We start from the raw sequence: 72,089 nt of genomic DNA on the forward strand, positions 1-72,089 counted from the left end.
ATAGTACAAGGAAAAATGTGCAGGATAGGTGGTGGTAGTAGAAGGAGGCCCCGTGGCTTAAGCAAAGTTAAAAGTGAAAGGCAAAGATGTGGGACATAAAAAAATAATGATAAAGGTCTTAAATGGTAACCCTCTGTATTTTAGATTATTGAAAGCATTTGTGGTTTTATCTGCAGGCTCACTCCTGCCCTACCTCATTTCAAGATCATCATATAGTTGTTCTGAGTCTATTCTGACAGGTTTATTGTTGTGTTTATTCTGTTGGATCGAAATCACAGTAAAATTGACAGCTGTGCTATTACCCTGTCAGTCCACCAGTCACTGTGCAGACCACAGTGAATGCAGACGGACAGGCACAGTTCCTCCCATGGGGAGGGTTGTGGTCCACCCTCCTCCATTAACCACATTCTAGACTGACACTGCTGTGATTATGGGGTCAGTTCAGGAGTGTATATTAACTCTTCTTGCTTTTATTTTTGCACAATCTCCCCCATTCTTTTCTCTACAAAGTACAGAATAGTCTTTTAAAAACATATTGTATTCGATTTTCCAGTAAACACGTTATTTCATGTTATAACAACTCTAAAATGCACCTTACAGTCAGTATCAAATATACACAACTTTTTGGCTTAAATTTCTATTTATTTAGAATAAAAGCCAAACTTTGGGATCAGAAAGCAGCCAGTGGTTCTCCTCTTAGCGTCATCACGCACTACCCTCCCTTTGGCCGTTCTGGCCTCAGTCACACTGGGTGTCTCCCTTTCCTCCCTAATGACTCCGCGCTGACAACTCCATGTTTAGAAAGGTCTTTCCCTAAATCTTCAAATGATTTGATTCTTCGAATCATCCCCATCTTAGCTGAAATGCTACCCCTTCAGACAGGCCTTCCTTAACCTCAAGCATTAGGAAAAAAAAACCACACGTGATTGCTACCAAACAAGAGGTGATTTGTTTTGTAGCAATCACAGTACGTGTGTATTTTTTCTAATAATTGAGGTACGAGTCACATAACATAACATTAACCATGTTATGGTACGAAATTCAGCAGTATTTAGTAAATTCACAATGTTCTATAATCACCACCTCTATCAAGTGCCAAAATATTTCCACTGCTCCAAAAGAAAATTCCATTACCAATTAAGCAGTCACTCCCCATTCTCTGCTGCACCAGCCCCTAGCAACCAGAACTCTATTCTCTGCCTTTATAAGTTGATCTACTCTTGATATTTCATACAAATTAATCATAGAATACAGCTTTCTTATTAAGGGTCTGGGGCCAGCGCCCAGGCTTCTAAGGGCTGAAAATGGAATTCCCTGAAGAGAGCTGCATTGTCACTCTCAATTATTTGGAGAAAAATGCAGATCTGGAATAAAATGGAGTGCTGTTGCCCTTTACATATACCAGTAGGTGAGTGGGGGCCTGATTAATCTTTCCAGACTTTAGGAATATTTGGATCGACTTCTAGATGACAGAAGCATACTTAAGAGGATTCCTACCTTGCGGATATGAGCTGGCTCATCTGCTTTGGAGCAGGGGCCAGATTGGGAGACTGACTTTGGCAAAAGTAAAACAGCAGCAATCAGGGCCAAGATGTCCATGAAGGAGCTTGAGCTTGTGGACTTGAGAACAGCTATATTTAGTTTACTCTATTTTGGGTTAACATCCATTTCGGTTATATCCAAGTAAGTACTCAGATTGTGAGTCTGTATCCTGTTCTTAAACAAAACTGGAAAAATAAGTCAAGTACCTGTGCCCATGCTGATGAGTGCAGCAGAGAACAGGCGCAACCTGAGTGGAGTTACAGAGCAAGCTCTGTAAGCAGAGAATTGTCCCAGCTGGATCCAAGATCCGTGACTTCATGTCGAACTATTGACCAAGGCAATGAGGAGCAGTCAGGATAGCTGTTTGGAATATACAAGCACTGTGAGGGCTCAGTAACACTTGGAAATATTGATAAAAGAACTGCACTGCTGCCTTTAAGCAATTGAAACTCAAACAGAAAAGGAAATACAATCTTATTTTGCAGTCTCTGGTAATTGAAATCTGCAAATTCAGGTAATTCAAGAAGAGACAGGCTAGTGGAACTAACCAGATCCTCACATTCAGGAACCAGTGGATCTTCTAATATGCCTAAGTGGAATAAATGGGTGTGGATTTGAATACCAATATTAAGAATGGTTTCAAATTCTGGCTGTCTTTCCTTAGCAAGATGTTGGTGGACAGAATTTCCTCAACCACTAAAAGGAATAATAATGCCTACCTGAAGCAGTTGAGAAAATAAAATAATATAATGTATGTGGAGTATTGGGCACATTACATCTTCAATTTCTCTACTCTTGTTCTCTGTACCTCATTTGTCTGTAAAATCCAACCCCTTCATTTTCCCAGCTGGAGAGGTTACAGAAATGAAGCCAGCATAGATGAAAACGAGGAAAGGCAGCAAAAAGGGCATAATGTCTTACAAATAATCATCTTGTTAACCAAATATTTTATTTCCAGTGACTTCTTACCATTTATTAAGTTTTTTGAAAGCAATTATTTTATACTAAAATCTGCAAGAGTCAGTGTTCTTTGTGCCCATATGCATACAAAACTGCACTAGACCATTAGAATATAATAATCTGTTAAAATAAATTGGCTGTCTTTTCCTATTTAAATTGTATGAAACAAATTAAAACTTTCTAGTGTGTTTTTTTAATGTTTTCCTATGTGCTTGAAAAAATAAGGCACCCAGTTTTCTTATTACATTAGTGTTTAAATAGCAAATATGTATAGAGCTTTTTGTAATTAAACCAAAGTCTCCTATGTGAGAATAACTAGTCATACAAGTAATTGATGGACAAGAAAGCAATCTGACTATGCAACTATCAAAACCTAACTGATAGCCTTAAGCCATTTGCATTATTATATATGTCTGCAAGGTTGCCTGCATTCAGATACCAACTTAGACATCTTGAACAAATATCCACCCTTCCCCATTCTTTGGTATTTTAGCATTGAATTAGAAAAGAAAAATCTCTTTTTATGATAAAGCTGTGATATGGTTTGGCTGTGTGCCCACCCAAATCTCATCTTGAATTGTAGTTCCCATAATCCCCAGATGTCTTGGGAGGGACTTGGTGGAAGGTAATTGAATCGTGGAGGCAGTTACACCCACACTGCTTTTCTCCTGATAGGGAGTAAGTTCTCAAGAGATTTGATGGTTTTATTAGGGGCTTTTCCCCCTTTGTTTGGCACTTCTCTTTCCTGCTGCCATGTAAAGAAGGGCATGTTTGCTTCCCCTCCCGCCATGATTGTAAGTTTCCCAAGGCCTTCCCAGCCATGTGGAATTATGAATCAATTAAACCTCTTTTCTTTAGAAGTTATCCAGTCTCAGGTATGTCCTTATAGCAGCATGAGAATGTACTAATACAGTAAATTGGTACCAAGGGAGTGGGGCACTGCTGTAAGGTTACTCAAACATGTGGAAGTGACTTTGGAACTGGGTAACAAGCAGAAGTTGGAACAGTTTGGAGGGCTCAGAAGAAAACAGGAAAATGTGGAAAAGTTTGCAACTTCCTAGGGACTTATTGAATGACTTTGACCAAAGTGCTGATATTGATATGGATAATAAAGTCTAGGCTAAGGTGGTCTCAGATGGAGATGAGGAACTTCTTGGGAACTGGAGCAAAGGTCACTCTTGCTATGCAGAGAATAGTGGCATTTTGCTCCTGCCCTAGAGATCTGTGGAACTTTGAACTTGACAGAGATGATTTAGGATATCTGGCAGAATAAATTCTCAGTGGCAAAGTGTTCAAGAGGAAGCAGAGCATAAAAGTTTGAAAAGTTTGTAGCCTGGCAATGTGATAAAAAAGAAAAACCCATTTTCTGGGGAGAAATTGAAGCCTACTGCAGAAATTTGCATAAGTAACAAAGAGCCTAATGTTAATCACCAAGACAATGGGGAAAATGTCTTCAGGGCATGTCAGAGACCTTCTGAGCAGTCCCTCCCACCACAGCCCAGAGGGCCAGGAGGGAAAAATGGTTTCCTGGGCAGACCCAAGGGCCCCTTTCTGTGTGCACCCTGGGGACTTGGTGCCCTGCATCCCAGCCACTCCAGCCATGGCTAAAAGGGGCCAGGGTATAGCTCAGTCTGTGGCTTCAGAGGGTTCAAGCCCCAAGCCTTGGCAGCTTCCATGTGGTGTTCAGCCTGTGGTTGCAGAGAAGTCACGAATTGAGGTTTCAGAATCTCTGCCTACATTTCAGAGGATATGGAAATGCCTGGGTGTTCAGGCAGAAGTTTGCAGCAGGGACAAAGCCTTCATGGAGAGCCTCTACTAGGGCAGTGTGGCAGGGAAATGTGGGGTCAGAGCCCACACACAGAGTTCCCACTGGGGCACTGCCTAGTGGACCTGTGAATGGAGGGCCACTATCCTTCAGACCCCAGAATGGGAGATCCACTGACAACTTGCACTGTGCACCTAAAGAAGCCACAGGCACTTAATGCCAGCCTATGAAAGCAGCTAGGAGGGGGGCTGTACCCTGCAAAGCCACAGAGACAGAGCTGCCCAATGCCTTGGGAGCCCACCTCTTACATCAGCATTACCTGGATGTGAGACATGGGGTCAAAGGAGAACATTTTGGACCTTTAAAATTCAATGACTGCCCTATTAGATTTAGACTTGCATGGGCCTTGTAACCCCTTTGTTTTGGCCAATTTCTCCCATTTGGAATGGGTGAATTTACCCGATGCCTGTACCCCCATGGTGTTTAGGAAGTAACTAACTTTCTTTTGATTTTACAGGCTCATAGGTGAAAGAGACTTGCCTTGTCTCAGATGAGGCCTTGCACTGGACTTTTGGATTAATGCTGGAATGAGTTAAGACTTTGGGGGATTGTTGGAAAGCCATTATTGTGTTTTGAAAGGTGAGTACATGAGATTTGGGAGGGGAAAGGGGTGGAATGATATGGTTTGGCTGCATCCCCACCGAAATCTCACCTTGAATTATAGTTCCCATAATCCCTACTTGTCCAGCAAGGGATCTGGTAGGAAGTAATTGAATTATGGGGGTGGTTACCCCCATGCTCCTGTTTTCATGATCGTGTGTGACTTCTCACAAGATCTCCTGGTTTTATAAGGGGCCTTTTCCCCTTTCCTTGGCACTTCTCTCTCCTACTGCCATGTGAAGAAAGACGTGTTTGCTTCCATTTCTGCCACAACGGTAAACCCCTTCATGAGGCCTTCCCAGCCATGCAGAACTATGAGTCAATTAAATTTTTTTTCATTATAAGTTACCCAGTCTCACATATGTCCTTACAGTAATGTAAGAAGGTACTGATACAAGCTGTTAAATAAGAAATAAGGAAATAATAATGAAACGAGAAGTCTTAGTAAATCACTTCTATGACAAAACATGGCATAAAAACTTTTCCCCTTCTTTGAATTGAGAAAAGATTAACTTGGAGAAAATTTGCATCTTTAGGATATTGAGTCTTCTTTATTATTTGCATTAATGGATGTGAGTTATTTTTGCATTTATTTAGATCAGTGTTTCTCAATAGAATCAAGACACTGGAATTTGAGTGGGGTGATAAATTTTTGTTAGGGATCCTCCTGAAAACTGTAGGAGTTTTGTCATCTCTATTCCTGGCATTAAATTAGTGGCAGTTAATATGACAACTTAATTGCCTTCTCAATCCCAGTACTTAATGCCCTTCAAATAACTTTGGAACATTTTTTCATAGATGTTTTTAATATATTTTGGTAGGTTGATTTCTGTGTGCATTATAATTCTTGTTGCTATCACAAGTAGAAGTTTGCTGTCTTTTCTTTTGTTCTTTTTTTTTTCCCTTTCTTTTAAATTTTCAATTTTTATGTTTTCTATTTGGGTTTTACTGGCCTATTGAATATTTGATATATAAATTTTATATCTAGAAATCTTACTGAATGTTATTAATTGTAATTGTTTCTAGATTATTTTGTTTTCTCCAGAGACAATTATGTCTTCCTTAAGTAAAAGAGTTTTTAATCTATTTCTTTTCCATTTTTTGATAAGTTTACTTTTCTTATTTCATTGGCTTGGGCTTCTCAATGGTATTGACTAGAAATGGTAATAGGGAGCCTTGGTATTTTGGACTGCAAATAAAATTCTTCTAAGTTTTCAACATTTATTACTTAAACCATAGATGAGAATTTTATTTTCTCAAATTATTTTACTACATCTGTTAAAATGAATACATAATTTAAAATGTGATATAGTGAATTATGTCAGTGCATTTTTATAATGTTAAACTATTATTGCATTGCTGTAATATACCTTATTTGGTCATAGTGTGTATATGTTATGTGTCTGTATACCTAATGCATCACTGGATTTGTTTTTCTGATCATTTATCAATTTCTGTGGCCACCATTTCTTATGTACAACTCCCCTTCATGTTAAATTCTGGAAATGTTTTAGCCATGATCTCTTCAATTCTTGTTTCTCTTCTATTCTCTGACAGTATTTGATGCCCATTTCAGCCTCTGAAACTATCTTTCCATATCATTTAAGTGGTATTTTAAATTTCTCACTGATTGCCTCTCTGCTAGGTTTTGAATGACTTCATCAGTGACATCTATCAATTCACCACTTTTCTCTCCAACTGTGTTTTGGAAGTCTACTGCTTTCCTCTCTATCGTGTATTTTATTTCACTGGCTTTTTCCCCTTGAATTATGTTTTCCTATCCTTGCTTTTGTACTTAATTTTTGCCTGATTTTGTGTCCTTTTTATAAATGGAAGTTATAACCTATATTTTTGAACACCTCAAACATATTTTATCTGACTAAAATATATCTGTAATCCAATTACTATGTCAGCCTGCTTTAATATTGGATTTTGTGTGTTTTGTAATATTATTCTGTAAACTAGTTTTGAATGGTAATTTGGGTTTTTGCATGGGGTTTTGTTTAGCTTTTTTTCTCTCTCTCTTTCTTCATCATCTCTCTATGTTCATCACCCCCTATAATTTGGTTTTGTAATTGTTTCTATCCATTGTTTAAGGCAGCCGACCCAATATGAATCTGTGTATTGGTGTGTGGATGGATTTCTGGAGATAATGCTCCAAATATCTTAGCCCTGGTGCCAGAGCCCATTGATTTTCTGGCTCAACAATTGATCCCAAGGCTGTATTATTTTCCTCATACCTCCCTAGGTAATTGGCCCTCAGGAGCTATAGACTTGGGTAATTTGTATGAAAGTTTTTCTTTTTTCTCTCAGCATTTTTGAATGAATAGTGAGTAACTCTTGACCACCACAATCTTAATTAGCAGTCTAGGCAATAATTATCTATACAATCATCATTATAATTATTTACCAGAAAGAGAAAGAACAACAACAAAGACCCCAAACCAAAAGCTGTTACCAACTGTTCAAATAGATTGTTTTACTTATTGACTATAATATCCATCTGAGCTAAGTATTATTCCTATTTCCTAGGAATAATAGATTGGAAGGGGAAGAAGGAAAAAGTTAAATATCTTTTCCAAGTGGTCATGACCAAGAGGGGAAAAAGAGTTTGGAACTGGATTTTCTGATTCTTAGGAGGAAATTGAAATAATTAAATGGTTGTAGTGTAAGCTGTTTGTTTATACTATTGTTTCTTCAGGTTACGTGTCCTTTTTCAGCTGCAGATATGGGAGGCTGTATGATATGGTTTGGCTGTTTCTCCATTCAAATCTCAACCTGAACTGTATCTCCCAGAATTCTCATGTGTTATGGGAGGCATTGAGGGGGAGTTAATTAAATTATGGGGGCTAGTCTTTCTCATACTGCTCTCGTGATAGTGAATAAGTCTCACAAGATCTGATGGGGTTATTAGAGGTTTCTGCTTTTGCTTCCTCCTCATTTTTTCTTGCCACCACCATGTAAGAAGTGCCTTCAACCTCCACCATGATTCTCAGGCCTCCCCAACCATGTAGAACCGTAAGTCTAATTAAACCTCTTTTTCTTCGCAGTCACAAGTGTGCCTTTACCAGCAGCATGAAAACTGATGAATGTATTAGTAGTCCATTTTCGTGCTGCTGTTAAAGACATAACCGAGCCTGGGCAATTTACAAAAGAAAGAGGTTTAACTGGACTTACAGTTCCATGCAGCTGGCAAAGCCTCACAATCATGGCAGAAGGGGAGGAGGAGCAAGTCCTGTCTTACATGGATGACAGCAGACAAAAAGAAAATGAGGAAGATGCAAAAGCAGAAACCTCTGATAAAACCATCAGATCTTGTGAGACTTATTCACTATCACAAAAACTATATGGGAGAAACTATTCCCATGGTTCAGCTATCTCCCACCAAGTCCCTCCCACAACACACGGGAATTATGGGAGTACAGTGCAAGATAAGATTTGGGTGGGGACACAGTGCCAAACCATATAAGAGTTCTAAGTAATTTAGGATCATTTGGGCTGTACAGCTGGCCTTCCCTGTCTGTGGGTTCCTTGTTGTGAATTCAACCAGCCACAGATCAAAAATATTTGAAAAAAAAATGGATAGTTACATCTGTACTGAACATGTACAGATTTTTTTTATTGTCATTATTCCTTAAACAATAAAATATAGGTATATTTAAATAGCATTTACATTATATCAGGTATTAAAAGCAATCTAGAGATATGTTAAAGTGTAGCAGAAGATGTGCTTGGTTCATATGCAAATATTATTCCGTCTTATATCCATGACTTGAGCATCCATGGATCTTGGTATCTGTGGGGGTCCTGGGTCCAATCCCCATGGATACTGACGGATGACTACAATTAATTTGTTTAGGGAAAGTTCTTAGATGCTGGGCATGGTGGCTCATTACTGTAATTCCAGCACTTTGGGAGGCCAAGGCTAGCGGATCACTTGAGGCCAGGAGTTTGAGACCAGCCTGGCCAACATGGCAAAACCCCATCTCTACCAAAAATACAAAAATTATCTAGGCATGGTGGTGCACTCTTATAATCCCAGCTACTTGGGAGGCTGAGGAGGGAGGATCGCTTAAACCCAGGAGGCGAAGGTTTCAGTGAGCTCAGATTGCGCCATTGTACTCCAGCCTGGGCAACAAAGCAAGACTCCATCTCAAAAAAATAAAAATATAAAAATAAAACATTCTTAAAAATGATGTTTCCCACATCTGATGCATGGAATGGGCTCAGGGCTTTGAGCCACGGCACTGATATTTAGAATTTTGTACCGTTCTGTCTCTTCAGCAAATATACCACTCCTTAGATATCCACAGCATCAAGTTTAACCCAACTCAAACATAGCCTTCTTCTTGTCCAGCAAGAATGAAGGACACTTAGGACTAAGGTCACAGGCAGAGAGGTCACTGTCAGGTGAGGGGATAAGGGCCCATTCTCTCCTCTGTTTCTTGCCTTCTTTCTGTTTGATCACTTACTGTTGAGAAATACTGGTGAGGTGATGCAGGTGAAATCCTGGATTAACTGAATGTCAGGGCCAGGGGACAAACCCTGAGAGACACTGCACACAGTAACTCTACTATGTGTGGTGCTGTGTGAATAAACCTCCAAGGCTCTCAGAGGATCCACCCTCATCCAAAATTATTTTCTCTGATGACTCCCTCAACATGTATCAGTGCAGACTGCAAAGGCTGGACTCTGGTTAATTTCCAGAAAATCAGCACATTCGAGAAAAGAAAACCAACTCACTGTTCCCAGAATGCCTGTGTGTTTTTTTTCCTTCCTTCCTCTTCCGTTTCAAAGCCCTTATGCTTTATTCCATCACAGCAGTCTTTCTCTCTTGCCTAATAGAGCAAATTTGCATGCCATGAGTGATGCTGAGCCACGCTGATGTTGTTTATGACTTAGCTGGTTCATGTCCCCACCCTCCTTCAGGCTACTGCCTTCTAAGAGATACCATCTCCTATTGTTGACCTGCCCAGTTTTCCTGAAGAGATCCAGAGTGCACTGCGGCACAGCATGTCAAAATTAGCTTCTTTTCAGGTCTTTAATCCAACTGCAAGGTTTACAGAATGCAGAATACCCTATGCCCCAATTCCTCAGCTGTAGAGTTGAGAACCTAATGGCAACTCCTCTGCCAAGGGCTGTTTCCACTCAGTATCCAGGTCTGCCCCTGTGACATGGACTCAGGTTTGCCATTTCTGCTGCTTTTACAAAATCCCCCTGACAGTGGTGAATGAAAGTCTAGCTCAATATATCGCCCTACTTTAGGGTATTTTAAGATAATTCTTGCAGACCTCAGGAAACTGCCTCTGATGAGGGGATTTCAATCATCTATGCAAGAAATTGGTGGAAATATTTTGAGATAGAGGGATTGCAGCTATATGGTACTTATATTAATTTACATCTTGTTAATAACCTCCTTCTCTAGGTCCACATGTGATAAGGCCATGCATAAACAAGGAGACTGATGGAATGAAGTATTGATCACACTGCTTAGTCCCTCGCATGGAGCCATGAGCAGTGCACAGAAAGTCAGTGAACTATAATCAAGCACTGTCTGTGGATCTCAAAAGTTAGTTGATCCCCACTTTAACTTATTCAGTTGTCAGAATAACTATGAAGTACATATTAGCTCCACTGTACAGATGAGAAGATGTGCAGAGTTCTTTGGGAACTTGCAGAAAATCTCAGAGCTATTAATGATGATGATGAAATGTGAACCCAGATTTTTGAAGGCAGATTCTATACCTGATGTTCTTTTCACTACAGTGCATGTCTCAAAAGGAGGAACTTTAAAGTCAAAAGGTCCTTAGAAGCAATGTGCCTTACACTGAAGAAACTGACGTTTAGAGGTATGTAATGGTTTTGTTTTCACCCCGAGGTCACATATACAAAGAGCAGCAAGGTCAGGATCAGAGTCCTCATCTCCTCTCATGCCATCTCCAATGCTGCTGCCACTGCCACTGTGTTCCCCTCACTGTGGACGATGTGACCCTCCTTTAGAGCCACCATTGCCACTTTCAACTTAAACTCCCCCATAGGCTCCTTGCAGCACTCAGGTTACCAACTCCTCTCTGATTTCTGGAACCCAAGAACCACAAAAGCAACTAATCTTAAGTAATGTCTTCGCCTTCTTTTGAAAGGACCAATTTAAGAGGAGCAACTTGAAGCAAAGAGGTCAGAAGACAGACTACAAGGAACATGCTTTATTGACACATCAAACAGACTGCAGAACAAAGCAGCCTTCTCAGCAAAGAGACAAAGAGAATATTTCTACTAGGAATAGGGATGAGGCAGGGGCTAGCTACACCTGGAAGGCTTTCACCATAGAATACTGCTGCCTGAAGATGTTACAGTATACCCTACAAGTGAGGAAAGCCTAGCAGCCGGGTACTCTCCATCTAATCCACTGGAGGCAGGTACCCAGTGTGGACTTTCTGACAGTGACTGTCACCATTATCTCAGGTAGTTTCTGCACTCAGATGGAGTGCTGCCTTTTCAGGTCTTGATTTCCATTTACTCCACTCTGCTTATGCCAACAGCTCCCATGATCACACTCTAAACTTTCCTCTGAACTCACTCATTGGAACAAACATTTCGTATTCTCAAACTTTTTAATCATCTTCTTCCACCCCACTCAATACCCATGCACATACTCTTAACTATGGCATATTATGTCACCTTTAGGTTCATGAGATCAATAGTATGTCTCATATGGTACTACCTTCAATATGTGCCAAGAACCCAACAACTCAAATTGTTGAGCTTGAATTTCTGCTGTTCAAACTGACTTGAATTTAACCTGTTTTCTTAGCTTCTTTTTTTGAGAATGAAGATGTTTTTTCTACTGCTTTTCATGAACAGTTCCTCCCCATGCCTGGGTCCTGGCTCCCCTCCCTGAATCCACTCCTCCAGTGTTCTCATCCCACTAAATGGAGCCGCCAGGTATCCAAGTAGCTCAAAGCAGAATCTTACAGATGCTCTTGAAGTCACCCCCTTCCCTGCACTCCCCCAAATGCAGTCTATTATCAAATACTGCAAATCAATTCTGGAAAGCAATAGAGAGGCTTGGCCTCCCTTGTCAGACCTAGATCCTGGAAATCTATAGACTTAAGAATAAATGTCTTCCTGCTGGTGGGATATTAAGATGGTATAAAATGTGAATGAGCCCTGGGAAGGGAGCCTCTGCGTCCCAGAGTCTCATGTGCTGAATCGGAAAGTTAAGCACAGACCAAGTTATCCTCAATAGGCTAAATTTTCTACGACCTTGGAATATTCTGTATTTATTTCCCCCTTCTTTACATCTGAGCCATTTCTTAAAGGATTGTTTATTCACTGTTACCTGATCTCTGGTTGGCTTTGAGGCACATTAAGCATAAACATCATGTCTGTCGTTAATAATTGTGGCACATGTGTTGAGCATTTATCATCCAAGGCAGCATGCTACGTGTTTTCCATGTATTAACTCATTCAGTCCTCTCACTAAATCTACAAAATTGGCACAATTGGTACTGTCAGTACTCCCATTTTATACATGAAGCGACTGAGACTCACAGAAGTTACATAACATGCTCCAAGTCAGAGCTAATAATTGACATTTCACAGATGAGAACACTGAGCCCAAAGAGGTTAGGTTCAAATGCATGTGGTAAACAGGTGGTCAAATTGATATACTACCTATATCTGTTTGGATCAGATGCCTTTGGAAGGTTAACAAAATTCAGCATGTCCTGGGTATATTGTGTTCATCTGAGTTGAAATAAATTTTGTCCAGTTCCTCAACAAGAAAACCAGCGTTCTAGCAGAGGAGACAGAATGCATGTGAAGAGAAATACTCTCAAAGCAGGAGCACGTTCTTGACTGGGACAAAAAGCCAAAAATTAGGAACCAAAAAAGTCATTGAAGAAGTTAAAATAGGGAGCTCTAGAAAATGCTCATAAACAGAGTGGGGTGCTGCCTGCCTCAGTAGATAAAAGGCTGATAACTGTATCAGGCTAGCCAAACAGCAGAACATTAGGATAGAGCATTGTCACCAAGGATAATTTAGAAAGCGTAAGACAAATCAAGCCAGTTGCTTTATCCCAACATTATAAAGGCAAAGTCCATTTTATAGGCAGTCTAACTAATTCCTGAAACTTACACTTCTTTCCTGAAAGCTGTCACTGTCTTGTTGGTCATGACAAAGAACAATAGAAATCTTTTGTCTTTTAGCCAGATATCAACAGTTTTATTCCATTTCTGTGGACCATTGTAAAACACCAAGGATGGAGTTCACTGTGGGACAGTGCATGGGATGAACAAAAGAGAATTGAGTGGTTTTATTAGGATGTGAGCAAGCAAGGCAGAAGGGGTGCAAGGCTAGTACAATGGGCGTTGTGTCACTAAGCACAGATGCTCAAGGGTTGGGCCAATCATCATAACTGATTTGGAGCTCACACTATGAGGTGAGAAAGAAATACATTTTTTCCCCCTTAGAAATAAGAAGGAATGTGAAAAGAAAACCCATTTTTTGTCCTGTAAGAGATGTGGAAGGAGAGAACAGCAGCGTAAATGTGTACATGAGTAAGAGGGATTCTCACGCTTGGGTGAGAAAAAGCAAATAAAGCCCATGCTTTGATGTTATACGTAATTTTATCAAGGTCTTATGGTGTGGCTTGCAGCATTTGAAGAATGAGGAGGAAAGGAAAGACACGTGTCTTGATTGAAGCTTAAAAACTGCCAAAAATTAACTTCCAGAATTCCTGCCCTACTTGATGATGCCTCCATATTGCAGTTAGCAAAACTATACATGAATTCCACAAGGAGTCTATGGATTGGCATTAAGATATCAGAAACTTTTTAATTGTATTCAAAATTATGTGTTTGTGTGAATGCACACATTTTGATAGAGAAGTTTGCAGAAATTTCATAAATTTCTTGAAGGAGACTAAGTTCTCAAATATTGAAGAAACACTGTCAGACAGTATTCATTTTTCCTACGTTCCCCTATGTCCCTGATTTGGGTTTTCATCACAGGTATCTCTGAAACTGACATTTCTTTCTTTTCTTTTTCTTTTTTTTTTTTTTTTTTTTTTTTTGAGACGGAGTCTTGCTTTGTTGCCCAGGCTGGAGTGCAATGGTGGGATCTCAGCTCACTGCAACCTCTGCCTCCTGGGTTCAAGCGATTCTCCTGCCTCAGCCTCCTGAGTAGCTGGGACTACAGGTGCATGCCACCATGCCCAGCTAATTTTTTGTATTTTTAGTAGAGATGGGGTTTCACCATGTTAGCTAGGATGGTCTCTACCTCCTGACCTCGTGATCTGCCCACCTCGGCCTCCCAAAGTGCTGGGATTACAGGTGTGAGCCACTGCACCCGGTCTGAAACTGACATTTCTATTGCAGTGATACATCGGTTACCCTGCAGCTCAAAACGCTTTGGACAAGCAGCATTGGTGTAATTTGGGGGCTTGCAGAATAGGGGTACTACCCACGACCTATTGGATGTATTTGAATTGTCTCTGACTTCTAATGCTTGCCTGAACTCTCTGTCTCTAGTTGCACCAAGTCCTTTGCCTTTAAAGGCCTCACATGAGTGTGCTCTGTGGATTCTGGTGAATTCTTTCAACTATTTGAACTGAGTGAACCTTTGCAGGGTAAAATTCCTGACCCGTGAACTAGAGCAAGTAACTAGCTTTGGCAATAGGATGTTAGTGGATGTGATTATAGCCAAGTCAAAGGTGCTTGAACTACAGGGATTGACCATTTTAGGATCACTCTCATTGCATGAGGACATGCTAGGAGTAGCCCGATGAAAGATGAATAATAAGACAAGCAGAGTCAGGCCAGTTGCCTCAGCAAAGGGCAGCCTAGCTCTGTGGACAGCCAGCCAACCCTGAACATCTAAGTAAACCCAGTCCAAATCAACAGAGCCTTCTGAACAAACTCAGCTGATCCCGGAAAACTGAGAAATCAATGTCCATTGTCATATGCCCCTGAGGTTCTAAAGTTGCTTGTTATACAGAGTTACTATGGCAATAGACAGAAGGTATAGACAAGTTCTACACCAGCCAACTAAGGTGTAGGAGGATGTATCACAGTGTGGCTGCCAATCAAATAAGTACATCAATATTGCTAGAGTACTCTGTAAAATGCCAAATAATTTGAAACCAGCAGTGAGGCTCCTTGCAGACCTCATACATGGGAAACCCAAGGGCCACACTTGAGGAAGGTTACTGACATATTTGCACTTTAGTAGCCACTTTCATGTACAGTAGCCACTTTTCATCACAATAATGTTTATCAACTTAGTATGTATATATACAGTAATGCATTATTTAATAACAGGGATACATTCTGACCGATGTGTCCTTAGGTGATTGTCACTGATATGGTTTGGATATTTGTCCCACCCAAATCTCATGTTGAGATATAATCCTCAGTGTTGGAGATGGGGCCTGGTGGGAGGTGTGTGGGTCATGTGGACGAATCCCTCATGGTTTGGTGCTGCCCTCACCATAATAAGTGAATTGTGAGATCTGATTGTTTAAGTGTGTGTGGCACCTCCCTGTTTCTCTCGCTCTTGCTTACACCATGTGACGCACCTGCTTCCCCTTCACCTTCCACCACAATTGTAAGGTTCCTGAGCCCTCTCCAGAAGCCAGGCACATGCTGGTGCTACGCTAGTACAGCCTGCAGAACCAGGAGCCAATTAAACCTCTTCTCTTTATCAATTATCCAGTCTCAGGTATTTATTTATAGCAGTGCAAGAATGGTCAAACACAGTCATTGTGCGAACATCATATACTTCCACAAACCTAGATGGTGTAGACTACTACAAACCTGGAATGGAGGGTATAGACTATTGCTCCTGGACTACAAACCTGTACAGAATGTTAATATGCTGAATATAGTAGGCGACTGTAACACAATGGCACGTTTTGTGTATCTAAACACTTCTTTTTTTTTTTGAGATGGAATCTCTCTCTGTCGCCCAGGCTGGAGTGCAGTGACATCATCTCGGCTCACTGCAAGCTCTGCCTCCCAGGTTCACACCATTCTCCTGCCTCAGCCTCCCGAGCAGCTGGAACTACAGGCACCCGCCACCACATCTGGCTATTTTTTTTTGTATTTTTTAGTAGATATGGGGTTTCACCGTGTTAGCCAGGATGGTCTCTATCTCCTGACCTTGTGATCCGCCCACCTCGGACTCCCAGAGTGCTGGGATTACAGGCATGAGCCACCGCACCCAGCCAACACTTCAAAACATAGAAAAGGTGCAGTAGAAATATGGTGTCATAATCTTAGGTGACCACCATCTTATATGTGGTCTGTCATTAATTTAAACATTGTTTTGGGACAAATGACTGTGTATGTACACGTATACATATATATACACACACACACATACACACAATAGATAATAGTACATATACAAAAAAATCTGAATTCAATACTAAAAATAAAATGTGAATTTTCTTTCCACCTAGAATATATGTTTATTTCTTTTGAGGCAGTTCAATATTGCCAGTGTCATGTACATTGCTCTACTGAGGGGCTAGCAATGCAATTAGCTTCAATTCTAAATGTAACCACACAACTCTTCTACAAACACATTATATATACATATGTAAAATTGCCAACAAACCTGCAATGTTAGCCACCATTTGCAGTAAGTCCATCATTGAAAATTCGAACCCGTACGCAAGAGTGATTAAGTGACTTTCTCGAAAAGTCATACAAGTTGAGAGAGAAACTTGGTCTCTAAGTGCCCTATTTGCAAATCCCCATGGCTGAAACAGGCTCCTGGGGGAAGCAAAGCCATTTGTATATTTTCCTCTTTACCTTTTGTAACAGGCATAATGCCATGTCACATTCAAAAAATAAAAATGACACACTACTGAGAGTTAAAAGTACTCTCCAGTGCCTCTTTGAAGAAAAACCCAGTGGGCAGTCCATGTAAACTCTTTGGAGGAGCCTCTCTCACTGCTGGAGAAAATGCATCCTTGCTCTTGGCAGGGTAATAACGAGATATCCATCTTGCAGAAAGCCATGCTGGCTTTACATGTATGATTATGTTTAAATGGTCACATATGCATTATCCCCACTCATACAGATACATTTTAAACTATTTGATTCATGTCAAAAAAGACCAGGTTAATTTATCAGGATTGCAATGGTGTGATGTAGTATAAAGGGCACAGGATTTGGACCCAGGTATCAAAAAGTTTCTGCTGTGACTCTCTCAATTACTGGCTTTACGATTTTGGTCAAGATGCTCATTTTTTTCTGAGTCTCAGTTTCTTCATCAATAAAGTGGAAAGCATGATGTCTATTTAACAAATATTTATTGAGAAGTCATAGTGCTTGTCACGAAGGATATAATGGCTATAAATATAAACACCAACCCTTCCCTCACAGAATCAGCAAGGAAGACAATAGTGTTAGTTATGACTTCTTCCTCAATCCTATCTTTAGAATTTAAAATACAGATTCCAAGTGTATCAGTCTGTTTTCATACTGCTATAAAGAATTGCCCAAGACTGGGTAATTTATCAAGGAAAGAGGTTTAATTGACTCACAGTTTAGCATGGCTAAGGAGGCCTCAGGAAATTTACAATTATGATGGAAGGGGAAGGGGAAGTAAGGCATCTTCTTTACAAGGTAGCAGGAAGAGAAGTACTAAACAAAGGGAGAAGAGCCAAACTGCCCCCATGATTCAGTTTCCTCCACCTGGTCTCTCCCTTGACACGTGGGGATTATGGGGATTACAATTCAAGATGAGATTTGGGTGTGTACATGAAGCCTAACCACATCACCAAGGAAAGAGAAGTCAGTCCCAACAACAAGGATCTTACTTATAAATCCCCTAAAAAATGAAGACTTATCTATTTAGTCTCTGGTCTGTAGTGGCCGGAAACTGTGGCTGGATTGCAGGGACCCATGTGACTCATCTAGCTCTCCTTCTAGCTGCCCTCTGAAACCCACCAATTCACAAAGCTTAATGTTCTGCAATGGAAAAATACTCATCGAGAACGGTATGCTCAAACTGGCAGCCTGCTACATGTAGTGCACTATTTCATATTCCCCAGCAACATTCTGGTTTCCTTTGTAAGTCCACCACCACCACCACATTTTTGTTTTCTGTCTCTACCTGCCTCCTGGCTATACAAATCAATTTCAGTTTTGTGTTTAAAATGGGAATGAGAACTGAGTACTTTGTAAAAATAGCTTTTTAATATATAGGTGTCCTCAGAGGTTCCTGAGCACATTTCAAAGTAAAAACTGATCAATGATGATCACAACTGACAGAAGCTTTACATTCAGTGGAGGAACTGAGTCTCCCTTGATCTTGCACTGGCCCCCAGTCCAGCATGAAACAAATGAGGACAGTCACTGAAAGAGTCTACTGAAATTTGTAGAGGCAAACTGTTTAAGTCACTATGTGGGAATATTTGTTTTAAAAACAATCCCCTCTTATTATGAGCACCCTTAGAAAATTCCCAAATGCAACCGGGTATAACCAACATATGATATTTTTTCTTTTTCACCGGAATAGATGAGATTTGATGCCTAGACCAGTGTGCTTATGTAAGGTGGCCATAGCCCTCATGTCCCTTTTGTAAAAGTAGAGTGCGTATTATTTCTATTAATAAATGCCCTGATAAAGCTATCAGTCACCTCCCTTTAACAACTGTGCACGTTTTTTTGCCTTCAATAATTAAATTCTGTCTGTTTACCTTTTTTGAGATATATGTCCCATGGATAGATTAGAGATATATTAGAGACAAATCACAAACAAGGTGCAGAGGAGATCTAACTGGATATCAGCACAGGCCACAATTCCTCCATAAAAGGCTCCCATTTTCAGTCTTTTTACAGCAAAATAGAATTTCCTTTCATCAGACGTTTATTTTGCTCCAGCCATGAAGCTACCACAATAGATATAAAGATGAATATGATATGTTCTCTTTCATCAGAAAACATTCTATAAGTGAAGGAAACAAAGATGTAAACAATACAGTGTATCCTAATAATTGGAATTATAATGTGAAATGTCCTAGATACAACTCTTACCAGTGCTGTAGCCTTGGACAAGTTAATTAACCTCTTTGGAATTCCATTTTATCACCTGATAAATTAATATAATATATTCCTTTTATGATAAGATTAGAAATAATAGATATTGTTAAATAGCAACAATAATAATGATATTGTCTTGTGGAATTTGAGAGCCTTCTAAGGAGGTACCTGGGTTGCTAGTCCACATGTCATTTAACCAGCATGTACATAGAACCAGGCACAAGATTACACATAGGTTTAGTTTTTCTGATTTTTTTAAGAGACAAGGTATCTGATTCTTAAAATTACTTAATAAAAATTCCTAACATAAAAGTGCTTGCAAGGAATGGAATTTTGGTCAGGAACAGATACACAGAAATAGGCTTTGAATATTTCGAAAAAGTAACTGTCGTTTATTATGGAAGAAAAATGTCAAGTATAGAGAAGGCATAGATGTTGAAAATCTCTATTGTTGGGGTGTAAGACCTAAAATCAAGACTCAACATGACATGTTGCCTTGACATCTCATGAGGTGACCTTACCACAACTTTTTCTCCTCCCTTTATTCCCATGAATAAGATTCCTTGACCAAATAACCTTCTCATTCAAAGGGACTAGGCACCCTTTCTGCTTATAACCGAGTAGTTGGTTTCTGTTCCCTGCCAGCCTGTAGAATGAGTCAAACAAGCCAATCACATCCCCCCATAGAAAAAAGGGCCACCCCACTCTCTTGATACTACAAGACGTGTCTCTCACAACCCCTGCTTACTCACTGCATTCTCAATTGTAACCTCCACATGGTCCTCCTCCTTGGGCTATGGGTAGATGTAACTAATAAACTGCTGTGAGCTTCTCTGTCCAGTGCTGGGTGTCATGTGTTTGTCCATCTCCATAACTCTTGGGTGGAAATCCTTCCTTATCAACAGGGTGCATGGGAAACAGTTAACACAATTGTTCTCTGATGGCTTTATGTGTGTGCATTTCATATCATTACCTGTCTTCAAAAAAATATTTTTTAATTCAATGTGTGCTTGATTAAAAAGAATACCTTAACATTATTTGGAATAAGTCAGACAAATTGAGAAGTAGAAACCGAGACTTCAAAAATGAACACATGAATGTCCTTTATTGAAATTAAACCTGTTTGACTAAGTGAATCCAAATAAATGCATTTTCAAATATCAGATATATTAATGTTTTTTCATTAAAATGTTTGAAAATGTTTTCAAATGCCTGGATCAATTACAACTAAAAGAGAATAACATATTTTCTAAATTATAAATTATTTCACATAGTATCATGCAAAATTCAGTTTCCGGTTGCTAACTGATCACTCTAAGGAAACAAAAATCTACATTTCTAGACCTGAAGCTTGAGGGTTTTCTTTCCCAAACATAAAGTGGTCGTGGATATATCCTTCTTAGTTTAGCATTCTACTGATCACCAACATCTGATCTAAATGAATGGTTCAGCTGAACTTTTCAAGTACAGGTGACTCTGATTATGTTAAGACAACGTCTGTAATATGAAGTGGGGTTCATCTTACAGGTGCTGTTCCTAAACACCTTGTAATTCCTTTAGGTAATCTTTGCTTCGAAGATAATGCCAGATAGAGTCCAGGAGGTGCTAAACCAACCAATTTAACAAAAACAAAGCTAGGAATGAAAATAGAATCTGAAAGTAAGGGGAGTAACACAGCTCTGACTCCATCCCTGACAGTGGCCTTCCATATTGGTAGGAAGGCACCTATCTGACTACATGCAATCATCATATTATGATGACTCTAGGAGAGGAGTACCTCCATTTTGTGCTTAGAATCATTGCAATGCAAATCAAAACCACAGTGAGATAACATTTCACACCAGTCAGAATGGCAATTATTAAAAAGTCAAGAAACAACAGATGCTGGTGAGGTTGTGGAGAAATAGGAATGCTTTTACACTGTTGGTGGGAGTGTAAATTAGTTCAACCATTGTGGAAGACAATGTGACGATTCCTCAAAGACCTAGAACCAGAAATACCATTTGACCCAGCAATCCCATTACTGGGCATATACCTAAAGGAGTATAAATCATTCTATTACAAAGATACAAGCACATGTATGTTCTTGTAGCACTGTTCGCAATATCAAATACATGGAATCAACCAAAATGCCCATCAATGATAGATTAGATAAAACGTGGTACATACACACCATGGAATACTATGCAGCCATAAAAAGGAATGAGATCACGTCCTTTGCAAGGACATGGATGGAGCTGGAAGCCATCTTCTTCAGCAAACTAACGCAGGAACAGAAAACCAAACACCGCATGTTCTCACTTATAAGTGGGAGCTGAACAATGAGAACATGTGGTCACAGAGAGGGGAACAACACACACTGGGGCCTATCAGGGGTTGGGGGCAGTGAGAGAGCATTAGGAAAAATAGCTAATGCATTCTGGCCTTAATACCTAGGTAATGGGTTGAGGTGCAGCAAACCACCACGGCACACATTTACCTATGCAACAAACCTGCACACCCTGCATATGTACCCTGGAACTTAAAAATTTTTTAAAGTTAAAAATTAGTGGCGGCCATTACACATTTAACATGGTTTGAGTCAAGCAAAATTGTAGGGGTAAATAGTTTGGGCATCTTCACCAGCTTCTGGTGCAAAACCACGTAATATTTCCTTTCTTTCTTTATTTTAAAAGATCCAAGTCTCAATCCCACCGATTGTCAGAAGACACAGTTTTTCTCTTTAGTTCTCCTCCTCCAGTATGTCCAAGGCATCAATGGGTGTTTTTTTAATTCAAAGAAGGAATCTATTCTTAACATTGTCATCACTCCTCTTCCCACTGTTCTGGACAATTCATAGAACTACCTCAAGGGAAGATGGTCTCTAATTGTCATGGATCATTATCAGAAACATGTTATTCTGACCTTAGATGTTGAGACATTCTAACCTCTGCTGGGAAGCTGTGCTTGTTGACCTGACGTTTCTCTCTTCTTTTTCTGGAAGTGGGTGGACAAAATTCCTCCCACCTCACTACTATGCTCCAGCAGGGAATGACTTATGACAGAAATAATAAAATTGCCCCCACGATCCACTTGTTATGGAAGATTATCTTTCATCAGTGGTGGAGAGGCAATTTGTCTTTTTGGGACATGAGACCTTTCTTGCGAATACCTCTGAAATCTCAGGTTTGTTTACTCCTAATTCAAACACTGGTAACCCCTTATCTGGAGAATAACTGCCTCATTGGGGCACAACATTTACAACTGGACTTTGGGTGTTCTAGATGAGAATGTACATAGAGCAGGTCTTTTAATAACACTGTTTTGTTCAACGTCACTTCATTATGACGTTGATGAGAAAAAAAAATAGATTCCCCATGTAGGTGGGGCTTGAACGTTCTTCCCATGTCTACATGGGTTTCTCCAGGTACTTTTGTTTCCTCCCACACCCCAAAGCTGTGCACCTTAGGTTAATTAGTGTGCTACACTGTCCCAGTCTGAGTGAGTGTGGCTGTGTGTGTGAGTGCACCTTGCAATGGGATGGCCTCCTGTCCCAGGCTGGTTCATGCCTTTCATCCTGAGTTGCTGGGAAAGGCTCCAGCCACCTGTGATCCTGAAATGAATAATTGGGTAAATAATTATCTTATGTTTATTATTTTTAAAAATGTATATTAGCTTACAATTATTTCAGTGTTTTGGGTATTTATTTAGAAGTTTAATGATTGATGTTTTTGTGGTCATAAATATACTGTAGAAACTTAACTCTTATTTATGTTAATTAGCATATGCTACAATTGGTTTTGCTACATGTTCTTTTAATTAATATCACAGTTTCCAAGAACCTATTGATGATGTTAAGTGAGGACTTACTGTGCCTCAGAAGGAACTGGCAGAGTTCTTTCCCTTCCCAGTGAAAACATGAACGAATAAACAAATTCTCATAGGACCTTAGACATGGAAATCAGTTGGCTTCAACTTGAAAGCCCTGTCTAAAACAAGGGATACTTAATTCAACTTCATGTCTGTGAGGGAGGGACATTCATTCTTTAGTGCTCTGCTCATGCCATCATGCCCAGCTCTCAGTGACAACATCCCAAGTTTATGCAGCCTGCATTGGAGCACACAAGAAATCCGTCAGCATCTGGAAGGGTCCCCAGAGGAAGCATGGGATGAACTGCTAAAGAAGATGACTGTCCCCAGAAGGGCTCAGCACCAGCATCTCTGAATTCCCATCTTCCTAAAAGCCATCGACTCAATTCAGAAAGAATGGTCCTCTTCCAATGCTACCTGTCATTTTATCATGAAAACCCATAATCAAATCTTATTCACTTATAGAAATTTTCTAGAACCTTTTAATTCTATCAACTAAAAACATAACACTCTTTTAAATATGTTTCACATACAGACAATGCATTCCAATAAAAGGTATCTTCTTTGCACTCTATTTTTTGGCTCCAATTAGATTATACACTATTGAAGTCCAGAAAGCCCAACCTTTCATTTTCAGTCTTCTTCTCTGTGGAATCTACTATATTAACAGCATTAACCTGACTGACCTTTGTTAAATATTGATTGAATCAAATTAAATTGAAGGACAGCCTCTCTCCGTGTGAGATTTTAGAATTAAAAACACAGTGTTTACATGGTGAACTTGGGGGCATATTTCCAGGGACTCAAGCTTCGGTTGAGAATAGTGAATTTTATTCCCAATGAGATAAGCTACTGAATAGCTTTACTCATTCAGTGCAAGTGAAGGGATGTGAAACACAGGACAGCAATCATCCAATGCTGAGCTCTGCGTCAACCAGGTTCCAAAGGTATTGTCACTGTAAACCTTATTCCATTAAGGCTTGGAGATTATTGGGGACGAGGACATCTCCTTGCATACAGACTATGGCCATATCTTCCTCAGCATGTACAAGACTTAACCTATTATCTACGCCCCCAAATCCATACCCCCTCTCCTTTGCCCTACATTATCTCACTCTTGGCTGATATTTACTCTAGACTGTCCTCACTGCTCGTCCATTCTACTGTTTCCCTCCATGCTCAAATCTCAATATGGGACAACAGTTCAGGGTCTTCTCATTGTCAACAAAATGGTCGGTGTCATGACTCGTAGATCCCCCCCATAACCAAGGATCATCTACCTTCTCAGTCTGATTTCCATTCTCTTGCCTACATACAAGTCACATGCAGCTACAGGTCATTCCTGTAATACAGTAGGTCCCTCACATTGCTCTGCATTTCCCTGTGCTGATTCATTGGATAGGACACCTGTACCTGATTATCTGCCAATCACCTGCTCATCTTTACAACCACACAGAAATCACCTTCAAGAGGGCCCCTGTCCTACACTTCCCAGGCAGAAGAGGCACTCGGTTCACAGAGTCCCCTCTAGACTCCTCTGCCAGCATGCTTATGGCATGGCCTTACACCTTCAGTAGATATTGCATTCATTGCTTCTGTTTTCCATTTTAGGGCACAGCAAGCTTTCTAAAGTCATGTTCTTAGATGCCCCCAGATTTTCTCTTCAGCTTTAATTCTATCAGTGGCTGCTTGTTGTTTAGATCATATATGCTTTACCAGCCAATGTTCTCCCAATATTGATCTCTGTCATCTATTGATTAGGGAGGGCAAGTCATGGAACCTCTTCGAATTCTGGTTTCTTCACCTCTAAAATGAACTTACTATTATCATTTAAAATATTAGAGTGAAAATAGAAAAAAATAACTTTAATAAATTGTCTGACACAATGTTTTGTGATGGTAAATGCTCAACATACCATTAGGTTATTTAGCAAATATTCAGTTTATACTCTAGGCCAAGCAATGCAAAATATTAAGAAAAATCAGACCCAACCTGTGACCTCATTGAGTGTACAACTAACTGGAAGAGATAGACAATAGTTACATTATTATAGCCGCATACACACACACACATACACACACACACAATTGTAAGAGAAATACCATATTTCTTAGAAGAGGAACTTTGTGTTATAAAAATTATAAGGGTCATCCCTGACCCTCGTGTAGGGTCAGGAAAGGCTTCCTCAGGAAACTGATGGCTGAAGGATAAATAAAACACAGCTGGAATGAATAGAACATTCTCTTTTTTCTCTTCTGTTCTGATTCCCACTTCTTAGGAAGCCAAAGAGGCACACATGTGCACACACACGCATGCACGCACACACGCTCCTTATGCCCAGTCCTCTACACCAGCTTTGTCCAATAGAACTTCCTGTGGTGACAGAAATGTTCTACATCTGCACTGACCAACACAGTAACCACTAACTCTTTGTGGCTACTGAGTTCTTAAAATGCAACTGATGAGACTTCAGAACTGAAATTTTTATTTTATTTATTTTAGTTAAGTGTAAACATAAAGAGCCTCATGCATCTGTAGGCTACGTCACTGGACAGTGAAGTTCTAGACTCTTATTTCCTTTCCAAATCTCAGACACTGCTTGATTCATGATGCGTACTAACACACACTAACTCCAGGCGGTTTTGCAGAAACAGGATGTTAGAAAGTCACCTTGGCACCTTTTATTCAGAGTGAAAGTGACATACACTGACTCAAATCAACTCTAACTGATTCATTTGTCTGGGACAAGTTGCCACACCAGAGCATGAACTCACCCTCAAGACTTCTCACAAAGAATAACAAATATGCCATCACGTTTTCCATTAAACGAGCATTAAAAACTAACTAGTTCTTCCCTTTTCCTCCTATGTCACTATACACAGGAATTCACTCAGTTAACATTCGATGATGATTTTCCATGCACAAGGCTCTAGGGTAGACATGGATAAAGAAAATGAAGAAGAAGATGTCTCTGTCCTCAAAGAGCTTTAACATTGGGAGGGACAAGGAGGGGCAATTAAATCAGAGCTTGGGTGGGGCCAGTTGGGAGGACTCACTGGGGATGGCTACATGAAATGAGATACAGAGGACGAAGTAGCCCCTTCCAATCACTGACAGGGATTGCGGTATAGGCCCCCACTAGTTTTGAGGGTTTGCCTATGGGATTGGACCCCACCTCCTGTGGTGGTCACTGGTCCCATTATGCACCATGGGTTGCCTTCCTGCACTTTTCTCCCTCCACCACTCTTACAAAAGTACTTCATGGCTCACCTTCCAAATACACCACTGACCTGCAAACCTGTGTCTTAGGACATGCTTCTAAGGGAACCTAATAAAGAGTAAAGAAATGGTAATCACTAAACATGCAATTTCATGGGCTGACAAATTTTCAAGCAGTAGCAACATATGATTGTTTTTATTTCTTTTTTTACCTCATTTACCATGTTGAGACATTTAAAGAACAGCAAAGTATCATCAATAAATAAAAGGAATTCTTTGAAGGACATATAACTGTTCAGCCCTTCCAAAACACACAAAAAAGGAAAAGATGAAAATTACACACTATTAGTAGAGGAGAAAATAATTTTCAAGAGGACAGTTATCTGCTTTTGCCCTTGTTTTTCCCATCTCACTGTGGCACAATAAGAACTCTGTTACAGATAGGCAAATGTCCCTCGGACTGTGCTTAGGAAGTATTGAAATAGAAAAGTAAAGAGGGATGGAATGCAATAGAGGAAATAAAGAAAATAATAGGACAGCCTATGGAGGTCTTTTGACTTGAAAGGAAATGAGTGCTCGAAGGGCTATCAGGAGCTTTGGTGATTACAGGGTGAGACCTGTGCTGGGTGTGCAGTATATATTATCTCTTTGGTGTATCAGAAGAAGGCCTGGATTGGGGTGGTGGTGATAGAACTTGAGAGAAGAGGGTAAGTCCAAGAGATGTTTCAGAAGCAAAAGCCTGATCTTATATGGCAGAGAGAAAAGTAGAAGGATGAGTCCAGGATGATTCCCCAAGTCTCTGTTTTGGGTGAGGGATGGATAATAGTGTTGTTGTACAGAATCGATTACACAAGAGAAGAAAATTTAGAAGATAAGGAATGTCTGGGGAACAATCAGATTTAAATATTTTGTTCTGTAGGAAACTCGTGTGTGTGTGCATGGTGGGGCGGTGCATTTCTGCAGAGAGAAAGAGACAGATTGGAGTCTTCTCTAGAACATTGGTCCTCAGTTCTTATCCAGAAGCCATTTTGACCCTCTAGGGACATTTGGGAATATGTGGAGATGTTTCCATTGGAGAGGGTGCTACTGGCATCTAGTAGGACATGGGTAGAAGCCACGAATGCGTAACAAATAATTCTACAGTGTCAAATGTCAACAGTGCAGAGAGTGAGAAAGTTTGTTCTACCATTAACATGAGACAAATGAAAGAACACCAATTATGAGATAAGACAGACCTGGATTAGAATCTCAGCTCTGCCACTTACTTGTTTTGTGACCTGGAGAATGAGATTTGTTTTCCTGGAGACCCACTTTCTATATATGGGAAAATGATGATGACACCATTGCTGCAAGCTACATTAAATCATGTACAAAAAATCGATGGATGCATATAAGTGCTTAGAAAATGCTTCATCTATTTTCCTTATATTTAAAACCCATAAATGATCAACAAAGTAGGTCCTAGACATATTAACAGCTTCTATTTCCCATACTGTGACATGGCTATTTCTTTATCTATGTATAAGTTTTTCTAGCAGAGAAAGACTATGGTAAAGCTGAAGTGGAATTCCTCTGAATCCCCATGCCTTCCCTTGAATACATGTTTCCCTCTCATGGTGTCAACTGTCAATGCATTCATTGCATTATATGTTTATTTCCCAAAGTCTAGATGATAAGCTCCTGCAGGCTAGAGACTATATTGTATTCAACTTGAATTTTCATCACTTTTCCTAATGCCTGGGATGTGGTAGATATCCTGTAAACATTTATTAATGAAGAATTAGCTAAGAATAGTTTAATTAATTTTCTGTAAACGATTACCAAAAGCACTCCACCTTGTTCTCTCCTTGAATCCATCCCATTTTATCATCTTAATTTCATACCTCATTTTCATACCTTATAAATTAACTAGTATTTTGTGTTTTGATATTTCAAATTTATCAAACTCAGCTTTATTTTCTTTCTCCACTAAGCTTGTTTCCTAAGTGAATTATCAGTTTATATTCATGAAAGGGCCTCTTCCCCATCATTTAGAGTTTCTTCTTCTCTTGGTTTTTTTTTTTTTTTTTTTTTTTTTTTATGAGATGGAGTCCTGCTCTGTTGCCCAGGCTGGAGTGCAGTGGCAGTGGCATGATCTCAGCTTACTGCAGCCTCCACCTCCCAGGTTCAAGAAATTCTCCTGCCTCAGCCTCCCAAGTAGCTGGGATTATAGTCACCCACCACCACGCCTGGCTAATTTTTGTAATTTTTTTTTTTTTTTTAGTAGAGACAGAGTTCCATCGTGTTGGCCAAGCTGGTCTCGAACTCCTGACCTCAGGTGATATGTCCGCCTTGGTCTCCCAAAGTTCTGGGATTACAGGCATGAGCCACTGCGCCCAGCCTCCCATCATTTAGATTTGAAACTTTATAGTAATCTTTGACTCCTTCCTTTTGGTGGCAGCTGTATCTAAACAGCCACTGAGGTCCATGAGGAAAATGTTCATGCAGTCTCATCAAGGTAAACAATGCCCCTTCTACCCTCACTGGCTTCACTACAGCCCATGAGCTTAAACATGAGCTCCAGCACAATGGTACCAGTCTCTATAAGAGATGATGACTTCTGGGAAAAGTTTGGTCTCAGCGTCCTGCCCAAGACCCTTCATGATCTGTCCCCATCTTAACATTTTCAACCTCCAAATTCCTTTCCTCTCATGTGCAAGCCCTTCTCTCCAAACAATCTGGTCACTCTCACATTTACTCCTTCGATTCTGTTTCTCTGCATCTATACTTGGAGAATGACGGTCTGGTCAACAATTGCCAGTGATGACCATCCCTATATTGTTAGGTTACTTGACCATTAAGCAGCATTTGAAAGACTGACCATTTCTTACTATTCAAAACATTTTTCTTGATGATAGATGCTCTTGCTTTTTTCCTTTACTTCATTTGCTGAAGGTTCTGAGTTTCCACTGGCGGTGTAGCCTCCTCCTTTCAGCTTCTACAAGGCGGTGGGCACAGAGTTCAGTCCAGTCCCCCAGCCCTCTCTTATTACTAACTCTCTTGAGATTACTTCATTCACTCCCTTGGTTTTAGGGGTTATCTATTTATAAGAGTCAGTGTGGTAGAAACTGCTGATTATCTACTCAGTAGCCAATCCCTCTTTTATTTATATCAGAATCCTGATTTTATTAAAGATGGCAATATATCCAGATTTTTCTGTTTCAGAGCATCCCTTACAGATAGGCACAACCTATAGGATGTAAAAGAAATAAAAAGTAGAAGCTGTTGGACTGAGTCTCCAGGGAAGCCTTTTATAATTTCTTATACTTCTTCCTGGGCATAACTCCTACCTGAAACACAGGTAAGAGAGCTAGAGTTGCAGAAACCATCTTTGACCACGAAGCCACCTTCAGTAACTAAACCACTTAATATGATTTCCAGAGAAGAAAGAGAAAATGAGCTTTAGTCCTTGGTAATACTGAACCACTAAGTCAGCTCAAGACTTCCTACCTTTGGGTATTAATGTGAGATAATAGTAAACTTCCCTGTTGTTTAAATGATAGTTATTTTCATCTCTGTTTCTATCAGCCCATGACAATTTCTAACTGATACACACGCCCAGTTTTAGATCTACATTTCTAAACTCCATCTAGAATTATAGACTTTTACATAGAAGTCCTAATAAATGTCCAATATACCTCTCAGAAAAAAATATAGAAAAAATGAAACTCATGTTTTCTTCTGGAAGACATGCTCCATCTGCAGTCTTCCCCATATGGGTAAATTATTCCATCTACCCTACCTCTCTGGATAACTGCTCCAGGGTTATTCTTGATTCTTTGTTTTTGTTCATCTTCTTCAAATCATTTCTACCCACAAGCCATCACAATCATTCCTTGTCCAAGCTCATCCCAATATGTTTTGATTTCTCTTTGCTGTCATTTGCAGTCTAGTCCAAGTCATGATTCTCTTTTCCTGACTGCCATGACAGCCTCTTCACTGATGCCCTTGTTTCCACCTCTCCTTGTTGACAGTCCAATCTCTATGCAGTAGCTACAGCAACTTTAACAAAGACATGCTTTTATACAATCCCTTTGCTGAAAACTCTTCAGGGACCTTCTACTGTAGTCAGCACCACACAGCCCGAACTGAGATGCCTCCCGCTAGTATATATCTTAGACCTCATCCCAAACTACTTGCCCTCTGCTATGCCTCCACTGCACTGCCTTTATTGTGAAAGCTGGGGCACTAACATTCTTTCTCAGCATGTGTCATTGTATTGGCGCTAGCCATGCTCCCTTCCAGGAATGCTTCTTCCCCAATCTGTGTGTGCACCCAGCTCCTACTTTATAACCAGAACTAAGCTAGAACGTTATCTTCTCCATGAAGCCTCCCTGACCACTTATTCAAAACTGCCACCAAACACCTCCTATCTCATCACCGTATTGTAATTCTCTGCACACCATTCATTATTTTACATCATTTTTCCTTTTTATTTATTTTAGCTTATGTAATGTCTTTCTTTCCTACATTAAATGTAAGCTCCCTCAGAGCAGGGACCTTGTCTCTCCCATTTGCTTGTGTATCCCTAGCTCCTAGAACAGGGATAGCAAACTAATGGTAGCACACAAAATTTTTTTTGAGTAAAGGAATGAGAAAATGTATATTTGACTACTTCAGCCCTTCTGCCTTTAAAATCCCTCACTCTCCTTTGTATATCAGTAGTTAAATGGGCTCATATCTCAAGTTCTATCTCTCCAGCTAGATTTCAAGCCTCTTGAGGAGAATATCTCGCACATATTTGTACCCCCAAGTATCTCATGCAGTATCAAAAGTCAGCACCCAAGTCAGCAACGCAGGGGAACAGACCTCACCATTGTCCAGAACCCAACTCGCCTCATTTTCTCCTGTTTCTCTGATCTTCATGTGCTGGTCTGTGTGCTCAGATTGGCCTCTCTTATTCCACATAAAATCCTCCTGCTTGTACTTCAAAACTCATTTTAAACATTAGCAAAACCTCTCCTCACCACTTCAGCAAAGCAACCACTGACTTCTTTGATTCAAATGGCATTCTCACATTCCCATAATATTGCACATATCACAGTTTTTGCAGGGCTGCCTTTTTAATATGTCTGCTTACTTCTCTAATGAGGGGCAGTCCACGTCTCACCCACTTCTAGAACCCCATTTTTTGGAACAATTTCTGTTACATATTCTCCATACTTTTTTGTTGTTGAATGTTGTTGAATGCTTATGTTCTGCTTTATGTTCCTTTTACAGGTTTTCATTGAAATACTGATATGTTTTCTAGACTTCACATATTTTCAATGATTCTCTTAAGAGTCTCTCATTTCTCTAAGGCTATTTTTCTGATATGCATTTTCCTGAAAACTTATGTTTGGACCATTGCATAAGAAGCTCCATTTACAGGTTAAAGGTGGTGAGTAAGAAGAAGGAAACACAGGTACTCTTTATTTTTTTTTTCTTTAGCCATAAAACTCAGAATGAATTTTGGTATGATTCCATGAGGTACAGAATAGAAAAAATGAACCATGTTTTCCATGGGCACTGACTTCATCACTTCCAGCAGGTAGACGCTGAGCTGGGGCTTGCTATCTCTGGCTGAAAAGATGTCTTTGCCACCAGGGAGAGATACACTCGCCAAGCCATTCTGCCACATCTCAGAGCCTAAGAACCCCCACATTTAGGACTGGAAGAAGACATCAAAGTCACCTTTCTAACCATCTCACAAACACCTCCAGAAGGCAGAGAGGATGACACCAAAGTCAATTCAAACTAAAGGGTTTTGTTTGTTTGTTTGGTTTGTTTGTTTTGAGACAGAGTCTTGCTCTGTCACCCAGGCTGGACTGCAGTGGCGTGATCTCGGCTCACTGCAACCTCCGCCTCCCAGGTTCAAGCAATTCTCCTATCTCAGGCTCCAGAGTAGCTGGGATTACAGGCATGCGACACCACACCCAGCTAATTTTTGTATTTTTAGTAGAGACAGAGTTTCACCACTTTGGGCAGGCTGGTCTCAAACTCCTGACCTCAGGTGATCTGCCCACCTTGGCCTCCCAAAGTGCTGGGATTACAAATGTGAGCCACCACTCCCGGCCCAAACTAAAGTTATTGAGTATGATTAACCTACGGAGCTGATGAGTGGGGCAATCTGAAGCAGAACTCACTCCACCATGTCCTCTAGTGCCTGTCCTGCTGCACCATGCTACCTACTCAGGGGAAAAAAAAGTTTGCCACCTTCCACCCAGGACTTTCTGATAACCACGAGTCTCATGATTCTCTGCACTCCCCTCATTAAAAACCTAATTGAGTTTCTTTTTCTGCAGTGTATTATTACTCCTTCAGTTCTCTTTCTTCTATGCTAGACTGCAAGTTCCTAAGAATAGAAACCATATGTGTTATTTTCTCTATTTCTACCTCCTAACACATTGTCTGCTTCATGCAGATACTCAATAACTATTTGTTGAATTAAAGTAGGAAGGATATATAAGCTTTTTGTTCTCTCTCACTCTTACTCTTTCTCACTCTTCCTCTCTTTAATAGAGAATTCAAACATCCTACTTAAATATCTACCTAGAAAAATGTGTGACAGCCTATGAATACTAAGGACAGTCCAAATCTCACCAGTTAGAACCTTATATTTCACTAGGACCAAATCTCACCCGTTAGAACCTTATATTTCACTAGGACCAAATCTCACCAGTTAGAACCCTATATTTCACTAGGACCAAATCTCACCAGTTAGAACCTTATATTTCACTAGGACCAAATCTCACCACTTAGAACCTTATATTTCACTAGGACCAAATCTCACCAGTTAGAACCTTATATTTCACTAGGACCAAATCTCACCCGTTAGAACCTTATATTTCACTAGGACCAAATCTCACCAGTTAGAACCTTATATTTCACTAGGACCAAATCTCACCAGTTAGAACCTTATATTTCACTAGGACCAAATCTCACCCGTTAGAACCTTATATTTCACTAGGACCAAATCTCACCCGTTAGAACCTTATATTTCACTAGGACCAAATCTCACCAGTTAGAACCTTATATTTCACTAGGACCAAATCTCACCCGTTAGAACCTTATATTTCACTAGGACCAAATCTCACCCGTTAGAACCTTATATTTCACTAGGACCAAATCTCACCAGTTAGAACCTTATATTTCACTAGGACCAAATCTCACCCGTTAGAACCTTATATTTCACTAGGACCAAATCTCACCAGTTAGAACCTTATATTTCACTAGGACCAAATCTCACCAGTTAGAAACTTATATTTAACTAGGACCAAATCTCACCAGTTAGAACCTTATATTTAACTAGGACCTTCACTATTATTACCTATTTACAGTTTGCCTGAGGACCTAGGAACAGAGAGATACTGTTTGAAAATCAGAAGCTACCTGAGAACATATCTAACCTTTGTGGTAACTTTTCTTCAAATGCGCCCAAAGCCCCTGGTTCCTGCCACATGATTTTTCTTGTCTCCTTTTTATGGGAAGGAAGGATATTATTAGATCAAGATCACTACTCTTAAGCAGAGCAGAGTAAGTTCATAGTGCCCTTTCTCATAAAATATCTGCATATTGGAATTAAGGAAAAATGAATATCGCTCTAATTCTTTAGTGAGTTCATTTGTTTGATACACATATTTCTATATTGTTTCAGGAGAAATGTGTCTCTGTTTTTAAATAAGCAAAAAGAAATAATTGACCATGAATTTTTCATGACCTGACAATTCCTACCGAGATGATACGGGAGGTAGAATTATTACCCCTAAAGCTTTCTATGTCCTAATCCCTAGAATCTGTGGATAATATTACCTTACAAGGCAAAAAGCATTTTCTACATGTGATTAAAGTTAAGAAATTTGAGATGGAGAGAATATACTGCATTCTTCAGGTCGGCATAATCCAGTCACGTGAATCTTTAAAAGCTAAGACCCTTTTCTGAATGTGGTCAGAGGAAGATGTAACTAAGGATAATGGTCAGAGAAATGCAATGCTGCTGACTTTAAAGATGGAGAAAAGGTCATGAACCAGGGAATGTAGGTGGCTTCCAGAAGCTGGAAAAGCAAAGCAATGCATTTTCCCCGAAAGCCTCCAGAATGGTATATAGTCCTGCTGACACCGGGATTTTAGCCCAATGAGATTTATATCAGAGTGGGAGATACCTAAAGAACTATTAGGTAATATGCTTGTTTCATTTTAAACTATTAAGTTCGTGGCAATTTGTTACAGCAGCAAATAGAAAACAAGAGAGTAATGAAAAGGGCCAACGGAGCTCTTGTCGGTGCAGGGAGGATAGGGTAGCCTGATTGAGTGTGTAGCTCCTGGCTGTTAGGCCAGGGGTAAGCCCTCTGTTCAACCCCTGATCACCAAGCTTCGGCCAAGAACCACTGCAATGTGTCAAGATACTCATCTCCAGGCAAAAGGCTGAATGTGGGGGGTGTGGGGGGGATCTGATTAAGTATAATATCATGGAACTGGGAGTCCCCTTACCTCTCTGTCTCTACTACCTAGTTTAGTGCCAGTAGCCATATAGAAATGCTTCAATGAATGAGAGCTATGTGAACACTACAGCTGACCTGTAATAAATGGAATATAAAACTCTTGGACCGATCTTTTTGGGGTGATGTATTCAAAAATTGTGTTTTTTTAAAAATAAGAAAAGTATTAAAAAAATAAAGTCCTTCGCAGTAGTTTAACTTATTTTAGAAGTCAATGAATTGAAACTTTGAGAAGTTAGGAGATTTGCCTGGGGTCATCTAGCAAACTGGGGGAAAAATGTCACAACACAATCCCCTGAGCCCTTGACCACTGCTGCCTGTATTATATCAACCCGCAGTAAAACTGGAAAATCCATTAAAGAGGTAGACCCACTTTTACAGCCTGGAAAATATTTAGAACATAAGCTAGTAATTTCAACACGATAGTCTATGTAATAAACACTGTATGTGATGTTGGCTTGCAAACACTTTAGACACATTCATGGGTGGGCAATCCATGCTGTGTCATCCCATTGTCCGCTCCCCATAAGAACAGGGTCCTTTTGTAGGGAGGGGACAACTATAACCATGCATGAGTAGCAAACCCATACACAATCACACCATAATATCTTGGAAAAGTAGGGTACTGAAATTCAGTTGATAATATATGGAAGTTATAAAGAATAAAGGCTTGAAATTTGGAAGAAGCAACATTGCAATCTAGACATGGGAACATTAAGAGAGTCATAGCCAGTAACTTGGCCTCTTGGACCCTGAATTTGCTTATTATAACACAGGGATAATAGTGCATGCTTTGCAAAGTGGTCAATCATAAGGGTTTATTCATTCATTAAATCATCAAATAAAATTAGATAAATGCACAGAATGTCATACAATCAGTGGTCAATTTTTAAAAAAATGTTTCTCACCTTTCCCTAGCTCTTTATGAATTTTTCCCTAACATATGAAATGAAAGCTTGATTAAAAAAAAAAGTTTTTTGTATGAAAAATGGTTTGTACATGATCTGTGTAAATTGCAATGATCTGTTGCCCCAACTCCACAGAGATGGGCTGGATGGAGGCTTGCACAAGGTCTTAGCCAGCTCCAAACATTCTGTCTCACCTGCAACGTTTTTCAGGGCTAGCTTACTGGGGGCTTCACTTCCTTTCCTGAAAAAAAAAAAAAAAAAATCCTTTCCTCATGACTGTGGACTCACAGCTCCATCTCGTGGATATCCTTGGACTTCCATTGTAATTTTTTCTTTCCATAATAGAAAGTTCAACATATTAAATACTATCTCTCAGCACAGAGGATACAAACTTCCTCTCTGACTTTAAGAAAATGCCTCGTTGGAGAAATGTACACATCCAAAACTAACTGAAATCGAAGGAAAATCCTAGCGTATCTGCCCGACAATCTTCCAGGAAAGTATTTCTAGTCAAGGCGGAGGGCATGGCTGGAAGAAGGCCTCTGGAGGTGGTGGCAGATCATGGTAATAACAGGCATTATGCATTGAGCACTGCTCTGGGCTGGCCTTCTAGATGCTTTATGTGCATTTACTCTCATAATCCTCATAAAAACACTGTGAGCATGTAAGGAAAGCCGACCTTCGAATCTAGGTGGTGTTGCTCCCAAATTCACTCTCAGTTATGAATGCTGGTTACTACTAGCTGCATAATAGTTAGCATTTCAAATTAAAGATTAAAAGTGCCAGAGACAGGCTAAAATCCAAATTCTGTAACTACAAATTCTCTGATGCCTATGAAGGAAACAACTTTCATTCAACAGAACCTTGTCCAATGAACAGGATTTTTAAGGCAGCAGCCTTTGAGTGAGCGGGGCAGTTAGTGTCTGCACCGGTGGGTTTTCCAGGGAAGGAAGTGATATGGACTAAGTATAGCTGTGGGAGAAAGAGCGACTGAGAGAAAGGGGAACTGTAGGGAAAAGGGTGGTTGTGCCTCCAGATCTCAGAGAGACAAGCAAACGGTAGTGGGTGGCATGTTTTGCAGAAGGGTGAACCTCAAACTACACAGGGAGTGAAACAATGCTGGACACTGGAGAGAGGGATGGAAGACTGGCTCTACATTTACTGAGTTCTGTGACCTAAGACAAGTCACAGGTTTTTTGTTTGTTTGTTTTTGAGATGGAGTCTCATCCTTTCACCCAAGCTGGAGTGCAGTGGCATGATCTCGGCTCGCTGCAACCTCTGTCTCCTGGGTTCAAGTGATTCTCCTGCCTCAGCTCCCCAGTAGCTGGGACTACAGGTGTGTGCCACCATGCTAGCTAATTTTTGTATTTTTTTTTTAGTAGAGACGGGGTTTCACCATGTTGGCCAGGCTGGTTTCTAACTCCTGACCTCAGGTGATCACCCACCTCGGCCTCCCAAAGTGCTGGGATTACAGGCATGAGCCACCACACCCGCCCCTAAGACAAGTCACATTTTTGAACTGGGCATTGTACCGCCAATCTCAGATGACAACTTTTTGATGTAGGGACTATTTTGGCGTGTCCCACACACAGCATCAAGGGAGAGGGGGTTACAAAAAGAAGCAGAGTGAGACCAGAGTGGAGTGTGAGCCAAAACGGATGGGCGCCTGTGCAGAAAGGTAAGAGTTTTAATTGAATGTCATAAAAAGCCAGGGTAGGGTTTGGGGCAGAGGAGTGACATGGTAGGATGAATGTTTTCTAAAGGATTTCCCATAGGTCAATGTGCAGGAATGTCACAAATACCGTGAAGTGGGGGGAAAATCAGATACTAAAGATCTCACACTGCATTCCATTTATACAAAGTAGAAAAGTGGGCACAACTCTTCTGTGCTGTGAGAGGTCAGGCAGTGGTTGATGTTAAGAGGGGCTGTGTCTGGCGGGGAGTAGGAGGAAGCCTGAGGATGGTGGGAGAGGGTCAGATTCTTCATCTGGAGCTGGTCACTGGAGGTGCTCAAGTTGTAAAAGTTCATCAAGCCATATGCTTATTGTATGCACACTTCTCTGCATGCATGCTTTATGCTAGTAAAAATTTTTAAGGGAAATATCCCAGTAGGTCCTGTGTGGGTAAGGGACAGCAGAGGAATGAGACCAGTTAAGAGACAAACTCGGCCATCCTGGTGAGAGACAATGGGGGCTGGGACTAGGATAACTGAATGAAGGTGGCAAGAAGTTGTCAAATTCATTCTCCATATCTGTGGCATCATCTACTCCAAGCCACTATTATCTCTCCTCCCAGCCTGTACTTCAACCTCCACGCCTTCCCCCTCCATAACTCAGCCCCTTCCACAGCCACTGACCCTCTGAGTGGAGAATGCTCTATGCTCTTCCCCATATAAACAGGGCCAGCGGCTCCAGGCTTTCCTTACTCTCCTTCCCTCTGTTGCTGCAGCCACCCTGGATTTCATGAGAATAAGTTTATAAAGAAGTTACGATAAACTAAGGTTAATATACTATTGAAGGAAGAAACGAAACTATAAATTTAGCGTGGCCTAAGTGTACAGTGTTTCTAGAGTCTTCAGTCCTAGGCCTTTGCATTCACTTGCTTCACACCCAGAGCAATTGCAAGTCCTGCCAGCTCCAGACATGGTAGATGCCTATAGGCTACATCATATAGCCTAGGTGTGTATTAGGTTATACTATCTAGGTTTGCGTTAAGTATACTGACACTATAACGTTCTCACAACAAAATCACTTAAGGACACGTTTTGCTGAGCATATTCTCATTGTTAAGCGATGCATGACTGTATAGGTAACAATATTTAACCTTCCTAGCTGGGAGTGCTTTGATACCTTTTATTCTCATTTTAATCCACTCCTTTTGGTGTCATGACATCCTAGTCTGTTGCATTAAAATCAGTGTTTTCAAACTCACTAAATACATATTAGACACTGAGGTCTTTCTGCCTATAATTTGAAACATCCGGCTGAACTCAATGCCCATATGCTTTATGAACCTACCCATCAGCAGGAGAGATTGAAAACAGCCTGCCAAGTGCTCCCTCGCTACTCCACTCCCACTTTCAGAATAAATTGCTTTAGCCCTTCAGAGTTTTGACATATTTATAAGGTAGCGGAGAAACACTCAATGTTATCCAGCCTCTATTCTATTTAAGCATATTTTTTCTCCAACAATGACTTTTCACTAATTTTAACATGAATACCGTGAGGAGAAACACTGCATAACCATTGATTCTACAGGACTCTATGCATGCACTGGGACAGTTTCTTTTCTTTTTTTAAAAAAAATAATTCAACAGTCAATTTTCAAGACACATAATTATTAGGTCTTCATTCTATGATTTATCTGTCAGCGTATCTCAAAATATATTCTGTGAGGCACTAGATCTGCAATACTTATACACACATCATAAGAAATACAAGCCTCCAGGTCAAATTGCTTTGGGAAACTATGGGCTAAATAATGTTAAAGAAGTTGTTTGGCTGCACAACTTCATAGAGCTTTGAATAAACTACATATAAGTTCATATATATGGTATCTTCCCTACATTTGAATCTATTTCTAACTTGGTATCTCTATGGAATATTTAATAAACAGCTCAACCTTAACATGTGCCAACGTGCTTTTTTGTTCTTTTTTCTCTGATTCTTGATCCTCTTGTTGACTTCTTCCTAACTGGCAACATTTTCCAGGTGCAGAGGCCAAAATCTTTGTTTTACCCTCGATCCACCTTGTTTTGAAATATAAACAGAAATAATCCTCAGATTCTGCCTTTTCATGCATTCTAAATAAATCCCCAATCTCTGCTCACCCCAACTGCACTGGTCCAAATCACCAGGATTTCCAACTCGCATTATTATAATAACTTCTGAATAGTCCCCCTGCTTCTAGTCTTGATCCAATTCTAGAGGTTCTCTATTATGCGACTTAGAGTGGATCTTTTAAAAGTGTAAGTCAGACTGTGACCTTTCTTGTCTGATCAAAATCTTCCACTGGCTTCTTTTCGTATTTGGAAGAAAATTACAAATCCCCACCATGGGCTTCAAGGAATAATATCACATGGCTCTTGGCTACCTCTCCCACTTCATTTCCACCTGCCCCTCATCCCCACCCCCAGCTATTTTTCTTTTCTCTCGTTCATGTATGCCAACTACTCTTCTACCCCCATGGACTTTTGTATCTGCTTTAACCTATGCCTGTCATGTTCTTTTCCTTCATATATATATTCCTTGATATATATATATCATGATATATATATCAAGGAATATATATATATATCTTGATATATATATATACATTTTTTTTTTGAAATGGAGTCTCGCTCTGTTGCCCAGGCTGGAGTGCAGTGGCGCAATCTTGGCTCACTGCAACCTCTGCCTCCCAGGTTCAATCAATTCTCCTGCCTCAGCCTCCCGAGTAGCTGGGACTACAGGTGCCCGCCACCACGCCTGGCTAATATTTTGTATTTTTTAGTAGAGACGGGGTTTCACCTTGTTAGCCAGGATGGTGTTGATCTCCTGACCTCGTGATCCACCCTCCTCAGCCTCCCAAAGTGCTGGGATTACAGGCGTGAGCCACCACACCCAGGCCAGCCTGTAGTGATTGTTTTACTGTGTATACCTATAACAAAACATCAACTTGTACACCTTAAATGGATACAGTTTTTATTTACAATAAATAAGCAAATATTTTAAAAATTTCTTTATCACTATTTTCATTGCTGCATAATAGATGTACACACTTTCAGGATACGTGTGATATTTTGATACCTTCATATAATGTGTAAAGATCAAATCTGGGTTATTGGGATATCCATCAACTTCAATATTTATCTTTTCTTTATGATAGGAACGTTCAAGTGATTCTCTTCTAGCTATTTTAAAATGTAAATTTTTAAAAACTACAACGGGGAAGCAAGGAAGGGTGGGAGAACAAGGGAAACAGAGGAGGGAGACAGGAGAAGTTTTGGAGGGAATGTGGACGGTAATGGTAAAGAAAAAGTATGGGAGATGAGACAAGGGCGCAGGAGGAGTAAGTTACAAAGAAAGAGGACATGAAAGGACAGAAGATGGAGGAGATGGAGGGACGCAAACAGTTCTACGTCTCACTACAAACTTCATCCATGAAAAGAAAAATTGATAAATTATACTTCATCAAAATGAGGGTAAAAAAATGAAAATTGGGGTAAATATTTGAAAGCCACTTTTTCACCAAATGACCAGTATCTACAATGTAGAAAAAAGATCTCAAAACTTTAAAACAGTAAAATGAATAAATATATAACTTTTATTCAATATATTACTGGGAATTCCAGTCAACAAAATAAGAAAAGAGAAATAAATAAGGCAGATTGAAAAGGCAGAAATAAAAAAAATTGTTCCTATTTGCAGATGGGTTCGACAAGGTTGCAGGATTCAAGATCGATGCATAAAAATCAATTTCATATCTATATATAAATAATACAAACATAGAGACTGATGTTTCTATGTTAAAAGATACAATAACATTTACAATTTCTCCAAAGAAAATAAAATACTTAGGTATACACTTAACAAAAAAGTATGTATGTTGAAAATTACAAATTGTTGATTAAAGACATTTTCTAAAAGATCTAAGTAAATAGAGAGCTACATATCAAATATAGATTAGGAGAGTAAATAGAAACTCATGAAGTGGAAGTGTTAAACTAGTAAAGATTATTTATAAATTGATGTATAAATTTAATGCAATTCTTATCAAACCTCAGCAAGATTTTATTACAGACCTAAAAAGCTTAATATAAAACTTGTGCGGAAAGGAGTGAGCCCTAAAATAGCTAGAACAGTCTGACAAAGAATGTAGGAGTAATCACTTATCTGATATTAAGGTTTACTATTTACATGCAGGAATTGAGACAGTGGAGTGTTGGTAGAGGCGTGGATGGATAGCCTAATGGAACAGAATAGAGAACCCAGAAATAGACCCAGATAAATAAACTCAAAAGGTTTTTTTTACAAAGGTGCAAATGCAAATCAATAAGAAATGTTTAACAAATAGATCTGGGGCAGTTGATCATCCATTCAATCCAAGCAAGAAAGTGAACCCTGACCTAAACCTCTCACCTCACACAAGCACTAACTCAAAACCAATCATGTTCTCCAAAGTGAGACATAGAAATATAGTAAATATTATGCTATATAAAATATAATAAATATAATATCATATAAATATACAATAAATCATAGAAGAAAATTTTTAGGTTCTTAGGCTAGGCAAACAGTGCTTAGACTTGATACTATAAGCTTGATCCACAAAAGGAAAAATTGATAAATTACACCTCATCAAAATGAGGGTGAAAAAAAACCCTGAAAACTGGGGGTAATTACTTGCAAACCACTTTTCCAACAAAAGACTAGTATCTACAATGTGGAAAAGAGATCTCACAACTTAAAAAAAAAGAAAAAAGTAAAATGAATAAACAAACATTCCAATTAGCAAATGGGCAAAGGACAATAACAGGCATTTTACTGAGAGGATAAACAGAGGGCAAATAAGTGCATATGAAGAATTTCAACACCATTAGCTACCAGGGAAATACAAATTGAAATCATGATGAGCTATCACTACAGACCTATCAGAACGGCTAAAATTATTTTTTTAAGTAAAAATACCAAATGCTGGCAAGGATGCAGAGAAACTGAATCACTCACGCCTTGCTGGTGAAAATGCAAAATGGCTAGAATACAGCTTGGAAACTTCCTATAAAACAAAATAACAATTTCCAATCTACCCAATCAACTGTGCTGTTCTGGAAAATGAAAGCATATGTTCACACAGAAACCTAGACAAGATTGCTCATAGCTGCTTTATTATTAATAACCAAAACCAAGAAACAGCCCGTGTCCTTCAGCAGGCAAATGATTAAACAAACCATGGTACATACATACCTTGAAATTCTAGTTCTCTCTATATATATAAAAAAATTGATACATGCAAAAACTTGGATAAAACTTCAGGAATTTATGTTTAGTGAAAAAAAATCAATACATCCCAAACTGAATGATTTTGTTTATGTAATTTTTTACATAAATGAAAATATTAGCGGTTGCCAGGGTTTAGGGATGAGTGAACAGGTGGCTAGAGGAAAACAGGTGTGGTAATCAAGGGAAAATGAAGAATTTTTGTGATGACTAAGCAGTTCAGTATTTTTACTGTGGTGGTGAATACATGCTCCTACACAGGTGGCACAATTCTATGGTACTACACACACACACATGCACACACAAAGACCTATAAATAAATAGTACAAGTAAAATGGGTGATATCTGAATAAGATTAATGGATTGTATCAGTGTCATGGCTATGACGGTGTACTTTTGTTTTAAAAGATGTTACCACTGGAGGGAGCTGAATCATGGCTATGATATGGCACTATAGTTTTACAAGATGTTACCATTGAGGGAAGCCGAATAAAGGGTAGATAGGCTGTCTTTGCATTATGTCTTAAAACTACATAGGAGTCCACACTGATAAAAAATTTAATGAAAAAAATGGAAATTTCCTAAACCAACCTGTTCTGAAACTCCTATTAGAAAATGTATATGAAATGGAACCTAATTAAACTAAAGAGCACAGCAAATGAAACTATCCACAAAATAAACAGCCTACAGAATGGCAGAAAATATTTGCAAACTATAAATCTGACAAAAGTCTAATATCCACATTCTATAAGGAATGTAAATAATTGAACATGCAGAAAATGACCCCATTCAAAAATTAGCGAAAGACATGGACAGACACTTCTCAATAGAAGACATATAAGCAGCCAACACACAAATGAAAAAAGGTTCAACATTGCTAGCATCATATAAATGCAAATCAAAACCCCAATAAGAAACCATCTCACACCACTCAGAATGGCTATTACTAAAAAGTCAGAAAACAACAGATGCTGGTGAGGCTGCAGAAAAAATGGGAAGGCTTATCCTGTTGGTAGGAATGTAAATTAGTTCAGCTGTGGAAAGCAGTTTGGCGATTTCTCAAAGAATTGAAAAGAGAACTACCATTAGACCTAGCAATCTCATTACTGGGTATATATCCAAAATAAAATGAATCATTCTCTCAAAAAGACCCATGCACTTGTGTGTTCATCACAGCACTATTAACAATAGCAAAGCCATAGAATGAACCTAGGTGCCTATGAATGGTGGATTGGATAAAGAAAATGTAGCATATATACACTATGCAATACCACATACCCATAAAAAAAGAATAAAATCATGTTTTTTGAAGCAACATGGATGCAGCTGGAGGCCATTATCCTAAGTGAATTAATGAAGGAACAGAAAGCCAAGAAAGGCATGTTCTCACTTATAAGTGGGAGCTAAGCACTGAGTACTCATGGACATAAAGATGGCAAAAATACACCCTGGGGACTACTAGAGAGGGGAGGGAGTGAGGGGGGCAAGGGCTGAAAAACGAATTGTTGGGTACTACACTCACAACCTGGATAATGGGATCATTTGTATCTCAAACCTCTGCATCACGAAATATACCCATGCAACAAAACTGTGCATGGACTCCCTGAATCTAAAATAAAAGCTGAAATTATAAAATAAAAATAGAACAATCGATAAAAAAGAAAAAAACTATATGAATCCATTTTGTATGCTTCAAAATATTTTTGGAGGATAAGAAACCGTTGCTGTTGCTTTCATTGAGACTCAAGCTCTAGTGTGCTTACTCCCTTTTAATTTGATTAAACAATCTGGCTTTGTGTGTTCTTGGATAAATTGCCCTGCCCCTCCCTACAACGACAGAGAATAATCAAAATAGATAACCCTTCCAGTTTCCTTGTACAGGTACAGCCAAGAAAACCTTTGGAGCCTGAAGGGAGCTAAGGCTGGGTTGGGTCTCAAATGATTTTTAAGCCTGAGATGAATAATTTTCTACCCCCCAGATCCTGCCTTTTGAATGACTGGATGGAAAGCGGTTTTATCTCAGAAATCACCACTAAAGAACTTGTTCATCTAGCCAAACACCCCCTGCTCCCTAAAAACCTATTGAAATAAAAAATAAATCTTTAACAAATGTAGAAATGTATTATAGGGACTATGAGAGAATTAAATATCATCCTGGACTGAATAGTGCTCCTCATCAGAATCCTGGCCTTAAAGAATCTTGCTTTGTTCAGTTTCTGAGAAAGGAGAGGTCGGGAAAGTCTAGGTCCTGGTATAAAAAGGTGCCTTTGGAGGTAATGCAAATCTTGTACCAGCCATGCCAAGAATACTACTTGCTCACACATTTCAAACACGGTTTTTGGACCACCCAGAGCAAGTATTGAAAAATTTTTATAAAGAGCATGAGAAGTCTCTCACATTCTCTCCTTTCTCGAAAGAGAATGATGCTAATTTCTAACGTGTAACTGCAAATGTCGTTGTGAGACTACATTAAAGAGATCAAATGTGAGTGTGAGCACGAAGACTAAAAGAGAGAGAACACATTGCTTTCCTCACATTGAACAGTTCACACACTGTCTTCTTTTCCCCTTTCAAGCTTTTACAATCTCAACTTCTCTGTTCTATTTCTACCACTGCACATAGTAGCTGGTCCATGAAGCTCCCGTTTGATGTCCTACATTTGTGCTATAGAAATGGCATGCATTTTTCAAAACAAGAGGAATAATGACTTTGTAAGAAACATTTAGTAAACAAAGGGAAAAGTCTTTATAGGAGATCCCTTATTTTAAGAATTACCCCTTTAGGGGTTTAACCAAATGTTAGAATATTCTATCCTGAATTCCTGCATATATATTCAGAAGGCAGTTGAAAGGTGTTCTTCTAGGTTTGAAAACCAGCAAGTGAAAATGCTGGCAGAGACAAAGAGTAATTCTTAACTGATATTTATAGCCTTCACTTATAGAGATTTACAAAGAACTTTCAACTACATATTCATATTTGCTATCATAGTATCTCTGTGAGAAATAAGCTGTTATTATGACTTAATAAATAAGGACTCCAGTAGTACAGTGAGATAGCTTTGTCCAAGGCCCTTAACTACTACAGGGTAAGCCACTGAACCGAACTCAGTTCTGACTCAAAGTTCCTTCATTTATGCACTTAAATTTGATTAGCATTTGTTATTTATTATTATTTACTGGATGCTCTAGGACTCAGTCCTGGAAATAAAAATAGCACATATTAGCTGGTGGTTTTGATTGCTCCCCAAAAACCAGACATTCTGTTAAGTGTCTTGCCCACATTATCTCATTCTGGCTTGAGTTATGAGACATTATTTTACCCATTTTTATTAATGAAGCAGCCATGGTGAGAATTTAAAACTGTGGACATAGTAGCGTTAAAAACTGGCTAAGCTTGGATGTTAATTTGCTTCAGCCCAGTTTTGAAATGCATGTTTTTGCCACTGTGACATAGACAGTCCCTACATGAAGAAGCCCTTCAGTGGGAGAGAGAGCTGCATAGATACAGAATTAGAGAACTGTGTGCTAGGGGCTATCAGAATGAGGACCAATATGCTTTGCTGTAAGTCTCTATCTATGCCTGGGATTTTGAGCTGTATATATATTTTTAAAAAAATAGAACAAAGAACTTAGAACTTGAATCCAGACTCTTTGCTTCTCTCAAGAGTCTTTCAAGAAAGGAGTCAAACATTCTTTGTGTTGTGGTTTCTTGCCCACAGACTACCCATGTGATTTTTAACATGGTGTCTGCTTTTAAAAGCTGTTTTCTTTCTAAGCATCTGGGCACAATGAATTGCTTGTAAGAAAGACTGGTTGACAGCCTCTCCCTCGGGAAGGTTTCACCATGCCACTTGGGAACCATGTGGAGCCTCTTCCACAGGTCCCACAGTCACATGGAGAGCCTCCCATCACCCCCATGACTTTATTTATTTTTTGAGACGGAGTCCCACTCTGTCGCCAAGGCTGAAGTGCAGTGGCGCCATCTCAGCTCACTGCAACCTCTGCCTCCCAGGTTCAAGCAATTCTCTTGCCTCAGCCTCCTGAGTAGCTGGAATTACAAGTGTGTGGCACCACAGCAGCTAATTTTTTTGTATTTTTAGTAAAGACGGGTTTTGCCATGTTGGCCCGGCTGGTCTCAAACTCCTGATCTCAGGTGATCTGCCTGCCTCAACCTCCCAGAGTGCCGGGATTACAGGCGTGAGCCACCACGCTCTGCCTTCCTCGTGACTTTATAATACTCACCTTGCCTTTTCCCTTCCCTTCTAAAGATAAAACATAAACTTTATTTCCTTGATCTGCTAAATAGTCCAGACGGCCTTTTTTCCACTTTCTGCCTGGTCTAATTTAAAGCAGATGAGGAGACATTTGCTCCAAGAGATGAACAGAAGCCCAAGAATCTCAGAGGAAGAACAGCAAGGACAGAATACACTTTTTAGAAAGTTTGAGGACTTCATTTACACAAATTTTAGTTGGAGTCAACAGAGTTCTGTGACACCCCAAGTGAAGGGAGGGTTTCGGCAGCACTGAGAAGATGATGATGTCTGGACAGAAGCTGTGATGCCGATAATGTCAGTCTTCTCCTACTTGGAATATTACATTCTGTTTTAAATTCATTTTCTTTCCTATTTTTAAGCATATTCATTGAATAATATTTCAATTAAGGTTAATTTTCAGAGAATGGACTTGTCTCCTGCTAGTTGAAGGGACTACTTAGAGTACTAAGCAGATCACTGAATTGTTGGGATGGCTGAAGAAACAGACTACTAAAGTGAGCTTCCAGGAAGAAGCCCCAAAGCTCAGTGCAGAACTAGCTTGCCAGGTGCTGCTGCTCCTTAGGGATGAGGAGGCTTTGGTATCAGAACATTGCCTGCCAATCAGGGAATCCACCTGCAAACCACCAGTTCCACAATCAGGCCACAATCAGCATCAAATAAATAGATGCCTTTCACCTTATCCTAGTTCTGAATTCAAAGAAACGCCTAATTGGAATGCTCTAAATCACATCTAGAAACCTAGTAGCAAGTACAGCTGAGAAAACCTAGCAACTACTTAAGTTTCTGACCCCTTTGAGACAAGAATACATACAGGGAGTTCGGAGTGAACATCAATGAATTCAGTCTATAGTATTCACAGTAAACAACTTTTGTTTTTTCCTCTGATAGCATCCAAAAATTTTTTTTAAAAAGTTAAGAATACATTATTTACTTTTTTCTCTATTTACCCATTAAAATTTTACTATGCAACACCTAAAACATACAATAATGTATAAATAATAAAGAAACAAAGCTCATCTATCTCACAAGGGACTTATTCATGCTGATCTTGAAAAGGGTCAACAGCATGCTGTGCTGCACATACATACACCCCAAGTGTGAAAAAGTAATAGCCACAGTGAGATACTGGAGAAGTTCTACGAGAGAAAATGCAAAGGCTGCCCCCTCCCCCACTCTCCCCATAGGGATCTGAGTGCAGCACATTCCAGGCTTTTCTCAGACACCTGTTGAGAAGGAAAAGGCTGGCTGGTGTTTGGAAACAGATGTTCTCCAGCATTCAGAGCTCCCACCTCAGGTTCAGCAGGCTCCAAGATGGTCATTATGCAAGATTTTTAATTATAATTTAGAAAGTAGAAAATCTTAGAGCTTCTTTCATATTTCACACGCTTTTATTTTTCAGAAATATACCAGCAGCATCTAGTCATTCAACTGGCTTTTCCCTCCTGTTGATGAGGTGGTGAACTTCTTACCAATACACGCATGCTTCCCCGTGTCTAACGTGCTAAGTGGGCTCAGACAAATGTCAGGTCTGGACTTTTCTGGGTGTCTCCACAATATCCTCATTCAGAGATTGAGACAATTCAGAGGTACAGAAAAGTATTGAAGAAATTAATTGTCCTAGAGAAGTATTTAGAAAAGACCACCACAAGCTAAGGAGATGACTGTGAACTTGGTGTTGAGGCACCAGCTAGACTAGTAGATGTGTGGGTTATGAAAAAAGAAAATCCACTCGTGTACGGCTTGGTTACATCTTTCTCTATGGTCCTTCTTGTTAGAGGGGAAACCTTTGTTCCAGCTTATGATTCCATGAAGAGGGCCTACTTAGTAAAACATCCCTTCTTCCCATGCCCCACTCACCCCTCCTAGAGTGAGTGCAAAATGGTGATTCCAGTGACTAAGGTAAGGAAAACCTCTACCCTTAGCCTAGGATTCAAGGTTCAAGAGAAAGATGGACACCATGGTTAAGCAGGTACTCAGGGCTCATTCAACATACAATTGATTTGGAGTTTAATGCAATAGGAATATTTCAAGACTCTGTGGCTGATAGCCCAAAGTGTTTAATGTACCCTGAGCCTTGATTCCTGACAAGGAAAAACTGGCTTAGAATCAGGGTTGGTGTACATGCTACAAGGCTAGACAGGGCAGGAGAGACAAAGGGAGTGTGAGCCAGACCCAGTGTTTGAACATCAGACATTGGACTGTTGTGCATCACTTATTCTCACTCTTATGCCAGAGTGGCAGTGGGATTTGCATTGTCTGGGACTAAGGAGGATCCTTTGCTAGTTCAGAACCTGAGCTTTTTTTTACCTTGTGGCTTTGGACAAGTCACTACACATTCCTAAGCTTCATCTTTTCCAGAAGAAATGATCAGCACAGGCAGGCAGTGTATATGCAGGACCTTCTTTACCATTGAAAGGTCCCTGGAAATAATTAGAATTATTTGTATTGGAAGTAGAAAAAAAGAAGTCTGATGTGACATAAGCAAGAAGGTGTGTTGGCTCATGGAACTGGAAAACCCAAGTGATGAATCTGACTGCAGAGACCATTTGAGTGTTAATCTGAGGCAGCTTTTGGATCTGCTTCCTCTGATTGGCTTCATTCTCAGGCTCTGTCTCATAGTCCCTAGCATGGCAGACTCTACATTGTCAAGTAGAAGTTGTACAGGTTAGACTATGTTGCCATTGTCATCACATGCTGTCTGGTGGATGAGATCGAATCAAGGCTCACTCCTGAAGCAATCGCCAGTGTAATGTGTTGTGCTTACTCATATATTCTACCATTAGGACTAGAGCCACTCCACGAATAAAAATTAGAGCTGTTGCCTGAAGGAGACAACTGTGTAGGAGAAGAAAGAGAAGAAGGAGAAAGACTGTGTAGAGCAGCACTCTCCAAAGGAAATATAAGGTGAGCCACATATGCAATTTTAAATTATCTAATAGACACATTTTTAAAAGTAAAAATCAACAAGTAAAATTAATTTCAACAATATATTCTATTTAACTTTTCATTTCCACAGATATTATGGTGGATTAGGTTTAACTTAATATGTCTAAAATGTGATTTTTAACATGTGATCAATATAAACATTATTAGTAAGATAGTACATTTTTTCACACCATGTCTCTGAAATTCAGTGTGTGTTTTACACTTACAGAATATCTCAATTTCAATATATTTTAAGGGTTCCATAGACATGTTGCTACCATATTAGGTAGTACAAGATTAGGACAAAAAATAACCACTGGTCTATTTCTTCATACCTACTACCACACTGGATGCTTACAACCCAGTAGTTAGGGTGAACCAGTGTTTCACAAGTTGAATGACTAGCTTAAGAAACAGAGGGATCAAAACTCAACACTAGATATCTTGAATTCAAATATTAGTTTTAAGGCCAATGAGGAATACACTATATGTTCTATAAAAAGAGGTTGGAGTAGACTTTTTAGATTTTTTTTTTTTTTTTTTTTTTTTTTTGAGACAAGAGTCTCAGTCTGTCGCCCAGGCTGGAGTGCAGTGGCGCGATCTCGACTTATTGCAAGCTCCGCCTCCCGGGTTCACGCCATTCTCCTGCCTCAGCCTCTCCGAGTAGCTGGGACTACAGGCGCCCGCCACCACGCCCGGCTAATTTTTTTGTATTTTTAGTAGAGACAGGGTTTCACCGTGGTCTCGATCAACTGACCTCGTGATCCGCCTGCCTCGGCCTCCCAAAGTGCTGGGATTACAAGCGTGAGCCACCGCGCCCGGCCGACTTTTTAGATTCTTATTGAAGTATCAGAAGCTCCTTGCGTCTCAGGCCAAGTAGCCAGCTTGTAACCCGAACCCTGCTCATTCCACCCAACTTATACCAGAAGATCCCTCATTGGTTTCTGTAGGACCCAGCCTCAGGGCCCCTTGGCTACTCTGTCCTGAATTTGTACTCCAGTTTTAATAAGTGAACTCTCTATGGCAGAGTCTTCCTCAACCCCAGTTAGGGTCTTGACAGTCTCTTCTTGTTTTCTATGCAAATCTCTGTCTGAGTAATTGGTAATCTGTCTAATAAACATCTTCTAGAACTCATTCTTCAATTTCTTCTCTTGCTTACCCCTTTTCTCACCCCTGGAATCTTGCTTGTGTAACATGGGCCCTCCCACTTACAAGGAGACTCTACAGATTTTTTCTGCCTTAAGGGAAAAATCTCACCCTTCATGGATCTCCCATCAAAAGAATTCTACATTCCTATTATCGGTTAGGTAATGGGTTACTTGTTCAGGATTTTCTTGCTAAATTCTCCCATCAAAAGAATTCTATATTCCTATTATTGGTTAGGTAATGGGTTACTTGTGCAGGATTTTCTTGCTAAACATGACCAGAGATTGTGCCTACTCCTCTGCTCATGACTGGGCACCTCAACTGATATTGCCCTTCACCCACCCTGGCAATGAATGGGGTAATTTCTGTCCCATTAATCACAAATATATATGATACTAACTGTATTACTGCCAGCCATATTCTTTAGAGATGATATTCTGAATTTAAGGGACTCTTGGATTTTAGCAACTCTGGATTTAGGAAAAGAAATGAGTGTAGGAGGATGACCACTTATTAGCACTTACTATTTGTCAAGATAAATACTCTACATTTATGATTTAATGCAACAGTCACTAAGCTCCTGAAATTGCAAGAATTATCCATATTTTAAAAATGAAGAAACTGTGTATCCAAAAGTTCAATAAAATTGCCAGAAATCTCAGTCTAATAAGTAATGTAAGGGAGATCAAAACCCAGGCCGGTGCAGACTGCCCCCTTCTCCCTCCCTCTGTTTGCTCTGTGTTTGCCTTTTGACCACACAGTCCCTTTAAAAGAGCCAATTAAAACAAAACAAAACAACACCGAGGACTAAGAATCCAAGGCATTTGTGCTGCCCAAGTTCCATCATTCAATATTCTTTTGGGATGGAGAAAAAATAAAACCAAATAAAGAATTATGTGCCTTTTAAAAAATTCAATTGGCAAACTTTGAGTTTCATCTAAACAATTCATTTGGTGTTTATTGAGAATTATACTTCTCCTATCTATTTAATCATTCATGACCACAATGCTATAATACTTGATGGCCCCAAGCAGGATTTCTTTCCTTGGTTTTTACACTTCACATGAAATTCAAGCTCCCTTTTTGTGTAGCAAAATAACACAGAGCATCTGAACAAAAGTGCTGTAGGAACCAGGAATCCAAGGTTTTTTTCACTTTGAGACTCATTGTTTTCCTGCACAGACTCACACACAATAGAATTCCAGATACTTTTAATAAATAGAATACTCCATTCTTTCGAAGAGCACTGATGTCTGTCTTGTGATCACCTCATCCTGCTATGGCATTCAACAAAACCAAATCACCTTCGTGAGGAAAGAGTTTGCTTCTAATCTCCAGCATCATTATGATTCATGAATATGAGGGACACTATAAAGTCATCTGTAAATGTTCCTAGCACATGGCATGTACTGGATAAATGTTAGGCTGCCTCCTTCCTATTAACACGCCTAAGGCCACATACAATTGTCCGTTTAGGTAGAAAATGACCTCCAAGTTTTGCTCACACATTCTCTAATGTCTATATTAATTACAACATCTTGAAGATATTTGTTTCTGTTTCTGAAGTGCATTAACATTCAGCATCCCATTCTGACAAACATCCCTGAGAGGCAGGCAGTACCGAAACAACATCTATCTTTACACAAAAAGACAAAGGTGAAGAGAGGCCAAGAGATTTGTCAAAAGTAGATTTGTTCATCTGAATACAGAAGTTCAGTGAATTGGCTCACTTAATGCCCATCCCATGGCTCACCTGGTTTACAAAGGAAAGAAAGCTAAAAACTACATTTCCCAGAGGTGCTGGTTAGAGACATTAACACTAAAGGGAAGTTCTGTTTGGAATTTACCCCTGGGGAGAGTGGTAGGGTATAAAAGGCACCCATTTGACCTGCAAGGATTGTAACAAAAGCAGCACAATCCTGAATCTTGCTAATAGGGTTGGGCTTTTTAATTCACAGTTTCCTGACCTTGGTAAAAGCAGAAACTCCCTGGATAGTTCATTCTGCGGTGTGGCTTTGGAAGTCATTCCAGGAAGCTCAGAGCCTGCAGTGCAGCCCTGTCAGTGTTTGGAGGCATCCTTGCATTTAATACAATTTCTTTCTGCTTAATCATCTGAAAGGAGTTCTGTTAGTTGCAACTGAGAACACTGACTAGAGCTTATGGTTAAACCAATGATCAAAATCAGATTTTATTGACTCCATGAAAAAATAAAATATTTTATATAACGGCAAAACTTAAAGAGACAGGATGATATAAATGGAAAGAAAAAAATAGGCCTTCGAGTTACTTACACCTAGACTCAAACCTCAACTCTGCTACTTGTGGACATGGATAAGGGTTGCCAATATGGCCAGTAAGTGAAAGTTTACTGGAAGTTTTTGTGAAAAATGAGTCATGAGGTTGATGCCAGGCAAGTTTTCAGGTCAAAGGGAAGATGTGGTTATTGACATCAGGTAAGTGCAGGGTCTTAGTAGAAATAAAACTACACAAGTAACTTTCCATATGTCCTAGAAAATGCTTGTATAAAAATCAGTATAAAAGTAGGGGCCAAGCACCGTGGCTCACACCTGTAATCCCAGCACTTTGGGAGGCCGAGGCAGGCGGATCACCTGAGCTCAGGATTTTGAGACCAGCCTGGCCAACATGGTGAAATCCCATCTCTACTAAAGCTACAAAAATTAGTTAGGTGTGGTAGTGGGCGCTTGTAATCCCAGCTACTCTTGAGGCTGAGGCAGAAGAATGGCTTGAACCCAGACGGAGGTTGCAGTGAGCCAAGATCATGCCATTGCACTCCAGCCTGCGTGACAAGGGTGAGACTCTGTCTCAAAAAAAAAAAAAAAAAAAAAAAAAAAAAGTAGGAAGAGCAATGATGTTAATGTAATGCCCAACCTTGTTTTTACTAACCCTGTTTTTAGACTCTCCCTTTCCTTTAATCACCTAGCCTTGTTTCCACCTGAATCGACTCTCCCTTAGCTAAGACAGCCAGACAGACTCCATCTTGGCTCTTTCACTGGCAGCCCCTTCCTCAAGGACATTTGTGCAAGCTGACTCCCAGCACATCCAAGAATGCAATTAACTGATGAGATACCGTGGCGAGCAATATCCACAGTTGCCAGGAATTCGTCCGACTGATAACGCCCAAAGCCCCGCGTCTATCACCTTGTAATAGTCTTAAAGCCCCTGCACCTGGAACTGTTCACTTTCCTGTAACCATTTATCCTTTTAACTTTTTTGTCTACTTTACTTCTGTAAAACTGTTTTAACTAGACCCCCCCCCCTCCCCTTTCTAAACCAAAGTATAAAAGAAAATATAGCCCCTTCTTCGGGGCCGAGAGAACTTTGAGCGTTAGCCCTCTCTTGGCTGCCGGCTAAATAAACGGACTCTTAATTCGTCTCAAAGTGTGGCGTTTTCTCTAACTCGCTCAGGTACAACATATGAATATCACAGAAAAAAATAGGACTTCTGGGGCCTGAAAATATGACTGAGAGGCACTGTACCTTGTCTTCATGCAGGTTGCCGACTTGTTGGAATTCAGTCCAATTTTCAGGAGAGGGACTGTTGCTCTTACGAACAGAGGCAGTAAAATGCAGCAGGGAGCAGTTCCAGGCGCAGCTGCAGAGAAAAAATTCAAAGAGAACTCGGTAGCCTCTTGGAGGTTTCTCTGCTGTTTATCTTTTTTCAAGCAAAGGGAAATAAAAAGCAATAGGAAAACTTTCTTTTGACCACTGTTTCCATGAGATCGCACTGCTCCACGCAAGGGCTCTTCAAAAAATTGAAGATGGTCTATTTTACAATTAGAAATTAACTTATTAGGTAAGTGTTTATAATTCCTTTAAGAATTTCCTTGGAGTAAGCAGATTGAGAAACTTCCCCACCTTTCAACTCTTTAGGTGTTTTCCACTTATAATTTTTTTTCAAAATGGATTTCGTGAATTTCCTTAGGCCAAATTGTCACCTTCTTTTTAATGATACCAGACAGAAAGAATTCTAGCCCTGTTTCAAGAAACGTACTCTCGAGCTTGCAGTGAGCCGAGATTGCGCCACTGCACTCCAGCCTGGGCGACAGAGCCGGACTCCATCTCAAAAAAAAAAAAAGAGAAATGTACTCTCAAGCAACGCCTGCCTGGTTTTATTCTTCACACTCCTTCCCCAGGGCTTCCAGGATTCTGAAAATTTTTCTCAATCTTCAGTTCCAAGGGCATATTTATCTCTCAAGACAAGTAACCATTTGGCTCATCTGAGTTCCGAAACTTAGTCCCCATTTGCATGATAACATTTTTTGTAGGGCCGTTGGAGGAGAAAGTGGGATAATGCATCGGCAGTAGTTAAAGCCCACTTACCAGTATTTCTTTGAGATAATTCTGGCTCTTCACTGAAACCCATTTCCTCTTAGGTATCACTGAGAGGTGACAGCATGCAGCCAGTCCTCGCTCTGGGCGCCTCCTCTGCCTGGGCTCCCACTTTGGCGGCACTTCAGGAGCCCTTCAGCCCACCCCTGCACCTTGGGAGCCCCTTTCTGGGCTGGCCAAGGCCGGAGCCGGCTCCCTCAGCTTGCAGGGAGGTGTGGAGGGAGAGGCGCAAGCAGGAACTGGGGCTGCGCGCGGCGCATGCGGGCCAGCTGGAGTTCCGGGTGGGCGTGGGCTTGGCTGGCTCCGCACTCGGAGCGGCCGGCCGGCCGGCCCTGCCGGCCCGCGCAACGAGGGGCTTAGCACCCGGGCCAGCGGCTGCGGAGGGTGTACTGGGTCCCCCAGCAGTGCCGGCCCACCGGTGTTGCGCTCGATTTCTCACCAGGCCTTAGCTGCCTTCCCGCGGGGCAGGGCTCCGGACCTGCAGCCCGACATGCCTGAGCCTCCCACCCTCTCCGTGGGCTCCTGTGCCGCCCAAGCCTCCCCTATGAGCGCCGCCCCCTGCTCCACGGCACCCGGTCCCATCAACCACCCAAGGGCTGAGGAGTGCGGGTGCACGGGGCGGGAATGGCAGGCAGCTCCATCTGCAGCCCCTGTGCAGGATCCACTGGGTGAAGCCAGCTGGGCTCCTGAGCCTGGTGGGGACGTGGAGAACCTTTATGTCTGCCTCAGGGATTGTAAATACACCAATCGGCACTCTGTATCTAGTTCAAGGTTTGCAAACACACCAATCAGCACCCTATGTCTAGCTCAGGGTTTGTGAATGCACCAATCGACACTCTGTATCTAACTACTCTGGTGGGGCCTTGGAGAACCTTTGTGTGGACACTCTATATTTAGCTAATCTGGTGGGGACTTAGAGAACCTTTGTGTCTAGCTCAGGGATTGTAAACGCACCAATCAGCACCCTGTCAAAACAGACCACTCGGCTCTACCAATCAGCAGGATGTGGGTGGGGCCAGATAAGAGAATAAAAGCAGGATGCCCGAGCCAACAGTGGCAACCCGCTCGGGTCCCTTTCCACACTGTGGAAGCTTTGTTCTTTTGCTCTTTGCAATAAATCTTGCTACTGCTCACTCTTTGGGTCCACACTGCTTTTACGAGCTGTAACACTCACCACCAAGATCTGCAGCTTCACTCCCAAAGCCAGCAAGCCCACGAGCCCAGTGGGAGGAAGGAACAGCTCCAGACGTGCCGCCTTAAGAGCTGTAACACTCACCACGAAGGTCTGCAGCTTCACTCCTGAGCCAGCGAGACCACGAGCCCACCAGAAGGAAGAAACGCCGAACACATCCGAACATCAGAAGGAATAAACTCCAGACGCGCCACCTTAAGAGCTGTAACACTCACCGTGAGGGTCCGCGGCTTCATTCTTGAAGTCAGTGAGACCAAGAACCCACCAATTCTGGACACATCACCACGACTCTGAGTTCTAGCTGCTAAGGTTTTGGCAGATGTGGTGTGTACTACTTCCCAGCCTTCCTAGTACATAAAAATATCCTAGGCTAGGAACAGTGGCTCATGCCTGTAATCCCAGCACTTTTGGAGGCCAAGCCTAGTGGATCACCTGAAGTCAGGCGTTCAAGACCAGCCTGGCCAACATGGCAAAACCCCGTCTCTACTAAAAATAACAAAAATTAGCTGGGCATGGTGGTGGGCCCCTGGAATCCCAGTTACTCAGGAGGCTGAGGCAGGAGAATCTCTTGAACCTAGGAGGCAGAGGTTGCAGTGACCTGAGATTGAGCCACTGCACTCCAGCCTGGGCAACAGAGCAAGACTCCGTCTCAAAAAAAAAAAAAAAAAAATTTTACATTCTCCTCCATGCTCTGTCACCTTCCTGGCTACATAGCCTAGCCATAGAAGTCAAGCATTGAAGATAGAAAAGATGCTATTATCCTAGATTCCTGAATGACGAATGGAGGAGGGCCATATGTGCCAAGAGAAACCTTTGTCCAGGACTGTGACATGAGGAATAAGATTATGATAAACAATTAAAACACTGGATTTTATTTGGCTGGACTTCTTTGCCTTAACTAACACAAGTTGTGTTATTAAATTTTGATTTCCTAAAGAAAGGTTTTATTGGCCAGGCGCGGTGGCTCACGCCTGTAATCCCAGCACTTTGGGAGGCCAAGGTGGGCAGATCACCTGAGCTCAGGAGTTCAAGACCAGCCTGACCAACATGGTGAAACCGTGTCTCTGCTAAAAAATACAGAAATTAGCCGGGCATGGTGGCAGTTGCCTATAATACCAGCTACGTGGTAGGCTGAGGCAGAAGGATCATTTGAGCCTGGGAAGTGGAGGCTGCAAAGAGCCATGATTGTGCCACTGCACTCCAGCCCAGGCGACAGAGAGAGACTCTGTCAAAAAAAAAAAAAAAAAAAAAAAAAAAAAAAAACAGAAATAAAGGTTTTATTTATTTTCCTCAGCTTATTTTATCTGATAACACATAGGGACCGCATTATTCTTTTGATCTTATTCATCTCCTCTTCATGCCTTAAAAATCTCATTGGCCCATAATGATAATGATGGTATTCCCTCTCCACTAGGTGTGCCATTCTGTAAACCTTCCATCATGTATTCTCAGTATTGACAATAACATTCTTAAGGGAATGGAAATTGGTTATAGGTGAAGGGGGAGAAAACCGTGTTCTTCTGTGTATAAAGCACAAATAATCATATTGTACTAAACAGATACATCATGATATATCTGGGGGATTGAAATTTTATGGGAGGATAGTAAGAAAAACTGTGTCTAAAAAGGCCTTTATCATGGCCTTGTTAGAAAGGCCATGATAAAGCAGCAAGGTTGAGAAGCACTGCCTTCAATGCAGTATTCTATGGTCCAATCGTAAACATCTGTCCCCATTATAGCTATGAAGTATTTCTGAAATGGCTTTTTCACTTCCTTTAGAACAATACATTTGCTAAGAAAACAATATGCTGTGTAGCTATTTATTATGATAAAGATGAAATGTGTTGAACAAATCATAGCCAAGAGACTCACCAGTAATTTTCAGTCCATTCAGCAGTTCCCTTTGAGAAATCCTTTTCTGCAGTCTTTATAAATGAAAACCCTAAAAGGAGTTGAGTCAAGGCAAAAAAAAGTATGTAAAGAAAGTCTGAGTGGCCCATTGATAAAAGCTGTGGTGAAACAAAGACTTCTGCATTTGAGAGTATATTCTTTCCTTGAAAAGATAAAAAAGACAGTGATGAACTGAACTCTAGACCTAAAATAAGAGTTTATATTTGGGAATTCCATTCAATTAATTCAGTGGAAACTATCCCCTAGTAATTATCCACTGAATGCTCTCCATATGTCTATATCCCTAATTACCTGATTATAAGAGCTATATATATTCATTGTAGAAATGTTAGCACATTCACAAAAACAGTCATGCATCACTTAACAATAGGGATACATTCTGAGAAATGTGCTATTAGCCAATAGTGTAATTGCAAGAACATCGTAGAGTATACTTACACAAATCTGGTTGTTGTAGCCTATTACACACCTAGGTTATATAATATGTAGGCTACAAATCTGTACAGCATATTACTGTACAGAATATTATAGGCAATTATAACACAATGATAAGTATTTGTCTATTTAAACATAGAAAGTGTACAGTAAAAATATAATAGATAAAAAATGGTACACTCATAGGAAGCACTTACTATGAATGGGGCTTGCTGGATTGGAAGTTGTTCTGGGTGAGTCAGGGAGTAAATGCCAAGTGAACATGAAGGCCTGGACCATTACCGTACATTCCTATAGAGTTGATCAACGCTGTACACTTAGGCGACATTAAATTTATAAAAATTTCTCTTTAATAATAAATCAATCTTAGGTTACTGTAACTTTTACTTTACAAACTTTATTTTTTAAACTTTTTAGCTCTTGTAATAACACTTCACTGAAAACACAAATACCTTGTGCAGCTGTAAAACTACATTTTCTTTCTTTGTATACTTATTCTATAAGCATTTTTATTGTCAAAATCATTTTTTTTAACTTTTTAAATGCTTTTGTTAAAAACTAAGCTGCAAACACACACTAGCTGAGGCCCACCCAGGCTCAGGATCATCCTCATCACTGTCTTTTGCCTCCACACCTTGTCCCACTGGAAGGTCTTCAGGGGCAATAACATGCATGAAGCTGTCATCTCTTAGGTAACAATGCCTTCTTCCATAATACCTCCTGAGGGACCAGCCTCAAGCCATTTTACAGTTTACTTTTTAATATATAACTAGAAGAAGTACACTCTAAAATATAGATTAAAAAATGATACAGTATAGTAAATACATAAACCAGCAATATAGTTGCTTATTATCATGATCAAGTATTATATACCATACATAATTGTATGCATGATACTTTCATAGGACTGGCAACACCGTAGTCTTATTTTCACCAGCATCATCACAAACGTGTGTGATGTGTGTGGTACAACATTACGATGGTGAGGAAGTCACTAGGAGATAGGAATTTTTCAAAGCTCCAATATAATTTTATGAGACCACCATCGTATTTGTGGTCAATCTTTAATGAAAACATTGTTATGTGGCCCATAACTGTGCATAAATAAATCACCCATACACTCTATCTTATCAGTAACTACTGCTAAATTCTGAGGTATTTATTTCTAGTATTTTTCTAGGCACATAAATTTGAACCAATAACTCCCCTTAATAAAAATCGTTCAAGTAATTCACTGTTGATTAACCCACCACAGAAGATAAAATCAAATTAGAGCTTCCTTAAAGCACAGTGGCATATTAAACCTTTGGAGTTTTACACATACTTCCTGTCTTCTGGGATGTTTCTTTCACACATTTGTCTGACTGGAGCACCGTTATTTATCTTTTAAGATCCAGACGCAATACCTTTCCCTTTGTCATGAATTTCTGACCCAACAACAACCTCCGGTGGAGTGGTTCATTACTCCCTTTGCCATAACTCTATCTCAGACATGCCCTATCATAAAGTGTTAGCATGCTGTATCTTATTGTATTTGTTTAGATGTACATTCCTTACTAAACGGTGAGGAAATGAATTGAATACACACATATATATAATTAGTTATCTACTATATGTTACCCTAAATTAGCACCTTTGGAGGACTAAATTCTAGGAGTGGTAAAATAGAAGAAGAGCAAGCCTTACAAAGACTAGTAAGTAGTGTCAAATCTGTTGAGTCCTTGGGTGGATTGAGGAGATCTGATCCACTGCTCTATAAGAAGATAAAGAAAATGCTGTCAAGAGAAAGATACCAGTATGCAGGACCTCCACAATGTTCAGCAATTACTTTAGACATACCTAACAGGACTCATGCTAAAAACAAAAAGAAAATAGAACGGATGCATAGGTAACTTAGATATTGGAGATATTAAGCATGGACTTTAAAATAATTTATTAAAATGTTGATGAAAATCTTTAGAAATTTGGAATCTGTATAAAAATACAATAAAAATCTTAACAATGAAAAATTCATAACTAAAGTGTACAGCTTAACTGATGGGTCAGACAACTTATTGGGCATGGCTGCAAAGAACATTCATGAACTGGAAGATGGTCAGTTAGAAATATCTCAAAAACGGAAGGCAAAGGAGACAGAAAGCAGAGAAACATAAAAACACTAGAGGTACATAAAACATAATAGAAAGATCCGGTGCATGTAAAATAAATACCCAGAGGGAAGAATGATAATATAAGGGAGAATAAATATTTGAAGGGATATTGGCTAAGAATTGTCCCAAACTGACAAATGACTCAAGCCAGAAGTTCTAGAATTACTATGAGCCCCAAGGCAAATAAACAAAGCAAGTAAATCAAAATGGGGTCATTTTAGTAATAGTGTTGTAAACGTGAATCATGGAGGTAATCTTGTCAGCATTCAGTTTAAAAAATAAAAACAAAATACAAGAACTGATTCAATACCTTTAGAGAATCTACAGTAACAATGATGTAGAACTTATCAACAGGTAAGTTGATATGATGAAATGATAAAAGCCAAAAGACAAGAGAACATGTCTTCAAAATGCCAGAAGAAAACAAACAAACAAAAACTGAAATGATATATCCAATAAAAATATTCTCAAAGGAGGAGATAAAATAAAGACATTTCCATACAAACAAAGTATTAATTTAATTTCCATCAGACTTACACTAAATGAATTCCAGAAGATATGATGTAATCAAAAGTAAAATGACCCAAAATGAAACACAAAAATGTAGAAAAAAGACAAAAAGAATGGAAAATGGGTAAATATTTGGGAAAATAGATAGGTATCATTTAGAATAAAACTCTCAATTCAAAATTTGAAGTCCAGTAAAAACACCTTTCAAAAATAAAGAAAAATTCAAACAAATCAACTACATCTCACAAAACTTAAAACTAGCAGAATTATGTTACAAGGAATCTTTTAAAAAGATATTCAAGCACAAACAATATGATACAAGACTAAAAGTAGATTTACATAAAGAAACTAATGACTTGGAAAGAAGATAAATATAAAAGCATTTCTCCTTTAAAAAGATTCTAAAGGATAATTGTCTAAAGCAAAAATAGTACAAATGGATTGTAGCTGTAGAACATATGTAAAGAGAAATGCATAGCAAAAATAGAACAAAAGATAGAGGTGATTGAAATTATATTCTTATAAGACTATAAGGTTTCAACATTTTACATGAAGTTTTATATTATTTTTAATGATATGTAACAGATGTATATATCTTCTAGGTACATGTGATATTTTGATATATTCACATAATGTGATCAAATTGGAGTAATTGAGATATCTGTCACCTTAAGCATTTTTCTTTTCTTTATGCTGGAAACATTCAGATTATTTGCTCCTATTTTGAAATATAAAACAGATTATTGTTAACTATGATCAGTCTACTGATCTATTGAATACTAAGTCTTATTTATCTTATCTAACTTTATTTTTATATCCATTAGTTAACTTCTCTTCACTCCCCCCTCTCCATTCCCACACTTTTGAGCTTCTGGTAACCACCAATCTATTCTCTTTTTGAGATCTACATTTTTAGCTCCCACATGTAGTCAGAACATGTAATATTTGTCTTTCTGTGTCTGGCTTATTTCACTTAACATAATGACCTACAGTTCCACCCATATTACTGCAAATGACAGGACTTCATTATTTTTTATGGCTTAATAATATTCCATTGTGCATATGTACCATATTTTCTTTATCCATTCATCTGTTGATGGCACTTAGTCTGAAACCATATTTTGGCTACTGTGAATAGTGCTGTAGAAAACAAACATAAGAGTGAAAATATCTTTTCTAAATACTGATTTCCTTATTTTAGATATACACATGGTAGTCAGATTCCTGGATCTTTTAAAGGTAGGCCATAATGAATTAAAAAGTTATTTTAAAGCTATAGGATAACCATTAAAAATCAAAGATAGATAGATGATAGATGATAGATAGATAGATAGATAGATAGATTATGCCAATAATGGAGATAAAATAAAGTTATAAATATATCTCATTAATTAAAAAACAGAAAAATGAAAAACAAAAAACAAAAAGTGGATGAAGCAAATACAAAACAGTAACTAACAAGATGGTATATTTAAAATCGAATATACTCATAATTATATTAAATGTAAATGCTCTAAATACATCAATTAAAAGATAGATATTTTCAGTTTAGATAGCAACAAGGCCAAACTACATATCATCTCAAACATACACATACACAAACAAAAACAAAAAATAACACCTTAAACATAAAGATGTGTATAGCTTACAAGTAAAGCATGGGATAAGATATACATTGCAAACTTTAAGTAAAAGAAATCTGATGCAGAGAAATTGGCCAAAACAAAGGGGCTACAGGCCCCATGCAAGGCCAAAACCCAGCATGGCAATCATTAAATTTTAAAGTTCCAAAATAATCTCCTTTAACTCCATGTTTCACATCCAGGGCCCTCTGATTCAAGGGGTGGGCTCCCAAGGCCTTGGGCAGCTCCACCCCTTTGGCTCTGCAGGGTACAGACCCTGCAGCTGCTTTCACGGCTGGCATTGAGTGCCTACAGCTTTTCCAGGTGCACAGTGCAAGCTGTTGGTGGGTCTACCATTCTGGGTTCTGGAGGACAGTAGCCCTCTTCTCATAGTTCCAGTAGGCAATACCCCATTGGGGACACTGTCACCGGTCTCCAACCCCACATTTGCCTTTCATACTGCCTTAGCAGAAGTTCTCCATGAGGGTGTCACCCCGGCAGCAGACATCAGCCTGGACATCCAGATGTTTCTATACATCCTCTATAATTTAGGCAGAGATTCTCAAACCTCAACTCTTAACGTCTATGTACCCACAGACTCAACACCATGTGGAAGCTGCCAAAGCTTGGGGCTTCCATCCTAGGAAGCCACGGCCTGGGCTGCACCTTGGCCTCTTCAGCTACAGCTGAAGTGGCTGGGCTGCAGGGCATCATGTCCTGAGGCTGCACAGAGCAGCTGAGGCCTGGGCCTGGCCCCCAGAACCATTTTTCCTTCCTAGGCCCCTGGGCCTCTGATGGGAGGTGCTGCCAGGAAGGTCTCTGACATGGCCTAGAGTCATTTTCCCCATTGTCTTGGCTATGAGCATTCAACTCCTCATTACTTATGCAAATTTTTGCAACTAGTTTGAATTTCTCCCCAGAAAATGGGCTTTTCTTTTCTATCACATGGTCAGGCTGCAAATTTTCCAAACTTTTATGCTCTGCTTCCCTTTTAAACAAAATTCCAGTTTCAAATAATCTTTTTGTGAATGCATAGGACTGTGCAATTTCAGCAAAAGCCAGGTCACATCTTGAATGCCGTGCTGCTTACAAATTCCTGCCAGATACCCTAAATTATCTCTCTCAAGTTCAAAGTTCCACAGATTCCCTAGATCAGGAGCACAATGCTGCCAGTCTCCTTGCTAAAGCATAGCAAGAGTGATCTTTGTTCCAGTTCCCAATAAGTTCTTCATCACCATCTGAGACCACCTCAGCCTGGACTTCAGTGTCCATATCACTATCAGCATTTTACATAAATGCAGGTCTTGCCATGGTGGAGCAGGGGAGAGACAGGGGTCAGTGGGGGGGAGGTGAGGTGGGGCTGAAGTGCCACACACTTTCAAACAACCAGATCTCGTGAGAACTCACTCACTATCACAACAACAGCAAGGGACAACTGACAAGTACATCCCTGGATTCGATCACCTCCCACCAGGCCCCTCCTGAGACTTGTAGGGATTACAATTCCAGATAAGATTTTGGTGGGGATCAAATCAGTACCCATGAAAATTAAAAACTTTTTAAAAATGGAAAAAATTGAAAACTTAACAACACACTTATAAATAATTCAGGGATGAAATAAAAAGTGAAAAGGACAATTACAAATGTTTGAAGTTGCAATTAAAATATGACAGTAAAACATGTAGGATACAGCTATAGCAATGTTTAAAGAGACATTTACGACATTAAATTTTTATATTAGAAATGAAGATCATTCTCAAATCAGTGATCTAGGCTTTTATTCTAAAAAACTAGAAGAATAATTAAGTAGAGAAAGAAAATAATGAAAGGCAGAAATCAATAAAATTGCAAAAGAAAATTTTTGAAAAACAATGGGAAAAAACAATAGTTCTTTGAAAAGCTCAATAAAATGCTAAATCATTAGCCAGACTAAATAAGAATAAAAGAAAGAATAAACAAGTTACCAATATCAGGAATAAAAGAGGAAACATCTCTATAGATCCTTCATACATGAACAATATAATAAGAAACTTTATGAACAAAGTTATACCTTCGAAGTAAGAAACAGAACATTCAAGAGAATACAAAGAATGATAAAAGGAGACAGCATTCCATATCCTATAGAAATTAAAATACACAAAATATGAATAACTTATTAACGTATGTAAGTCCAACATTTTAAAATTCTGATAAAATAGATGAATTGCTATAAAAACACATCTTTCCTGAAACTGAAACAAAAATCTGAATAATCATATACATTAAATACTTGAAAAATGCACAGGAAAAGATCTTCAGGAATAAATGCCTTGACCCTTGCACTCTTAGAGGTATTTGTAGAAAAAAAAACACAACATTAATGTCATGCAATGTTTTCTTTTCCCAGAGAATGAGAAAAAAAGAAAAACTCTCAACTTACATCATGAGGCCCTAGCAAAACTTTGATATGGAAACTTGAAAATAACAAAAAAAAAAAAAATGAAAAGTCTTAGCCAATTTCTCTCATGAATATGAATCCAAAAATCTTCAATTAGTTATTAATGTAAAATTGATATCTAATTGACATAAAGTAATATGAGGATATACCATTTTTCAATCTTGTTAAGCTTATTTCAGAAAAGTCTTAGTAATTGAAAATTAATATAATTTACAGTATTAACACAATAAATACAAATTATATGATTATCACAGTAGATGGAGAAAAATTGTTTTATAAATGTAAACACTATTTGAATAGAAACCAATTTATTGTGAATAAAAACAACCTTTCTTAATAAATATTATCTACCAAATATTCTGTATCCAAAAAAAGTATTAAAATGGGAAATCTTTGAAAGGAAAAGGAAGAAACAAAGTGTTGCTATTTGCAGATTATGTAATTACAAAAATAGAAACAAGGATATTGACAGCCACCCTTTAAAATTAATAAATGAATTTAACAAGTTGCTGAAGGCAGATGAATATAAAAAACTCAATTGTATTTCTATATTCCATCAAAATTATATCAATAATGCATTTTAAAATGCCATTTAAAATAGCACTAAAATGTCAAATAGTAATAAATCCAATAAATGGCATGCAAGACATCTTTCACAACACTACAAAACACAAAGGAGAAGAATTAAATAAAACAAATAAAAGGGGAAATATATTCTGTTAATGGACTAGAAGAATCACTATTATAAATATGCCAATTTTACCTAATTTGGACAACAGATTTAGGGTGATCCTAATCATCTCCTGATATTTTTGGTTTTGTTTTCAATGAAAATGAATAAGTTAATTGTAAAATATATACAAGCATGCAAAGGAACAGTAAGAGCTATACATAAACAGGAACAAGGTTGGATGACTTATTAGCAGAGGGTAACACATTATAGAGCCACAGTGCTTATAACATTGTGTTATTTGTGCAAGTATGAACTATAGAACTAAACAGAGTTCAAAATCATACATCACATGTATGATCATTTGATTCATGAAAAAGAAACACTAAGAACAACGGGGGGAAATGAATTTTTAAATAAATAATGCTGTCAGATGATATTAAATTGAAAAAAGAATTTTTATTTCTACTTTAGGACTGAAATAAATTAATTTAGGATAAATTTAGAAGTTTACTGTGAAAGTGAAATGCATAAGTTTAGAAGAAAACAGTAGAATATCTTCACAGCATTGGAATAGGATAAAGATTTTTCAAATAGAACACAATAAGCTACAACAATAAAATATATGTTTGATAAATTGAACTTTATCAAAGAACGTCATTAGGATAATACAAATACAAATCCTAGAACAAGTATAAAATCTAAAATGATGGCATGTAAGAATCTCATGAGGAATCTCATTGATTCCTCAAATCAATGAGAAAAATGTAAACACAATTTTAAAAGATGCAAAATAAGAGAATATTAAAGTGACCCGTGAATACAGGAAAATATATTCAATTTGTTTAGTGATCAGAGAAATTCAAATTTAAACCATAATAAGATAGCATTACCCAATCGCTAGAATAGCTACACTTTTAAAAGACCGACAGTGTCAACTATTGTAAAGTAATGGCGTAACTGGAACCTTCACATGCTAATACAAATGGTACAAATTGGTACAACCACTTCAAAAAACTGTTGGCAGTGTCTACCAAAGGTGAAAATATAAATACCCTTTACCCAATAATTTCATGCCTAGTATATACCTACAGAAATGTACCCATAAGTGCACCAAAAGTCATGTACAAAAGTGTTCATAGCAACACTACTCTTAACGCTCAAATGTGGAAACAACCAGAATGTAAGTCTAAAGATAGATAAGTAAAATGGTCATATATTCATACAGCAGAATGTGATAAGAATGATTGGTTTTCCACAATACACAATACGGATGAATTTTACAAAAATGATGTTGAGCAAAGGAATCCAAACAAAGAAGGGGTAGTAAGGTGAAGTGTAAAATCAGGCAAAAATAATCAGTGGTAACAGGCATTGGGACTGTAATTGCCTCAGGAGTTTATAGTGATAGGAAAGAGACAGGACTTTCTGTTCTGTTTTTCAATCTAGGTCTAGTGTATTTGTGTCAAAGTTGTAAAAAGTTTTTTGCAAAAAAAAAATCATAAAACTTCACTGAGCTTATGGCTTGTGCATTTGTTAAGTGTCAGACACTGCTGCTTCGAAGCACTTGGTCACTCTCAAGCAGCTTTCAGGGATTAACAGCACAAGGTTTAAACAAACATTGAATTTTTACTGTTTCTCATGATAGCTGTGACTTTGAGCAAGTCATTTAACATCTCCAAGCCTGTATTTTACCTGTACCTAGAGTCTGACAATAATATTCATCCCACAGAATTATTTTAAAAATTTAGTTAATTTAAGGTATATAGTATGTAACATAGTGTCTGACGCTAAATACACCCCCAAATGTTAAATATGATTATTAATAGATATTAAATATTTATGACAATATCTGGCCTGTAGTAAGCCATCAATGTTAATAGTGATTATTATATTAGTAGTAGTAGCAAAGTGCATGCAGGAATCATTTTAACCCAAGGCCTGCCACATATTATTGTCTCTGCAAAATGGTGTGATGCTAAAATTCTAAAGAAAAGCAGGCCTATCCTTGGTCGTAAGTTGGTGATGGCTCCAGGTTTCCTGTTTTTCTTTTTTTTTTTTTTTTTGTGATGGAGTCTCGCTCTGCCGCCCAGGCTGGAGTGCAGTGGCGCTATCTCTGCTCACTGCAAGCTCCGCCTCCCAGGTTCATGCCATTCTCCTGCCTCAGCCTCCCGAGTAGCTGGGACTACAGGCGCCCGCCACTACACTTGGCTAATATTTTTGTATTTTTAGTAGAGATGGGGTTTCACCATGTTAGCCAGGATGGTCTCAATCTCCTGACCCCGTGATCTGCCCGTCTCGGCCTGCCAAAGTGCTGGGATTACAGGCGTGAGCCACCGCGCCCGGCCGCTTTCCTATTTTTCTAAAAGACCTGGAGATTGGAGAGAGAAAGTAAGACCAGCTCTCTGGCAGTTATCCCTGCAGTATGGGAGCATGTTGATGATAACTAAAATTGCAATTAGAGGAATTTCCTCACCGTGCCTCTGGGCATCATCACCCTGGTTTCACTACAAGAGTCTTTAGCCATTTTCAATCTGTGCCTCATTAGACAGTCAGCAGCATGTACAGTCTATGGAGACATTTGGTAAAATATGCTTTGTGAAAAGGAGTCTGCCTTTTCCCTCCCAACCTTTTTCTACCTCTAAGTGTCTGTTCCACAGAAGCTGGGGGATGCCAATGAGGATTTTGGGACTGGGTTTCCCATTCCATCAAAGTCCTTTTTCCCGGCAGGGCGCAGTGACTCTCGGCTGTAATCCCAACGCTTTGGGAGGCCGAAGCGTGCGCATCACCAGGTCAGGAGATAGAGACCATCCTGGCTAACACGGTGAAACCTTGTCTCTACTAAAAATACAAAAAAAATTAGGCGGGCATGGTGGCACGCACCTGTAGTCCTGGATACTCGGGAAGCTGAGGCAGGAGAATCGCTTGAACCCAGGAGGCAGAGGTTGCAGTGGGCCGAGATCGCACCACAGGACATTGGGAAAATGTCCTTTTTCCCAATTTATGTATGCGTGAAAAACATAGGAGACCTTTGCTATTTCGTCACATCATAAATCATTTAGCTCTTTTTGGGTCCCCTCACTTTTCAGTAACCTGACTAGACAACCAGGTGATCCAAGACCTCAGATGCTCCACCCAAAGGCAATCATTTTATTCCCAGACACAGGAGATGCAGGAGAAGCCCACTGCTGCCTACATTGCTTTGGGATAGGACTTAACCTCTGCATAACTTGGATTACTTTTCTGGGAAAATTGGAAAATAAAAGTTGCTATCTGTCCAGTTATGGGACTGAATGAAATCCAGAGTCATGAACGTTGTGTTTCTAACTCTTCACATTTGGACCCAAGGATTCCTCAACCAAAGCACTGTCCCATCAAACCACACCAGGAACTTTCCCAGCACAAAGTCTCCAGTCTCTGTCCTCCAGGCCTTTGCTCAACAAATGTCCCTTCCCAGAGGTGCTCTTCTCTTCATGATGTGCCTGTAGAAATAAATCACTGCCTTCTAAGTCAAGCCCAAATCCGTCTTTTTTATCTCAGTTAGAATTAACTTCATCTGAGCCCAGTGGTTCTCAATTCAAGGTGGATTAAGACATTTAGCATATCTAAAGACATTTCTGGTTGTCACAATTGGGACAGGTCATCTTGTGGGTAGAAGTCAGTAACACTGCTAGACATCCTGTAATGTGCAGGGCAGACCCCACAGCAAAAAATAATCCAGTCCAAAATGCCAGTAGTGCTGAGGTTGAGAAATCCTGTCCTAAACTGTCATCTTTGACTTAGCCGGAAACCTCTTGTGGCCTCCCCCTTACCAGGGTGGTTCCCTGTGCATGTTTATCAGTCTTGAGCAGTGAGTTCCCAGAGGAGGGGGCATAACCTCATATCATCTGCTCATCTGGATGCCAACTTCAGTGCCTGTCACAGTGCTCTTCCTGCTCAGAGGCTGTGCTCGGAAGTGTTGGCTTTGTGGAACTGGAATTCTGTTTGATTTAATCGTATATTGCCAACACTCAGCTTTCTCTCCTTCCAGCTTATCCTAGGTCTAGGAGTTAAAGTGGTCAGAGAAGAGATGTTGGTGTAAACTCCAATAACCAAAGGAGATATTTAAACTGCTCTCACCACTACACACCATGTAAACTAAAGCTCCAGAAGTGGAAACTTTAATAAGGAATGTATTAGTCTGTTCTCACACTGCTATGAAGAAATACCCTAGACTAGGTAATTTATAAAAGAAAGAGGTTTAATTGACTCACAGTTCCACATTACTGGGGAGGCCTCAGGTAACTTACAATCATGGTGGAAGGCACCTCTTCACAGGCAGGCAGGAGAAAGAACAAGTGCCAGCAGGGGAAATGCCAGATGCTTATAAAACCATCAGATCTCATGAAAACTCATTCACTATCATGAGAACAAAATGGGGAAATCCACCCATTATTCAATTACCTCCCACTGGGTCTCCCCCATGATGTGGGGAGATTATGGAGATTATGATTCAAGATGAGATTTGGGTGGGGACACAGCTAAATCATATCAAGGAACAAGGATGTGATTCCTCAGTGACGTTACTGGGAGCAAGGTAACTTGCTAATGGGGCTTTTGCTGTGTTGGGGTGGGAGACAGATAAAATCTTCGTCTTTAACAGGGAATAGTCAGTTTGGGGATCTGGGTGATCCTAGCCATAGGCAGAGCATGAAAACATGCATCAGGTAACTCACGGATTATTATGGGGCACACCTGTCCTCTGACTCTGCCCTGATAAACTTCTGTGATCATCTGACTAAAACTTTTTACCCCCACCCAGTATATGCCCTACCAGAGGATATGGGTGGGGGTGTGCAGGGTAAGCCCTTCCCCTTTCTCAGTGGTTCTTGCAGCTCTGGGAGTCGAGGGAACATGCACTTCATCCTCAAATGCTATTTCTATGGTCCTAATCTTTTGGGATTCAGATTCCTACTCAACCTCTGTAAGGTACATGGATGTGCTTTGGTCAAGAATAGGCTGAAGTAAACATCCTGCATCACTCCGTGAGTTTGGAGTGCAGGCGCATATCTCCACTTGGTATATAACCTGTTTGTATAATCTCATACTTGGCTCAGAGCCACTATTGTTTGAAAAAGGTATGACTGCCCTGCTGATGCTGTACATACAGCATGGCATGGCATGACTCAGGCACAGTGACTCATACTTGGAGAGAGAAAGAGTTAAACTGCTGACCCCGTAGGGAGAGCTGGCCATGCATCTGTGCATGGGAGCTGCAGGAGCTGCAGAGCCGGCTGCTGAGAAGGGAGCAGACAGCTGAGACAGAAACAGACTGTGTGAGAGAGGTGCTGATGAGAGAGCAGCTGAATAAAACCATCTTTCACCTGCCTATGCCGCACACCCCCCGACAACCTGAGTGTTCTCTCAGCTATCTGCCACCCATCCACCCACTCCCTTCAGAACTCAGCATGGCCTGGAACCTAACACTGGGCATGACATTTGGCATAGTCATGGCATGACAACCCCTTATCTCTTTGATTAGATTATCTCACTTGTTTTTCCTACATGACTGGATGATATGGGAATCCTGGGGCACAGCTAAGACCTGTGAAAACTTGTGATTTTCATCCAGATCATAGGCCAGAGCTGCAATGGAGTCCTCCTGATGCACACCCACACCAGCCAGCGCAACGTGATTAGATGGTTTTTAAAAGCATGTGGGAAAGTAGCCAAGGCTGGAACAACCAGGCATATCAACTTGGCATATACATCTTAGGAAACACTGGTGGCTGATTGAGTGTTGATTGAAAATTGGAGATCCTGAATCCCATTCACCTATTTATCTCTTTTCAATTTAAAGACAAACCAATGTGTGGTGCAGTTGGCATAGAGAGATGAGTCTGGTCTTTCATTCGCTGATTCATTGAATATTTGCTAAGACTTACCTCATGCCAAACACCAGGCTAGGTACTGAGAACACAGTGGGTAGCCAAAGGATGCGAGGAGATGTGGTCATTGATTCGAGGGATATTAAGTAG

This window comes from Nomascus leucogenys, chromosome 16 (genome assembly GCF_006542625.1).
Source record: "Nomascus leucogenys isolate Asia chromosome 16, Asia_NLE_v1, whole genome shotgun sequence".
NCBI lineage: Eukaryota > Metazoa > Chordata > Mammalia > Primates > Hylobatidae > Nomascus > Nomascus leucogenys.